General features: G+C 41.6%; 3 protein-coding genes across 6 annotated transcripts in view; 1 reads left to right on the top strand and 2 right to left on the bottom strand.

Annotated features, from left to right (window-relative positions):
• Positions 1-31931, top strand: part of LOC147268353 (suppressor of tumorigenicity 7 protein-like) — a 164094-nt gene extending 132163 nt beyond the window's left edge. For all 3 annotated transcript variants that reach the window (XM_086199877.1, XM_086199875.1, XM_086199876.1), the window contains 15 exons: positions 15088-15270; positions 15736-15818; positions 16424-16583; positions 16669-16723; positions 16833-16948; positions 17205-17283; positions 17791-17879; positions 18292-18392; positions 18547-18661; positions 18751-18823; positions 18921-19023; positions 25891-26041; positions 26406-26498; positions 26651-26790; positions 29766-31931. In XM_086199877.1, coding sequence (XP_086056003.1) covers positions 15102-15270; positions 15736-15818; positions 16424-16583; positions 16669-16723; positions 16833-16948; positions 17205-17283; positions 17791-17879; positions 18292-18392; positions 18547-18661; positions 18751-18823; positions 18921-19023; positions 25891-26041; positions 26406-26498; positions 26651-26790; positions 29766-29861 — 1623 coding nt within the window. In that variant the 5' untranslated portion in view covers positions 15088-15101 and the 3' untranslated portion in view covers positions 29862-31931. The remainder of the gene's footprint in view (positions 1-15087; positions 15271-15735; positions 15819-16423; positions 16584-16668; positions 16724-16832; positions 16949-17204; positions 17284-17790; positions 17880-18291; positions 18393-18546; positions 18662-18750; positions 18824-18920; positions 19024-25890; positions 26042-26405; positions 26499-26650; positions 26791-29765) is intronic.
• Positions 31932-39611: 7680 nt separating this feature from the next.
• LOC147268352 (protein Wnt-2b-A-like) lies at positions 39612-49873 on the bottom strand. The gene is made up of 5 exons (XM_086199871.1): positions 49182-49873; positions 46932-47152; positions 45845-46122; positions 44375-44639; positions 39612-40266 (listed from the first exon to the last, which is right to left on the bottom strand). Exons 1-5 carry the CDS (start codon positions 49331-49333, stop codon positions 40037-40039), a joined length of 1146 nt encoding a protein of 381 aa, XP_086055997.1. The 5' UTR covers positions 49334-49873; the 3' UTR covers positions 39612-40036.
• A 4166-nt stretch (positions 49874-54039) lies between these two features.
• LOC147268351 (CTTNBP2 N-terminal-like protein) lies at positions 54040-66216 on the bottom strand. Of its 2 annotated transcripts, none has more exons than XM_086199869.1 (7): positions 66080-66216; positions 63124-63228; positions 57236-57499; positions 56441-56548; positions 56100-56288; positions 55839-56009; positions 54040-55729 (listed from the first exon to the last, which is right to left on the bottom strand). In XM_086199869.1, exons 1-7 carry the CDS (start codon positions 66116-66118, stop codon positions 54791-54793), a joined length of 1815 nt encoding a protein of 604 aa, XP_086055995.1. In that variant the 5' UTR covers positions 66119-66216; the 3' UTR covers positions 54040-54790. The 2 variants fall into 2 exon arrangements, with proteins under 2 accessions (XP_086055995.1, XP_086055996.1); XM_086199870.1 differs by having other exon boundaries at positions 57266-57499.
• Between the last annotated feature and the right edge of the window lie 5643 nt (positions 66217-71859).

Below are 71859 nucleotides of genomic sequence, written 5' to 3'. Positions count from 1 at the left end.
GTTCATATCATCCAAGTCATTTTTCTGTCTCAGCTAAACCAATCAGGTGGATCTCCAGTTCCACACAGACCCCTTAGTGTTTGTGTGTCCCCGTACGTGCAAGATTTGAAACAGAAAATACACACAATATTGTATAAAAAAAAAACTGTCACAGATAACTGGCATAGTGGTGGTTATTTTCCATGTTAACTCTCTATAATTGAATTTATTTGAGTCATCTGACCTCATGAGCTCCAGACCCTTCCAAGAGCAATACATTTTGCTTTACAATTAGCAGTGTATTGTAACCTGATGACAGCATCACACAAACGCTCCAAACGTTACGTCTGTAGTCACACTTTCCATCATCTCGCTCATCATGAAACATTACCGAAATGAGATCCAGGTTAGGAGAGTGTGTGCGTGTGTGTGCCCCGTGTGTGTGCGTGTGTGCGCGCGCGTGTGTGTGTGTGTGTGTGTGTGTGAGACGCTCAGGGAGAAAGAGCGACAGAGACAGAGAGCGAAACCGAACAGGACAGCGTTCCACAATCCTCCGATAAACTCAATGTGACAAGATGGTTACTCTCTCCCTCTGCTGTGACAGTTAATTCTGGACTAGGAAAAATGTCAAAAATGTTTAGCTGCGCTTGAGTGGAGTTAATTACAGAGCCCAAGGCAGCTCAGACTTGGATTGCTAATGGCCTTGACTTACAGATAAAGCTCTATTTAAAAAGACAATTTTTTAAGCTACCGATCTAATTTATTTAAAATCAAATATTTTGGCAGCAGAAATTAGACTGTCATTGTTCGGAATTTATTTTTGGAGGGGGTTTTGTTTCGTGTATTTACCTGAATCAACGCTTTCTATCAGTTTTGATTCACTGAAAATTGCAATTTGAAAAATGTGAGAAAAAGAGACCACAAAGAACATGCAAAAAATCCTCAACAGTAGTTTGACATTCTTTTTCCAAACTGTCACCCCTCCCTGACATTTAGACCCTATTACCACCCATAAAAAAAGCCTCTGTGTCTTTGCTTCTTCCTTTGAGGTCAGAGAACCACAGCGTTCATGTTTGTTCGTGCCACAGCGCTTACATGTAATTGTAGTTGCATCACTTCCTCTTCACCGGTCGCTTCGGTGCTGCTACACTGACATGTGAAAGTCCATGAAACAGCAATCAAGACATCAGTAGCACAGGAGCCAGAGTCAAGTGAACCCAGTCCCAGTGATCGGGACCAGAGATGGCCCGTGAAATGAGTTGTAGTTGGAAAATCACCGAGGGGATATTACATGTTCCGCTGGCAATTTCACTATCATAATCAACCGCAGCTTGTAGAGTGATGCTTTAGGGCCACAGCTATTTCCACTGACAACTCCTCATAGATTCTTTGAGGTGCCTGACTGCATGCGCAGTATGTAATTTCTGTCAGCAGGACTCTTATGAAAATGACAACAAAAGCCATGTGTTTTTTAATGGTTCTCAGTAAAACAGACATGTCAGGAGAGATGTTTGGTTTCATATGTGAATGTAGGGAAGTTTGCCTGTTGTATGATTCATTTGGTGGCACGGCGGTGCAGTGATTATCACTGTCGCCTCACAGCAAGTAAGGTTGGAGTCTGCATGTTCTCCCTGTTCCTGTGTGGGTTCTCTCTGGTACTCCAGCTTCCTCCCACAGTCCAAAGACATCAAGAGGGGACGAGGCTGATTGATACTCTAAACTGACCGAAGGTATGAATGTGAGTGTGATTGGTTGTCTGCAGACCTGACACAAAGGAGACCAGAGAGAACCCACACAGGAACAGGGAGAACGTGCAGACTCCACACAGAAAGATCCCATGCCCGAGCCGAGACTCAAACCCGGAACCTTCTTGCTGTGAGGCGACAGTGCTGACCACTGCACCACCGTGCCGCCTAGTCAAGAGTTTAAAAAAGAAAAAAACCTGCTTTGCAGAGCCAATCCAAACCCTTTAGGGCAGCACTTCAAGTGTAGGCAGTGACATGCAGATTTCGTGTACCCGTAAACCAAATAAAACTTCGTCAAGTTCCTTGATGTTAAATTTGTAGTAAAATATATTTTTCAGTTGAAAACGAAGTAAATCTTTTATTATGGCATCATTGTTCCAGCTGGCTGGACTACTTCATTTGTACAGTTGCTGGTGAGCATTACTTCCCGTGAGATGTACCTGACGTTCAGACATCCTGAGGAGTACAGTGGGAATTCGGACGATATCGCTCCTCTAATCACAATTGGTAGTCCCCCTGTTTTTCTTCAGAGTTTTCCATCTATCCCAGTGCTTGGAATTTTCTTTTGAGGAGACAAAAAAGGAAGGAAATCAATGTATTAGTACTTATAAACATTATACAGTGACCTAGCTGACCGAGGAAGTTTCTCACTACATCTTTTATATAGCATATTCTCAAGCAGTACTCACAGCCCAGAACTGCCTCAGTTACCCTTTCACACATGGGTACACACACACTTCCATAAACCTGATGGTGGGGCTGCCGACCAGCTCATCAGGAGCTACTTGGGGACACTCCCTTACTGAGGCCGTGGCTGCTAGATGACATCTGACAGTTAAATATCAGTAATGGTCATGTTATGTTCACACTAATAAAGAACATTATTCTACCTTCCTCGGGAGAACAGTCTCACGAATATCGATCAGTATGTCCATCTCCGACTTACAGCATGAGACTATTGAAAATGGATGTAGACAAGCAGATGAGCTGCTGCCCCCGGCGTGTCTACGTGACACAGACTGGCTTTTCTTACTGTAAATCTCTGCTACATTGCTAGAGTCTCCAAGGCAGCCAAAGCCAGTCATCTTCATACACTTCCAATGTATATCTGCCTTCCCTGTGAATATGGCTGTCAGTCCAATAAAGACCATCACAATAGAGCAGCCTCATTAGTATTGTGTTGCACTGTGCTTCAGCATCAAGCGCCTACCACCCTTGACTAATTTTCTGTTTGTATCGAGAAACAAAAGCTCTCCGAATCCCCCCGTGGGCTCCAGAGTGGCTTTACTGCACATCAAACTATGCTAATTACCTTTTGCATGATTAATTGGACCAATTAGAATTAGTAGAGGAAGGAAATGATTCTTGGCAAGGTGCAAAACATGAATTAGACATTAAAAAAGACATTTAATAGTGTTCAAATTTAATCTCACTGAGCACAGTGGGATTAAGAGCAAAACACAGTTAATATGTGGCATGTTCAATCACTCTTGGCTGCAGGTAGAGGTGGAACAATGAGTGCCCCCCCCCCCCCAGCACACACACACACACACACACACACACACACACACACACACACACACTGGCTTGTTTTCTTCACATTAGAGGACATTAACCTACACTGATTTACAACATCCTGAGAATTACCTGAACGTTAAATTCACCATTATCTTCAACCAAGGCCAACCAACCTCCATTTTTCCATTCCATTTTTCAATGACAAATACATTTCTTTATGTGCTAAACATCTGTCAAAAAAAATCAATGTCAGAGTATTTTTTCACCATAATCCATCTCTTTTTTTTTTCTTTCCTGTTTAAAACAATTCAGACATCTGACAACTCATTCGGTTCTTAGGGGCGTGTCCTAATTTGGGATGACAATGCTTTCTCTGATTTTTATGCAAGGATCGTTCCTATTAAGTCATGGATCAAATTCAGCGCAGCTCAATCCACTTAGTTATTTAGCACGTTTTAACACCACCAGCTTACCAAAGTGCTGCACAAAAATGTGAGTGTGATCTCAACCCTCCCCCACGTGTTTGATTCTTTTTAGCTGTTTACATTATTAGAGCTTATGTACTAACTTGAGTCTTAAGATACAGTTTGATGTAACTGGGTCTTTTTTTTTTATATATAATCTCAAAAATTGAGAATTTAACCGAGTCATGTCCCCAAAACACGAGTAGTACGACCAAATAAGCACACGTGTATACTAGATACACACAGCCTCCGTTTCCTAGTGCAGCTACGGTACAGTTAAAACACACCCATCCTCATCCATCACACAAAGTGACAGATGAAACACAAACATTCTACCTTTGATTGATGAGTCAAGAACATACAAATGACTTCAACACAGTAAACCCGTTCAAGATTTATAGCCTGAACGTGACGCATGGCAAATTTGCAAACAACAACAGCAGCAGCAGCAGCAGCAGCAGCAGTAGCAGGTAATGATGATTTAGCTGCAGTGGCTTTTCTAAAAGGACATTGTGGGATTGGTAATAAGAATGTTGCATTACAGAAGTGTACACTCTGTATCTGTGGCACTGGAAGTGGCAGCTGCAGGGCAGTTGTTGATGAGAAAAGTTGCTACACCGGGATTAGAGCGTGCCAGTGTTTTCTCTTGTTTTGATTGTTGGGTGCAACTGCAAGACTGAAGAATCCTTCATGGAGCTAATCTTCACACATATAGAGACACACCCAGATGTACAGTAAATGTGGCTGATGTGTTCCAGATTAGGCGTATTGTAACATGACTTGTGTTTCCTTCAATTTGTTTAACAAAGTCACTCACAGTCTGGTGTAAAAACCCCTCTGCTGTCCCCATCAGGCTGAGGTACACGCTTTTAGGTTCTTTACAGGGGAAATGCCCGAAAAAATAGAAAAAAAAATGAGAGTTGGAGGTGATAAATGAAACTTAAGAAACTTGCATTCAAATTCTCACATCGTGAACACAATCTAAGAAGGCAACTCCCCCAGTAATCTTTGCTGATGATAAGTTCGTCAGCAGAATTACAGGGTGGTTTTGTCACATGGCGTCTGTGTTACACAAGATGTTCCAATGATGTTGCATTGTTGTGGTGAGACATGAAAGATAAGGTTTTACAGAATAAAGGAAAAGCATTAAAATACGTCCATGAAATTAAACGTACTACACGTACTACTAACTTGGCCAAATTTGACAATTGACATAGACTTTCAGACATTCATGTTTTCAAGTCTCCAAAGTACAAAAAAAAAAAAAAAAAATTCCAGTAAGTCATTTGTTCCGGACACGTCAGCATGTTTCCACGGAATAGAACACGTTTGACACACGGCGCATAACGGGAAGCAAGGAACCGTCTCCCACTACAGTGACTGTGAAAACAACAGTGTCCACTCCCCGATAGCAACAGGAAATCACACCTGTCTCTTTCTGCAGCGAGTATTGGAACAGAATTCCCCACTAGTTGTTGAGTCGTTCGCACCACGTGTGCCTGTAACAGGAAAAAAAAATACGCCATCTTCACGTTAACTTGACAATGAAAAAAAGACTCGCCAGTGTCCATTTTTCTTTTTTTGTCAACTCGAACCAAAAACAAATCAAAATCAGCTGCTTAAAAAAACTTGAAGAGGCACGTTCAGGCTCACCTTAAAGAAAAAAATGTCAATATTCATCGACTAAGCTGGACCACGTTTACAGTTTTTTTTAGACTGAGGTAAAATGTTCAGACTTAAAAGTCAACTGAAATGAATTAAATAAGAAAATGGAAGAAGGTGACTAAATATGATTAAATCTAACAAAGACATAAATAAACAAATCAACAGTAGCTGTTGAAATTAAATAAAGTGACCACAACACTTAAGAAAGACTTTGGGATGTCCCTCTTTCTAATATCCTCAACACAAGATGTGTCGCGTGCTGTGGCTTTCGGTGCCGGCCCGAGTCTTTAGGGGGCCCAAAGCAGAATTTGACTTTGTTCACGAGCGGGTGCAAACTGGATGGGGGGTCTGGGGGTTGATGCGCATGAGTCATGACTCAAACAATGGCAGGTATATTGATCATAAAATAAGAATTTTCTTTTATTGAATTATTCATTCATCATTAAATTATGTTATGACTTCTTGAAGATATTTGATATGTTTGAAAAAACAAACAACAACAAAAAAAGAAAAGGAAAAAAAAACAACCACTCGATTGGGGGCCCCCTGGCGCCCATGGGGCCCCAAGTAGCCACTTAGCCCTGGTGGCTTTACTGTTCGTATGACTGTGAAATCATGAACCACAGCATCACGTCGAACAATGACCATCTTCAAAATCAAACCTCCAAGCAAATTTCATCTTACATTTTTCCCTCGCTTTAGATGAAACATCCTCATTTCAAATCTCATCTAGGTCAAATTCTGTGAGTGTTGAACACACACACACACACACACACACTCACTCACACACACACACACAGGAGCTACAGTGAATTCATCTCTAAAAACTGGGAGTCTGAGACGAACTGAGACCTCAAGTCATTTAGGGTGAGTTGTTGCTTTTAACCGGATCGGACAGAACCAACAGCGGTTCACAGGTTCAGTAGAGATCCAGCAGAAAGGACCCGAATGGTCAATTGTTATTTAAATGAGGAACCCACAGGTATAGCTCGCCAGCAAATCTGTTTTAAAATCTCATTCCTTTTTTCTGTTTTATGTGACTTATATAAAAATCTTTTGAGCAGAAGTGATATAGAGGAGCAATAATGTCCAGCACTAATTTAATACCTTATTACCATAAGCCTGGTGCAATGCATGCATAATAAATTGTTGTATCTTTTACACGGCTCAGGCATATGGTTGGGAGACCGGATTCTCTTCAAACTGCACCAAATTTGCATGATAGGATGTGAGAGTTGGATGGATTTGGGGATTATATGAAACACAGCTTCCATTTCCAGTTCATTGTACTAAGGAGAGGTATCACATTTACACAGATGGCAAGGAATTTGGAAATGCACAGCTTCTGTGAATCACAAAATGTTCACGGGAGGGAAAAAATATCACTTCAAAGACAGAATCTATTCTGTTTCCAAAAGAAAAAAAGAAAATGTATTTTTTTGGCATTCTGTGTTTTTTTTTTCTTCTTCTTTTTTTTTTTAAATGGGCTGCAGCTTTCTGGAGCTCATACGGAGATGATCGATGTTGTTAGTAATCTGAAAGCCACGTGGTCGCCGTCTCACAACGTGTTACGGGAATTTCCAGAGGAACAACCATGATGACGTTGATGGCTAGATTAGGCTGGAGTTCAGTCCTGGGAACAAATGAGCCATACAATGTTTAATGGTGCCTCGGTAACAAATAAAAGCATTACAGCTGCTAAAATGTGGACAAGATCTACTTCCAACAAAGCATATTTCTTTGATAAATGATAAGAGCAAATTAATGGAACTAACGACAGCAATTTGTTTTCTCAACAAATATACACCCCAAGCAGAAATTGTTCCTCTAAAAGCACGCTGAAGACATTTTTGAACACACTTCATAAACATCTTCACTTCACGACAAGCAATCTTCCATACTTTTCGCTCCTTTCAATGTCGTGATCTCTCCGTTCAGTTTCTTCAGTCCTAACTCCTGCATGGTTCTGGTCAGTGCTCTCTGCCTGCTGCAGCTCATTTCAAGGATTTTCATGCAAATGAACGGTTTGAATAAAAGCCAAATTGTAGGCGGTCTGAGTTCCAGACTAATATTCTAACTCATCCTACATTCGCTCCTGTGGGTGCCATTTGTTCTGTCAGTGTCAAGCTAATTGTGTATTCTAAAAGTCTAGTCAGCTGTATTTGTGAAGCGCCAAATCACAACAAAAGTTACCTCATGAGGCTTTGACAAGCAGAGTGGATCTAGAATCAAGCATTCTCGAATCAGTGTGGACCCAACAATCCCTTGTTAGCAAGCATGAAAATGAAAAACCTCCTTTTAACAGGCAGACAGCAGACGTAGCTGTGTTGGGGCGGCCATCTGCCTCGACCGGGTGGGGCGGAAGAGAGCAGGAAATGGAGGTGGAGACAAAAAGAGAAAGAGACGGAAAGGGAGAGAGACAGACAGAAAAACCAGATCACATAATGTAATGCAAAGCTAAAGAATACCCAAAAATGTTTCATTGCAGAAATATGAGTCATTCTCATTCTCTCAGTGGTACCGTCTTCTTCAGTTAGTCACTTTTCCAAATTCCGTGCTTGTTGCCTGCTGTGCCAGAGTTTAGTCAGGTTTGATACCATATTATGTTTTGCCTTTATTCCATAAATCATTTGCATGAACAAAAAGGTTTAACAGAATTATTTTAACCAAGCATTTTAATTTGTTTTTAAGTCAACATGATTCATACACAAATGAGAAACGTGTAATTGTGGACTAATTTCTATCACAATGAACAGTGGATGAGATAAAGACACTTCAGAATCATTGCACTGCTTGAGGAGTAGCGTTTGTTTGCTCCAGACTTCAGTTTAAAGTAAAAAAAAAAACTCAGGAATATGAAAGGTAGCCTCTCTCCCTTCTGCGGTCACACTGAATCTTCTTCTTTCTGATGTCTGACTCAGTATTCCACCACAAATACCAGTAGCTAGGTAACGTTTATTTGTAGTGACGTCAGGGACGGACGAGTCTCCGTGTTAATCAGCAGTGTTTTCTCCAGGTGACACTAACATGTCTTGTTTCATTGTTAAAGGTCAGGCACACAGCAGCGGGACAGGCTCTAATTCAGTTAGGTTTTTCATTTTCCGTTAGCATCCATCTGACTGCCGTCTCTGATCAAGTCCCCCTTGCTGACCATAAGGTGCCAGCGATGGTCGTATATTGACTTCACCAAAGTTGCTTATTTAGATATGTGTTATATCAGTTTTATTGTTCTTTTTATGTATTCCAGTCTTTCAGACTGTAGTCCCTTAACCTTTCAACAAAGTTGCTTAGAAACACATTCAGTGAATTGTGATCCGTTTCACCTGGTGGATGTGCGCTCCAGGTCTGAACAAACAAGACTAACCGCAGAATATTGACATGTTTCATTCTGATTGACTTGTTTTATGCTATGTTACTCAACATCACATGAAGGTATCACAGTGTACTTTGAATGAAAGTCAAATCTTTGTTTGGTCAGCCATACTTCCTTTGACCACTGGGTGGCACTATGACTTAAATTCAGCTTGTAACCTCCAGTCTCATCATACTTGCAAAGTTTCAACCAGATGTAATGACGCGGCTTCAACACTCCAGAAGGGTTCATTTTTGTCACACTTGTATCCACTCTTTTATAGATTGACTAACAAAACTTGTTTTTATACCTTGACACGTTCTGGCAGTCAAACTTCCTACAGTCTTCCTCTGAAGAGTCACATGATGTTGCTGGATGTGTCCTGTCAGCTGATTTATAAAGGTTTTGTGGTTCTGACTGAGCTGGTAGGATGATGATGCCCCCTGCACAGTTTATGAAGGACAAAACCGCATGTCTGGGCAGCAATGAGGGGTTTGCCCCGAAGACTTCCTGAGAATCTTTCTAATGCCTTTATGAAAGCTTCTGTTTTAAGCTGAACCACAAAACTAACCTCTTTCCTACAGATAGATCAAAAGGGGCTTTCCTTCCAGAAATCCTTCAGGGCAAATCCCTCCTTTGTGCTGTCCCAGGTGCAAGCTGACAGGACACAGGTCACATGACTCTTCTGAGGGAGACTGCAGGAAGTTTGGCAGTGGAAACATGTCAAAGTACGAAAGACAATTTTGTTCGTCGGTTTTTGAGAGTATCAACATGCACATGGTGTTCAATAGCAACAGTTTCCGCCTTGCCATGGTAGCACCATTAAACAAAAGCTCAGTGTTCAACATAACCAGGTTCTTAAGGAGTTTCTTACTTTATCTTTGCTGATCTGATTGATCTACAAGTAGGAGTACATCAAAGTGCAAAAATAAGACATTTCCTGTTGCCGGCATGGGTAGTGCTATGACTCATCTGCTCCAAAATTTAATGGGTTCTTCCATTGGCCCAAATCACAAACCTCTACCAAGTTTGCTGAAAATGGGCATCATAGTGTTTCCGTAATCCACAAAGTGTTTCCGTAATTCTTCAGACACACCGAAATGCGTAACTGAGAATCTGGGCTCCATGGTGATAAATCACAACTACACTAAAATAACCGACAACAGAACATGCTTCTTGAAATTCAACGTTATTCCATCTCTAAATACTGGAACTAAAAACAGGAGATGAGTTGGATTACTCTCTCGGATCTGAATCACAATTATTCACTAAACGCACAGATCCCCAGGCGTGTGGATGTCACGCTTTTACAGCGGTCCAAAGGTCATCATTACGAATATCTTTTTAAACTCATGGCTGTATTATTAACATCAGTTGAAACATGGGTTTGAATAATGTAGCAAAGAATTGATGCTTGAGAACACATTTTTGATTTGTGGGGAAAATAATACACATTTAAATATCCAAAACTCACTTAAAAATCAAAACTTCTAGTTTCTACCCTACTAAAGTGTGTCATCACTTTCTGTATCACTGGCCTTTTATAACAGTATAATTTAAGGCAGGTGTATCAGCACAACAGCCTCTTTGTGCTTCACACTGGACCTGAGTCATCTTTGAACCTGCCCCATAAAGGTTACATGGTTCTCAAGAGCAGGGACTGCAATATAGGCGTGATGACTGTGATGAGGGTTTAAACCACAGGGACCAAAGTGCTGTCATGCTCTTTCGCCTGCTGTCAGGAAAACCTCAGGAGGTCACGTGAGCTGACTAGGATTCCTCAGGTGTCGACACTGAAGAAGTTTGAACTGAAGGGTCTGCTGCAGCTAAACATGCTGTGTGGACAAGTTTGACTAAAACCTCAGGTTTAGCTAGGGGCAACCTGAAGTTACCAGATTTGGACAACACTACTGTGGAGCTGGAGCTGAGGGAAGGGTGGGTCTTACCCTGAAAGAAGCCTTACATGAAATTAGTCATAATTTTAAGCCTCAATATAATTGATACAGGCGAATTACATCAAAATGAACTTCCCTGTACGGTTGTCATGAAAGAAGTAATGAAAGGTAGAGACCAAAAGCACTTATTCGACCAGGTACATGTAGACTGACGAGTATGTCTGCTGAAAAACCGTGTATTTTAACTTTGTGTGTGTGTGTGTGTGTGTGGGGGGGGGGGGCTGCAGCTTCAGGCATTTTGTGTGAGTAGTGTATGTCTGCAGATAAACCATTTAGAAGGAACACAACTTTTTGCTGTCAGAACAGAAGATACTCTATGTCCGCAGACGGAAGAATCACAGTTGACGATCTTACGCTGGCCCTAAGTCCCCAACACCAAACATCCTTGAATGACATCATTTCGGCCGACTTATACCCAAAACCTTTGGAAAGACATGCAGTCCAAATCCTGTTGTCCAAAGTCTGGTCTTCTCCACAAACACATACTATTGATTTGTGTTGGCTCCACTTCAGAGCTGGAGGCTGCTGCTTTGGTGAACCTGTGGCATCCTAGTGTTACCGTGCTGTTAGCGTTAGCATTGATTTAGACTCTGAAGCATTTAGCTTTAGGGGTACCAGGTGTAAGGTCATGAACAAATCCAACTCATAAGAAGGGGTATATGTCAGAGGTGTAAAAGGGGAAAAAAAGATTTGTATTTCATATTCAAATTTTTCTTTTGTCTTTTTGGTTTGACTGTTGAAGGTAGAATTGTTGCTTTATGTTTCAAATGTCTCTAACTTCTGTACCTGCTGTACAGTAAAGCACAACACAGGTCTTTCTCATTTGAGTGTTTCATAATGAGCACGCGTGACTGAGCGAGGGTACATCTCTGTATCATGTTTTCAGTTTTACTTTTAGGGTTTCTCTTGCGCGCTATTGCCTGGTGTGTTGTGGTGTATGAAATGTATTAACTTTATTTTATGAGAAGCCAAAGACAAATATCCATGAAAGTGGACAATAAATCTATCCACCATCCTGTGAGATATACATATTATATATATGTATATGTATATATATATATATATATACACATACACATATACATACATATATACACACACATATATATATACATATATGCATATACACATATATGCATATACATATATATATTTGATTTTGGATTTGGCAGGCAAGTTTAGAAACTCTGTGTCTCAGGTAAAACCAACAAGAACGAACCACTGGCCGTGACATCAAATGTGTTCTTATAGGCTGTAAAAAAAACATAAACAGCCTCATTAGCATCATAAAGACACGATTTGCTCTCTCTGTGCAGCTTTTATGTCAGGGCGCAAACATTACTCCATTACTCCGGTTGTTTGCAGTTACACACGATTTTACACCTCTACTGTTACACCTCTCCAGCTCCTGCAACCATTGATGCACTCACTCACAGTACTTGAGTGTTTTGTTAGGTTTTTTTTTTTTTTTTTTTTAATCTGTGCCTTGCCTTTTATTCTATTGTTAGTAAAAACAATTTTCTTGAAGGGGGTTGGAGAAAAGATCCTGACTGCATGAAGGTAATTCGTATATATTATTCATCGCTGCCTCAACCACTTACAGTTAAAAGTTGGCTGGAACTGTATTCAATGAAAAAAAATCCAGCACTGAGAGGCTCCTCGCTGTATTCGTGTGCTGTTATTCCATGTTTTGCATCTTTTATTCACATTTTAAAGGTGCTGATTTTGTGAATTGACGATCATGCTTTAATTTAGCAGGTTGCCTCCTTCATATTACTTGGTAATATCAGTATGTTGGTAATAGTTGGGTTATTAAAAAGGTAAGAAGAAATATTTTGCTGTGAGAAGACAGGCAAATGTAGAGTGTCACATGATATATAATGGTCTGCCATTATCTAGCTGCTGTTTGAACTATAGGTATCCTCTCTGCTGTAGCATAATGTTGTGTAATCTCGATAGTTATGAAACCACCGCATAGCATGTCCACTTATCTATTTCAAATTTACAAAGAATGAGGTAGAAAACTGCTACATGTTCTCAGAGCCTGTCATGGAAGAAGTCATTTCTCTGCGGCACCATTGCTTTCAGATGTGGTCAAAAGGCACAGTCTACTGGTCCAAAAAAAGAACACATTTTTTTGAAAATGAAGTGTTTCAAGAGAAATGAGTTGTGTGTGTGTGGGAGGGGGGGATGGTGGGGGGGGGACTCCCTTAGTGGAGACAAGTAATATAAACTCACAGAGAGAAAACACTGTGGGAGACAAGAACCAGTTTTGTGAAGTTTGAAGTTTTCCATCAGCAGAGACCTCCAAATGCAGAGCTGATAAACGACCAGTCAGATAGTACGTACATGCACAGTGAGCTGCATTCAAAGCAAAATGCATTAGGAGTTAGGACCGTGTGCTCAAAATGTTCGCTCGGATTTCAACCCAGGATCTCACCAACATCAAGACGACACAATTACGATGAAATTATGTCGCAAGCCCAAAATGTTAAAATCATGGAAATTATTTTTTAACTGTGTATTTCTAGCCTGATAAATCATAATTTGTTTTAAACTGCAGGCTTTACAAAAAAAAAAAAAAAAAATGGTCAACAGAACGTTTGGTATTCTCAAGCCTTAAAGAGTAGCCTCTTAAGTAGTAATGAGAGCGAGAAATGCAGTGCATTTAAGTGAAAATCCTGATTAATTATGTATGATTAGAGGACTCTTAAAAGCTTTTGGTAGAGAAAAGAAAGAAACTACATAAACAGAACATGAAGTCCAGAATGGCTGGATAGATACCAGACGTGAAATTGTAAATGAACCTGAAGTATACAGGTGACTGCAGAATGATGAGAGATATTGCTTCTGCATGGCTGCACGCCGGCTGACTGCTTGTGTACAGGTCACGTCACACTTTGTGCTCAGGCACCATCCATTGTTTAAATTTTTTATGCGTGTATTGTGTTTTAGAACTGCGATTTACTGTGTTTACAAATCAACTCTTGCACACACTGCACCCATCTTTTTTTGATCTGTGATTGCAGTGCATAAATAAATTCTGCAAATGCCCTCATGTTTTCTCTAAATCTGCAGGTTTATTGGACTCATCGTGGTTTTAAGAGGCGCAGTAAAGATAAGGGGAGATAAGACTATTTACTTAGTGTATTCCTATAAGCTACATATTTGATAATAAGAAAAATGAGTCAGCAGAGGTTATCTGGAAATATCATTTCAGCTGCAAATACATTTAGATGTGAAGGTCACGCACTCCTGATAACTTCCACAAACCTGTCTTGTTCCTCTCCTGTTTTATTCTTCTTTTCTCTTTCCCCACTCTTCCTCCCAGTCCGTGGCATCATGCACGTTTTCACCTCTAAAGTGATTGTACCTGATTTATATGACAGGTCTTTAACCCTGCGTGTGCTTGTCCATCAGCATCAGGCAGAAAACACCCAAGGGCATGTGTGAGCAGGACCAAATCTGGCTCTCTGTCATTCAGTGGGTGCAACCTCCAACTAGAAAGCACTCCAACAAATCACATTTATTCTAGCCCTGTTAGGAGATGTACGTCAATGCTGCAGGTCGTCCAAAAATATATTTCTACTTTATTGACTTGTTTTTTTTTTTCTTTTTTATATACCTCTTTGGTTATGTAAACTGTAAATGATTCTCTTGCACATGACAAGCTGAAGAGGAATCATTTCTCCACCTTAGATGAGCAATTCAAAATGGCTTGGCTTCATTTGCAGAAAAAATCCCATAAAGAAAGATTTCATTTCCATGTAAGTAAACATAGAATTCTATTGAACTGAATACTGCAAGCAGCCAGAGATAAAGAAGCGAACAACACCAGTGTCTCCATCTGCAGTCAGCATATAGCCACAGAAGGGACAACATTAATAATGTAATGATACCACCTAGTGGTTAGCGATAGTATTGCAGGGAAGAGTGTCACAAGGAAGAGGACTTGGCTGCAGTTTCCTACATCTATACATGAGAAGATTATGAATATCAGCCAATAATACCAAAAGTTAAAGATTTACATTCATCAAGCTAGCTGAATATAGACAGATAGATAGATATAGATAGATAGATTGATAGATTATAAACCAGAAAAAAACACAAAGAACCAGTAGTGTTGGATTAAATGTCTCATTTGAGTGGCTTCAGAGGCGTTTATCAGAAGTTTTAGATTTAATTGTAATTGACTAAAAAAATCGTCCAATTAGCCATCAGTTCTAAAGGTGCATTTATTTTGGTAGAACGAAACTGATTATTTCTGATGTTAACATTGCTTTTTTTTTAAAATGCCGTAATAATATTTTTTTTCAATTGTGTCCGGAAGTAGTTTTTTTTTTTTTTTTGTAGCGATTTCAAAATACAGGTCCGCTTAATTTCTGGTCACGTGACTTTTCTGTTTACAGACATCCGGGGAAACATGGAGGAGTCCACTGGCAGTAATCCCCAATCTCATGGATTTACAGAGAAATTAAAGTCTTGGCTGTCTTGGTCATGGACTTGCGTGTGCTTCGTTTGGTTCGGCATGGTTCTGATCATGATATACGTGCTGTGGAGCCCGCTGAAACTGCAGGAAACTCTCGCCTCAGGTGAATGAATGCAGCTGCTAGCTAGCTATTGTTAGCCTTCCGACGTCTGCCTGCAGCAGGCGGGAGCTGCTGCTGCTGCACAGGTGACAGCTCGTTGTTTGCGGTGTGAGCAGATTGAAGGGAAAGTCTAGCAATGTGTCAGTCGAGAACTTAATTTCTATCGACAAGCCTTAGTTATCCTATTTCTGACCGTGTGCTGTCATCATTGAGTAGTTGTGGTACTAAGTTTGCTATGTTGCTAGTTGAAAAAGTCCCACTACCAATGTTTTGCTGTTCGCGGGTCAGTTATTTGTATTGCGTGCAGTAGGCAGGATTATAATTGATGTAACGTGCGTGGTCCATTTAAAGTGCGTGTCTTTCAGTCGGTTCGAATTTCGATTTTCCGTGGTCTTCCCCTCAGTGCGGTGCAGTCAGACTCATTGCTCGTCTCTTAAGCTGCCATTTTTTTTTCTTCTCTTTCCTCAGCGTCAGTGTTTCTGAACACACTGACTCCCAAGTTCTATGTGGCTCTCACCGGAACCTCCTCCCTCATCTCTGGACTCATCCTGGTGGGTTTTCACCTGAAGTTTTGAAGGCTTTTTGTTTCATTCGCTTTGTAATATTAGGGCCACACACAACAGTGGGATCCAAACTGGTTTATGTTCATTATATTGGCTGCAGAGATATACAAGGCATCAAGCTTTACCCTGGCAGCCACTTTCATGAGTGTCATATCATGTACTTTCACCCCGTCTAAGGTATTGGGGGGGGGGGTCCAACCTGACTGAGAACCTCTCTGGTGCGTGAATGTCATCCAACTTTGATGATAATAATGCTTTACATTGATATGTTTAGGAATCAGTGTGAGTGAAAATAGCCAGAAGCTGAAATTAAAGCCATGTGTTTGTAATGTAGCCTGTGCAGTAACTTCCATTTATTTATTTTTTCTTTTTTTTTTCTTTTTTTTTGTTCATCCAGACAACAGTGTCAGGGGAGGGCCTGTAATAGAAATGTTTTTTAGTGATTCCAGCTCAGTACACCTCTACACACAGCTCAAGTGATTTGTGCTTACATGACAAGCTCTACTCAAAGACATAATATGTCTGTCTATTCTATACTTTTTGTAAAAACATGTCACTTCACCTTATGATATTAAATGTCCTTCTTGCGTCAGATATTTGAGTGGTGGTACTTCCGTAAATATGGGACCTCGTTCATTGAGCAAGTGTCAGTGAGCCACCTTCGGCCTCTCCTGGGAGGAGTTGAGAGCAGCTCCACCACTGGTCTCTTCTCATCGGTCAATGGAGAGGCAGAGCCTAGGCCCAGTGTTTCAGGTAAATGTGAACATGAGTCAGATGATTGAAGTAGTACTAGGACAACTACAACAGGTACTACTAATTACAATATTCCTTTTGGTAGAATGTAAGGTCTGGAGGAATCCTTTGAATCTGTTCAGAGGAGCGGAATACAACAGGTAAGTGTGACTCTTTACTGTTTAACGACGAATTGCTGAGCATTTTTAGCTTCCTTGAAATGAATTCACTGCTTGTCATATAAATATTTGTTGCATTCTTTACATGGAGGTACACCTGGGTGACCGGGAAGGAACCCCTAACATACTACGATATGAACCTGTCTGCTCAAGACCATCAGACCTTTTTCACAGGAGACACCCAGCAGTTAAGGCCAGAAGATGCAGGTGAGTTTTAATAAAACACACAACAAGTTCCAACTTTAACATCCACCTCTGAGATGAGAGGTGAAAACACACACGACTAGAGATGTTGGATGGCTTCGCTCTTACGGAGAGTCCTGGAGTATTCCTGGAATAAATGTCCACCATTGCTTTTATATTGTCATGAAGCTTTTGACTTGGCTGTATATGATTGAGTTATGTCTGTGCTGCATGTTGGCTGTAATGAGCTTATAACAACATTGAGTTCGTTATCCTACAGTCATGCAGAAGGCCTGGAGAGAGAGAAATCCTCAAGCCAGGATCAGAGCAGCTTACCAGGCCATAGAAATGAACCATGAGTGAGTTCTACACATACACGCATGCGCATTATGTCCTGCAACAACCGAGCTAAGATAAAGTACGAAAAATGTGTTGTTCTTTATAATCTACAGCTGAGGAAATACAAAAAGGTTGCACCCACTGTGTATCCCACCTCTTATTTACTATGAATTAAAGGATAAGTTCAGAATCAGAAGTCCTTTATTGATCCCTTGCAGGAAATTGTTGGATTTTGTACATATTTAAATTTTTTTCATCAATCATACTCAAAGTATGATTGTATGATTGGTCATCTATCAGTTGGGAGCATTAAAACATGATTTTAATTATGGTCTTTTTATCGGCATTGTCAAACTCTGGATATTGTCTTAACTGCATTATGACAGTATTTTCCAGTGTGCATGAAAACTTTGTCGTTGTTTTGTTTTTTGTTTTGTTTTTTTACATGCCACAAAGTAAAACATAATTCTGTGAATTGTCACGGTAGGATTTGAGTTTTGATCATCTGCCTGTGTGTTTGTGTGCAGATGTGCTGCAGCCTACGTGCTTCTGGCAGAGGAGGAAGCCACAACTATCACAGAGGCTGAACGCCTTTTCAAAAAAGCACTGAGTATTGGTAAGAATGGGTCCATGTTCATGATCATTTACTGTAAACCCACATCCGCGCAGCAGCAGGTGGACAGAGGAGGTGTGATCCACTTATGATGATAGACAGCTTTGGTGTCGGTTGCGAATCTTTTCTACACGATTCACACCCACATGAACACTTTATGCCGTGAGCCTGGTTGTTAGGGATCTACCTAACAGATAAGCACCGACAATTCAATGGATTCCGATATTTTTTAACCGTTTGTGTGTTTTACACTTGAACAAACACTTGGAGCTTCCAAGAGGGTTCGTTGAAAATGCGTTCAGTTGAAGAGAAAAACATTTCCAGTCCATGCCACACCCATTTTTATGTTGTTCATGATATAAATTTCTCTAGACAGAAGTGTTTGGTTTAATGAATGCCATGTTTTGTGTTTCAGCTGGCAAAGATATCAACTTACTGGTTTACATTAAACGCAGACTGGCGATGTGCGCACGCAAGCTGGGACGCATTAAAGAAGCAGTGAAAATGATGAGAGATGTGAGTTACTTTGAAAAGTGTTCAGTTTGTGAAGTTATTCTGGCAGTTGAATAACTGAGGCAACATGTTTTCAATATTTAGAGGAAAAAAAAGCCAAGCAGTACAATGATGACTAACAAATGTCCTGTTTATGTGATGTTGTATCTTTTTACAGTTAATGAAGGAGTTCCCGTTGTTAGGAATGTTAAATATACATGAAAACCTCTTGGAGGCCCTTCTAGAGCTCCAGGCGTACGCTGATGTCCAGGCTGTTCTTGCCAAATATGATGGTGCGTCTGAACTCAGCAAAGCGTGGCATCCTCGTGTCATTCGGTTTGGCTGTAAAGTCACACAATCCCAATTTGTGCTTGTGTTGCAGACATCAGCTTACCAAAATCAGCTACAATATGCTACACATCTGCACTGTTGAAAGCACGGGCTGTGTCAGATAAGTATGTTTCCCGTTGTTTTAAAGACTCTCTGCTGCAGAATTTGTGAAAAGTGACAATTTGTCACATGAGCTTTTTTTTTTTTTTTTTTTTTTCTTAGGTTCTCTCCAGAGGCAGCATCAAGGCGGGGGCTAAGCACAGCAGAGATGAACGCCGTGGAGGCCATACACAGAGCCGTCGAGTTCAATCCGCATGTGCCAAAGGTCAAATTTTTACTGTTATCCCACACACTATTAGATCCCTGATGGCCTTTGAGATTCCACCTATAGAAAAGTAATCCTCCCACGGTCTTCAGAACAAAATGTTTTTCACTTTTGGCTTCATAAAAATCAATTTCCATCAATGCCACCGCTGTGGAGGTAATGATTTAATTCATATTCAGTCTGATCACACAGGACTGCAAGAAATGGACTACAAACAGGGAGGCACAATCAGTCAAACATTCACATCAGTCAATGACGTACAGATGAGAGGTAAAACAACTTGCATAAATGAGTGTAGAGACGTTCTGATTCAGATACTTCCGTACAGAACAGTATGAAACCGATGTCAAAAGATCTGAACTCAACTTTTGGGGAGAAATTTACATCATTCAGAGGTACAGTGTTGACTGGTTAGATTTCATGAGATTTTTAGAATCTCTGCAAAGATGTGCCGAAGCTGATCTGGTAGCTCTTAGTGGTCCAGCACCTTACTCTGGCACTTAAAAAACAAATTTCCTTGAATTTGTCATCCAGACATGTCACTGTCTCACCAGCAGGTGTCGGTATTGGGCTTCACACGGTCACTTTAAACTACTTTTCTTTACACCTGGAGTCCGGGTTTTATGGACCCTGGTTGCTTTTGTCTCACCAGGTCACTCGGTGGGTGTGTTTGCCCCAAGCACCTGACAGATTGTGTAGCATCATATTTGGAAACATGTATGCATCAAGTGTGGGGTTTTTTTTGCCTTTTTTTTTTTCTCAAGGAAAACTTCAAACAGTTCAAGATGATTTGGTATATTTTTATATTCCAGCCAGTATACAGCTGATCCAGGTTATACACACACTGCTCTTCAGTCTCTCCAGCCCGTCACTTCAGTTCCCACAGGATTAGATGTCACACGTGCACACAAAGAGTCATACACTCCTACTCCGAGCAGAGTTTTGTCTCAGTTTGGCCTTTGTAGTGTGGTGTGTTTCATGTCATGGAGTCCTTTTCTGAGAGAGAGAAAGAGTGTGTTTGTGTTTGGAGGGGGGAGACGTCAGCCAGCACTTTGATCCAAAGTGAGGGCCCTCATCATCAGCATCTTTCCACCCCCCCCCCCCCCCCCCCCCCCCACCGTGCCCACAGGCAGACGTCCACTCCTCTCATCAGATACCCTCATCCTCCTCTCATGTTCCCTTATTGTCTGTTGGAGCCAAGCATCTCATCTGGCCACCAACTTTACAAAATGACCTCTGAGAGTTGAGTTGAGTATCTGCAAAACATGAAATTACCTTTCACAGAGGATTACAGGAAGGCTCGTCTGTCATCCTTTTACCTTCCAATCTGGTAGTTGCTCAGGCCAAATTGCCATGTTTTGTCAACTCTGCTGTCTTGTGTTGTCTAGCACATCTGAACGATAAGTGCACCTGCGATTGTGCCCTTGTGTAGGCGCAGGCTCGCCTCCCACTGCAGACTGTTGTGCGTAGTAGTTCTCCCGAGCCTGTAATTCTGTCCTTTCTCTTCTCTAAAGACATGAATCAACCAAAAAGTAGCCTGAGATGAGAGAATTACTGCCTGTTCCAGCTGTGATTTCCCTCAGGTAGTGACTCATCAGGATAATTCAGCTGATAGGAAATATACGTAATGTCAAAATGGAAACAAAATGTAAATCTCACATAATCTTGTTTTTATACAGGAAATAAAGACATGAATAAATATCAGACAAATCAATTTCAAAATATTTTAGCAAAAAAACTAACTTTGTGCATCCCTTGTCATTTTGGTGGGGAAAACCCAAGAGTCCAAGGTCAAGACTGACAGAGGAAAATGATCATCAGAAATAATTTTTACTCCTTAATTGTACTTTGTTTGAGAAATTCATGCCTTTCACGTATTGAACATTTCAGCAAGAACTTAGTTATTCCATAGCACTACTACGATGAAGAATGGGAGATGCAGAAGAGGCAAATTAATAACAGAATACCCTCCAAAACCAGTTCCACAGTTCCAGGAGTTTACTGAAAAAGACGAAGTGAAGGAGCAGCACAAGGCCTCCCTCATTCCCTCAGTAAGCTGTGGAGAAAGCAGCATTGACATTCCAAGGCTAATGACAGCAACAACAACCTAATAATCCCTGCCACTTACGGACAGGTGGAGGATGAGGGGACATTGTTAGGTCAGGCATCAAAGTGTGTGTGTGTGTGTTATCAAGCAAGCCAAAGAGATTATATATAAATATCATGCTTGCCCATATCACATGTGTTTATTCTCACTGCTACACACACACACACACACACACACGTAGCCTGCATTCACACTCCAGGTCCACAGCTGTTTCACTGTACACTTCTCAATCACATGACCCTTTCTTACTTCCCTCACCAGCTCTCCATCTTGCCCCATATTTCCCTCCTCTTCCCCTCTAACCCCCTCTTCTTCTTGCCCCTCTGTTTTATCCCCCTCTCTCCCTCCTCCTTCTACACAAGCACCTATTCCTCCATCAGTCTGTCCCTTCCAATCAGCTTCTCTGCTGGCAAGTGGTTAGGAAACTGACAGTTTGCCAGATGCTTGGTTCTGATGGAGTGCTCCGGCTACCTGAATCTGCTTTGCATTTACATTTACCACTGCTTTGGTCCATTCACGATGATTGTAATTCAGTCGTGGTGACCCAACCTCATCTAGTTTGCTCCATTTTGGATGGCAGTTTCCCATCTCACCTCATTCTAGTTGACATTGACTCATCTAGAAAGCCTGTCGAGGCTCCCAAATGACCTTTGCTTAGTTTACCTCTGCAATTGGTTTTGTGTTTGTAAATTGATACAGAGTAGCAGCCTTGGCTTTGTTCTGTATTAAGATGGATGAGGCTTGATTCAGACTAAGAAAAAAGGGGCTTTGGGGTTTGCTTGGTTTTTGCCATCTACGGGATGAACGAGAGGCCATTTCAGATCAATGATTCGAGACGAGAGCGGATGCTACTGGCAGAAGTCTGAGATATCTTGATTTTGAATGCTGTAAAACTGCTTCGTTCATTAAGGCACAGGAGATGGGTTGCTGTTTCATTGCAGCAGCACACTGGCACACAGGATTAGTTTGTGTACCATCAACAGACAAGCAAATATAGAGAACTGGATGATAGTGACTGCCACTTGCTTGCAGTGTTTGCAGTGATGTTCATCATTAAATGACAAATTGGTAAGAAAAACCAAGGCTCTGGTCCCACCCTTGGCTACCGCAATTCATGTAAAGAGCCAGAAGCCAGAGGTTACTGGCATTTAGCAACTTCACTTGCTTATTTTCCGAGCAGTTTTTGTCATCTGGGGGAATTGGTGAGGCCATGAAGGTGAAGTCTAAAGGTTCTGCACTTAAGGATTTGATGAGTTGGGTCTCTTGGGACCTCAGGCTACAACTTCAGGTCCCATGCAACATCCAGTACACATTGCTGCAATTTTCTAAGCAACAATCTGAAGTGGTTTCATCTGAACTGGCCTTGACACCCTCTACTTTCTCAGCAGAGCGTGGACTGGTTGGAAGTGGTGTAACTGAAGGACGTTCTTAATCTTTGTTTGTGTTTCTCAACCCAACACCTGTCTGTCTTTATGTCCAGTCACTCACTACACACGTGTGTTTGTCTGACCCATAAAGAGCAATTACAGGGGTGATGTCATCGTTGCCCGTGTGTTCCATTGTAAGAGGCAGGGTGCCACAGATTAGAATCAGAGGGCAGCTTATGAGTTATGCTCTGAGCTTATGACTGCCTGGGGATAAAAGGAGAACACATGAAACTCAATCCCTTCATCAAAGAGGCGACAGGGAGTGGAGGAGCAGACCAAAGAACGAGAGAGGGTGGGGGGTGGGGGTGGGGGGGCAGCACTAAGAACTGAGGTGTCACCAGGTCTAATGTTGTGGCATGTTAGGAAGAACAGCTGAGCAGGCAGCCTCTTGAAATGGTTAAACCCAGAGAACCCAGGCTGTCACGGGTGTCATTTACTGGCAGGAATCTCTTAAAGACTTGACTATTAACTATTAGCTGTGAAACAAATGAAACTCACTTTAATGCACATCATGTAATTCTCCATGAATATCTTGCAGAGCTGGCTGCTTTATTTGAAAAGTATTCTCCACACCAGGGCAATGTCAGGTTTTATCTGATTGTTTTGTTGCTTGGATACCTCAACATCAGTGCAGGGAGTAGAGGATGACCGGGGGAAAGCAAAATGGTGAAGGTGGACTGTTGGATGTCTTTGCTGGAGTGCAGAGAGTCTGATTTGAGTCATACAAACTGTACAGGTGTGACGGGTGACTCCAGACTGAAGATTACAGAGGATGCATAGACAGGCAGCTAGAGGACGGGACATGCTGCCGGCCTGCTGGAGTGATGTTGAGGTTGGTGGGTGAAGTGGTGTGTTTGAGGCTGGTTGATTGAGTCGTCACCCATGAGAGAATCTTTACATAGAGCTGCTCGTAACAGCATGTTATGAATGTGGCTGCGCTACTGCAGTGAAGTAGGGCCGGCAGTGACAGCCTCCAAGGATGCCCAGTGAAGAGCAGCTGATTAATTGGTTAATTGTAGCGACAGGCAGGAGTTCAGAGGTTTAAACCATTATTCCATCTGCAGGGTTGACCCAAGAAATGGTCAGAAAGGCAAAAAATAAATATATTTATCTCTCCATTAATGTTGTGCAAATATTAGCAGTTGTCGGGGTGTTGAGCTTCTCTCTTGTTGCATTTACATGTAATCATCAAGCGAATTTTAAGTGAACTGTGGAATTGCAGCATGTATCTGTGAGTCAGTCGTGTTTCCATTAACTGGTTTGGAGTAAAGAAACTTTGCTTCACATGCATATTGTCTTCTTAAGATGGCGGCTTAAGCAACATTATGCATTGCTGTCATGAAGTGGAAGAAGAAGAGGTTGTCTTGGCCATCTCCAGCCACCTACCAGGAAAACGGAGAACATTCTTGATGTCAGTGAAAATACACCTCACGCAAGGATGATGAATTGTTTGAAAAAGCATGGAAGCTTTCCCAAATTGTTCAGTCTCCAAACACCTTTCGAGTGCCATACTGAGGGCTTATACGGTCATGAAAACCATGGAGTTAGAAAATAGTTATTTCCAGGCCTGGAGAAGATTTGGAAAAACTAAAACCAGATGGTTTAGGAAACGTTATGGAAAGTTCCTTCACAAACAGTTTATCTGAATATCTGTGGTTTAGTTAAAATTTAAAAAAAAAAAAATCAGATCTAGCTCATCCTGATTTACTTGAATATTATTGTTGTAAAATAATTGTTAAATATACTATTACGAGTTTTGTTATGGGTTTTTATTCTTAATTTCAATGCGGACATTTCAGAGAATGTGTGATCATCAAAAATTGCCTATCTATGATGTGTGGACTGTCTTCCTGGGCTGGGGTGTGCGTGTGTGTGTGTGTGTGTGGGGGGGGGGGGGGTAGACCAGCTAGTTCTGTTCAGAGATCAGGTAGAGAAGAAGTCAGGTAACCAGTGAGACTCCTCTTCATTGATGTCAAGCTGTTGTATAAAGACTGGCATGGAGAGGGTTAATGAGTCTGGGCAGATGGATGGGTGCAAGAGTGGAGGCAGAGGGTAAGGTTGGGGGAGAAGTGTACAGCAGCATGGTCTGGATGGATGGATGGATGGATGGATGGTTGGATGGATGGATGGCTGAGCCTGTGACCATGGAGGGGATTAGACAGGATTAGGTGTGGGGTAGCCTTCCCAAAGTGTCACTCTGAGATCCAGAGCACTGTGACGCTGGCCGCCTGGGAATCCAGCCCAGGGGGCCCCAGCCTTGCTTATAGGTTTAGTTGAACACAGACCTCTGCAACATCGGGCACCACAAACATGAATGCTTGGGAGTGGCCAGTTCATCAGAGTTGGTTCAGGTCTCTGAGTGACTGATAAATGTGCCGCGGTGAAAAGCAGCACCCAGGTGCTGGTGACGACAGGATTTCTAGATTGTTCTGTGTTATTCCTGGGTCGTCCTCTCCTATAGGCTGTAACTCTGGGTGGCGGTCATTTGTCAGCACAGCGAACCGACTGACTCACTTGGACAAAGTTACTCTGTAGAGGAAGAGGGGAGGTGTGTGTGTGTGTGGGGGGGGGGGGGGGGGGGGTGTTAAACATGTATGGAATGAATGTACTCTACTGTACCATAACACACATTGCTTTGAAATACAATGTGAAATAATGCTCTCAACAAATGTGTCAGAGGAGGAAAATGTGCTTTCAGTCCGGAGATAATGGCACAATAGGATACAACCATTAAAGCAGCGTGAAGCGCTCTTGCATCAGCACATACGCTTCCTGTTCCACAGCCAACATTTGAGTCTTTCTCACCACCTGCTTGCACAGGCACAGGTGTTTTTAATTGGCAAATATCTGGGGTGGGAAAAAAAATCAAAATGATCTGGCTTTCTGTGGATAGCCTGATTTCAAAAATGTATTTCCAGGAATTTGCCTTTTATGTGGTAAAAGGCTGACAGGAAGAGTGTGACATCCAAGGAAAAAAAAAATTCCAGAAGAGTTCAAACTGGAATTATTTTCTGCATCATAGCCCACAAGGTCTCTGAACCAGATTTTCACCCAAAAATGTATCGTCACTTCCCAGCTTTTTTGTGCCAGAAAGGTGGTGTATGATTACATTTAGATGTCAAGTGATATGAGCACCTCTCTGGTCAGGTATGAACAGGTTCGGTTCGGACACAACAATGCAGAACTATTCACCATAAGTAAAAATAAACAGCCTCGCCTGGCTGACTGTTAAATGCAGATGCTGCAAAATTCTTCTGTTCAGGAGCCAAACTGCACCTCAGTACTGTGGTGTATACTGAACGGATACCTTGTCTCTCCTCCTCCTGTGTGTAGTATTTATTAGAGATGAAGAGCCTGATCCTGCCTCCAGAGCACATCTTGAAGAGGGGTGACAGCGAGGCAGTGGCGTACGCTTTCTTCCACCTGCAGCACTGGAAGAGGGCAGAGGGGGCCTTAAACCTACTACACTGCACATGGGAGGGCAGTACGTATCCCCTCTACTTCCTCTTGTAGCTTCTGAGGTGACGTGCATGGAAATGATGTCGTGCTTTTTGTGTGTTTGTTTGTTTTCCAACTTCCTTCCTCAACCCGTGAGGCTCATGCATAAATCATGTCACAGGCCAGATTTGATTTCATGTCCCGAAGTCACCTCCTGAAAACCTGGCAGAAAAATGTTCTCTCGTTTTCATTTGGTTAATAATTCTACATTTTGATATGTTTTAAACTCTGGTTGCTGTGGTTATATCAGCCATATTTTTGTCTTTAAAAATATCTTTCTTTTTACTTTGTGCTAGTCATCTTAATGCTGTGTTTTGTTTAGTTTTGTTTTACCTGCTCTGTATTTCCAGCCTTCAGGATAATTCCTTACCCGCTGGAGAAGGGCCACCTGTTTTACCCCTACCCAGGCTGCACAGAAACGGCAGATAGGGAACTCCTGCCCTGTAAGTAGAAAACACCAGAGCCTAGGCCGTGAAGCCAATTGTGTCATTAATCATCCTGTCACCCATTCTCTCATCTGAAACATTTCATTTTACTTGTTCACTGTACGTGCTCCGTTTCTGAATGGCCTGCTCTCTCCCCTCTGGCTCTCCAGCATTCCACGAGGTGTCGGTGTACCCAAAGAAAGAGCTTCCTTTCTTCATCCTCTTCACTGCAGGTCTCTGCTCCTTCACTGCCATGCTGGCCATGCTCACACATCAGTTCCCCGAGCTCATGGGTGTCTTTGCCAAAGCAGTGAGTACTCCAAATACACCGATCAGAAGTAGCCTTGAATATTTCGGTGCTGGTAAGAAAAGTCAAGTTTTATTATGACAACAACTTGACTCTCAGTAGAACAGTCAGTTCTTCTGCTAATGGCACTGTTCAACACATGCCTGGGAGGAACAGGCCAGTTCTCTCTGGAGAATGACTTATCTGAACCGCTTCATCCTCAACTGTTTATAGATACCAAAACTTGTGTATTAGAGTTAAGTTACTCAGCACTTTGTTAGTGAGAATGTCGACAATTACGTGGCTCTGGATATGACGCAGTGTTAGACTGCACTTCACTCAAAGGAATTATTTTTGCATACATTTAATACATCTAATGAAACGTCTTAATTTGTCGATTGTTTTTATTCCTTACGAGGTGTAGCAGTACAATACACGAAAAACTTACTTCGTTGACATTTCATTGGTATTACTGACTCCTCTTGTCACATTCCTGAACGGTAATGTGCTCATTTTGTAAGTTAAACGCTTGTGTCGAACTCTATGGGGTTAAACATTTTTCATCTCATTTGTTTGAATTAGAGTTTATACAAATTTAGAAACAAATCTGAGTATTACCAAGTTCAACAGAACCGCAAATTACAGCCCCCAAAAAGACCACCGACATAAATCTCTCTCTCTCAAACAGATTCAATAAAAAGCGGAACATTGTAATCCTCATAAAGGGAGCATTTACTGCTGGACTGTTGTTTTAATTGTTCTTCATACTAAACCTGTCAGTGCTTTTAATATTGTGGCTGTTCGCTGTTGATCGATTTAATGATTTTTATGTCAGAAAAAACTTTCAATGAAGTGAAGAATAACTCATGTTATGATTCCATCCCTGGAATAATACGCTGTTAAGATCATCAGCGGCAATCCTTTTTTTTTTTTTTTGCATCGGCAAGAATTTGCAAACTAACAGTCTGTAATTAGTTGAAGCCAGTTTTTCTCACGAGTGTTTGATCATGAAAATAAACAAATATAATAACCGGTAGGTCAAGGGGTGCAAGTCTTAGACATCTGTGAAGTATTTATGTAATTATCTTACTGCATTTCAGACCATCTGTTGGTTGTCTTTACTTTGGTGCCTTCATATTTTTGTTTATTAATGAGTTTAATACAACTTTAGTGAACCAAAAGTTTAGCAGGGTTGCCTAGCAATGCACCAGAAGCTTAATGTCCTGATCGCGTGTGCTTTTTCCAACATGCAAACTGTAATTTATCCGAAATATGTCAACGAACACGCATTAATGGGAATATTCCCACAGCTGCAGAACATATAAACACCTTAACCGGGATCTGGACCTCTTTGTGAATGTGGTGTGCATGTAGTCAGTGTTATTATGACCGTGCTGATGCACAAGTTGTGTGTTGGTAATCCTACTTGATGAAACAGAAGGTTGCTAACGTTACCTTCTCCAAACACTCCGTCCAATAGGATTTTGCCTCTGTGTGTCTGTGCATTATTATTCATAATCGGAGCAATGCATGTCTACTTCATGTGAACACGGGCAGAGGAACTCCGCATCCCGCCCGCCAATCATGAGGTAGATTGAATGATCAAGGAAAGAGAAGGACACACACACACACACACATAGATTCCTTCCTTTATTGTCAGTTACATGAACGTTTTAACCCTCGTAATTACTGCCTTCCATCACTGTCAGTAACACTGGAGGCTCATGGGAGTCGTAGGCCCGTAAAGCTAGTGTTTCCCTCCAAAACTATTCCAGTTGAAGCTATCAGTAACCTTAGCAGAGCGGCTTCTAGCCACAGCAAACACAAGGGTGTAGCAGCCGTAAAGACTCGTGTGCTCTGTTTGTTTATCAGTCAAGTGTTGTGTTGTGTGTTTTTGGCCGTTCGGAAAGCTGCTGACTTCCTCTGTTTACAGTCAGCCTGTTCATTAGGATCTGCCTTAATGTGGCCTCTTGGATGTGTAGCAAAAACAAGGCCACGGAGGACATCTAGTACTGTTCCTTTTGTTATGGGAAAGATTTGGTTCGGATAGGATTTTTACTGCAGGGTTTGTGTAATGTTCAGATGGAGAACATAAAACACGCTGAGTGAGGAACACTGAGGTCTCCACTGAGGAAAAACAGCATTTCCTGGATCTCCTGCTCTTGAAAGAACCATCTGAGCAGTGCAGGACAGCGGTGGTGATGGTTACAGTCTGCCTTCGCTTTATTTAGGGACATCAGACACGTGTTGTGTAGAGACGTGATATATTACATATATGAATTGTAGCAGCTCTTAAGTCTGGCCAGGCTCAGCTGATACATCCACTTACGAGACCGTTGAAGAGTCAAGTGTCCCAAACGCACCTCAAGTAGCTTCAGGAACAGAGACCTCACTCACTGTTTGCACCCAACTGAACTCTCTCACACTTCAAATGCTTTATGATAAACATAACTTCCGCGTTGCTAATTCTAGATCTAAATCTTAGATCTGAGCTGATTTCTTGCTTGCTGGTAGACTTAAACCAGAGGATCAGATGTGTCAAGCTTTTTTTTTTTCCAACTTCAAGAAAGTATGATTGCTTTTATTAAGGTCCTTTATGTCAACAGTTCATTGAGGGAAAATAAAATTCAAGTCAATATGAATAATTAAAAGCAAATTTAATGACACTTCAAATTAAATAACCAGTGACCTTCAAACTGAAGGTTTTGGTGGGATTATCAGGGTAAGTGGGTTTTTTTCTAGTAAGTACTGGGAAGACTGGGAAGCATCCCTCACTTCTCCCTGCTCTGGCTTGATGTTTTATGATTGAAATCCAATTGAATAAAATTGTCAGTTTATTGATAAGCGAGCAAATATCGTATGTCCTGCCTGTCGATAAAACTCTCCATAACAAGCATTTAGTGAGCTAATGGCTGCGGATGTCTCCTTAATTTGAAGGGTGGGATTATCTGAAGAGGTTTTACTGACATCAGTCTCCGTCTATGTTTTCTCCCCCTCAGTTCTTCAGCACACTCTTCGCACCCCTGGGTTTCTTTGCAGACAAGATGGAAAGCTTCATGCCGTCCAGTTTTTGGCACCAGCTGACTCGGATCTGACCCCATCTCATGCATGCACACACACACACACACACCAAGATGACAACAAGCTCTCAGACAAAAAGCGTTTGCTCTCCTGTCTTCAGCATTACTGTCTACTTGCTGCATTGTTACTGATTATATTGGCGGCGGTTGTATCAACACAGCAATACCACTCTGAAGATGCTCCCCCGCACTTTTCCAGCAGCCAGTAACGTTTCCAAGAACAGATAATGGATTTACTAAAATTGTAATCACAAAAGATCCAAAACATTTTAGTATCCTCCAGAATTTGGCCCTGAGTCATAGCTATTAGTCATTTACACTCCTCTCTTTGACTTTCAACCATGAATTAAATGAAAGTAATGTTAAAATTTTCTTTTTAAGCTCCTCTTCTTCTTGTCTAGACAGGTAGGTTTGTATTTATTAGGCTAACAACGTGAGGTCTGTGTCTCATAGAATATCACAGAGAGAATGATCTCTGTCCTTCTATTCTCAGCCTAATTATTTACTCCTTTTAGAAAAATTCCACTTGATCTTCCCCTATGGTGCAGAGAAATCTAGAAACTCTAGCTCTAAAACAGAGCTGGGATTTACTGCCTTGGAACGCCTGCAGTGTATACAAGGTCTGTGCAGCTCAGCAGCATCGCTATATCACCCCACAGCCACCCCACATCATCTCTGATGGCATTACAGTACAGATGCAGTGAATAACTTCAATTCTCAATACTAGAGAAATTCTTAATATCAGTTTTGCGGTTACTGACATCAGCCTGCACGTGCTCGGTAGCCCTGTTCGCTATTTGTAGAGAAGCTGAGCGACGTTTGGTCAGTCACGTGTCACTGCAGCAACCGAGCGACAAGCCAGGCAAACTAAATCGATATCTGATCGAGACTCAGACAGAAAACAAATAAATACAACTAAATTATTACCAGAAAGAAAGAGCTGATATGATGAGAGACATCATCAGAACAGGGCTGCTGGTAGGGACCGATCAACAACACAGAGAGGAGGGAGGAAGAGAAAGAAAACCAAGGTAAGGCGCACGAGGGAGGAGGAGCTAAGAATGAAGCAGGTACCACAGCAGAGACACCAGAATTCCAAATCCAGGACAAATGAATCCACATATGAATAATCCAGAACAGTCCAAACAGGACTGCGCCAAATCTGAAGTTTATAGTTTTGGGGGGTTTTTTTCTTCTTCTTGACAAGTGAAAAACAACTTCTTTATTCCGCTGTCATCTGTGTGGGGTTGTGGGGGCGATCATCACGGATTCATTTGAGGACTAAGTACAACCCCTTGTGCACCTGACTCTGCCCCCACAATGGTCCCCTTGTGACTCACTTGCTCCACGCTTTCTAGAGCCCACGCCATAGTTTAATCAGGACCCTTCGTCTCCTCCGACCTGAGGTCCCAGTACCAACTAGCTGTAACATACAGTGTAAAAACAGACTGATAATGGAAAACTGTGCCTTGTTCAAGACTGTAATCAAGCCGGTAAATGTGATTTATAGATTCGCCAACAGCGCAGACATACAGTCAGACTATCAAGAATGTAAAAACTGAAGGGTTTTTTGAAAAACTACTGATTGTATTTTAGCCCTGGTTGTTACCATGCCAACAAATGATTACACTTAGAGGTTCTCTTACAGCTTCGAACCATGTGAGTTGGACACATAGTCCTAACATTATGAGTTACTGCTGCAGTCTAGAGGCCCCGCCCCCTCCCTGCGTGATTACAAACAAATGTGATGGTATAGTGCCTTTTGCGCTAGTGTTGGTTGTCCGATTATGTCATCACGACCAGGTTACATCTCGAAATGCCACATTACAAAGGGAGTCAGGCTTGAAATACTACAGAAAAGGTCAATGTTAAAATTATGGAGCAATTTTAATCTAAATTTTACCGACTAACTGTTAAGTATTTGACCATGTCCATTCATTTATGTGTTTACATTTTTATCACAATACTGTCAGTGTGTAATCGTGTGGTGTGTAGCTGAGTACATGCTGAAGACAGGACCATGTGTGAACAACTGTAACAAATAACTTTGGATGAGTTTTAAAGGAAAACTCACAATAAATGACTCCTGTGAAATTCTGGTATTGATTGTTCTTTAGTCGTTCAGATATTTTTTGTAATTGAAACTTCACTGCTTTTTCTTGGCATAGTTGAATACACAGGTAGGGAATTACAGGTACAGAAGCCAAAACTTATAACTTTCTCTCACATGGACTCAAGGAATTTGACTGAAATTCATTCATGATATATCGAGGAAAACTAAGCGAGTAGCTTTATCCTGCCTGCAGGTTCCAGGATCTACAGTTTGATCCAGGTTGCCTCTCAACGTTTATCACTCCTTGGTGGTAATGTTACTCATTTTTCTGCCCATTTTCATTACAGTCTGTCCATTAGCTTTTAAGACATCCGGCTAGCTAACAAACGAGAGAAAACTCTTGAGTCTATACTTCCGCCAAGGCAATATGACATCATCAGATCCAGCTATCGGTCCATTCCAAAATCCAGCTCATATTTCTCAACCCAAGCCCCTCTCATCCTACAAAACCTCAGGAAAATTCATCCACAACATTTTTCAGTTGTCCTGCTAACAGACAAGCCGACACCGGTGATCACATTACCTCCCGAATGGAGAGTTGATATGTGTAGGTTCGTTCTATCTTTGGAGCTCCATATTATTTCCCTTCATCTTTCTTACATTCAGACCTCTCGAGTGATGAGTGAGTCCATTTCTGGTTCAAGGACAAACGTCTCCTGCTGCTAAAGCCAGGTGCTATCATGCTCATCATCATCATCATCATCATCATCATCATCATCATCCCACTTCAGTGCCATCAGCAGTTGCTCTTTGTTGCCATTTTTCCCAGTAAACTACTGGTGCCACAGTCCTACTCACACACTCATGCCTGAGTGGAGAGCACCAGCAATGAAAATCACTTGGAGGCTGTTGATGGGCGCTCGAGTGTCGGAGCGTGCTTCCACACATCGTGTTGGAACCTGTATTGCTCCCTGACCTCCATCGTGGAGTGTCTGAAAGTCAGAGGGAGAAGAAAGAATTCAGAAAATAGAAAACGAGGCAGGGAGTTTGAGGGGCGTCTATTTTTAACTGCTCATCCTGTCAAGAGTCTGTCTGTCAAATCCTTTCAACTGCTTATATCTGTGTCAGAGCGCGGACGCGTCGCTCCTCGCAGACACAAACATTTTTCACTGAGAAAGATGCAATCTTGCCAGCTGACCCACTTAATTAAGGTTTCGGAGTGCTAATAGCCAGCCGCCAGCCCAGTAAGCTCTGCAGCATGATGAATTAATGAACTCTTGTGATCCTGGGATGGCTGCCAAGTGTTTCCCTCCACTACTTCTGGAAATCTGCCTCCTGGACCACCTACTGTACCCTCTCTGATATGTCTGTGTGTGGTAGCCTTTTCAGACAAGTCACTGTTTGAAATGTGGTAGTTTTGAATAGATTTGTATTATGACAAGTGTGTTCATAATCCTCTGACTCTGGATTTTATACATTATGAGCGGTGTTGTGATGTTTGTTCTGATTTTTTTTTATCCACTATGATCTAAACGACTGACCTCATCTATTGCTGCATCATTGACAAGTACTGACTTATATCTGCAGCTATCATCATGTATGATGTCATATTTTTGCTATTCCAGAAGAATATATTGTCCACTTGCTCCTTGTAGTGTCCATCCATGCAGAGGCTCAGAGGTGTCACGTTTTCAGGTCGTCCGTCCCTACCACCCATCCTTGTTCATGTGATACCTTGAAGGAATTTCTTCTAAATTTTGGCACAAACTTCCACCGGGACTCGAGGGTGAACCGAACAGGTTTGGGTGGTCAAGGTCACATCCATCCCATTCTCCTGAACCTGAGAACTCAGCACAGTTTGGAGAAACTTAGTGCAGTTGGCACCAGTCTCCACTACATGTCATTATTTGTTTGAACACAGATTCAGATTGTTCTGTATATTTGAACATTTAAGGCTTTAAAAGACCAATACTTAGAGTAATATGAGTAAAAGTACTACCTAGTGGCCTGTTTGGGTAAAACTACATCAGTGAGGCATAAAAAGTTTTAGTTTTCAATGAATATATCCACAGTACTGATGTTCTTTGATCTTTTACACTTCAGAGCAATTTAGGGTCTCAAATAAACCAAGGGGGCAGCATGGCTGACAGGAAGAGTGGCGGTCTGTTAACTGAAGGGTGTCGGTTTGATCCTAACTTCTCCTCGTGACTGTCTCAAAGTTTCCTCGAGCAAGACACTGAGCTCCATATTGGCAGGGAGAGACGATCTGAAAACAGGATACCTCCAGCCAGCAGGTACCCGCACATTTGCTGTGTCTCTTTAGCAGATACAACATTGCAAGATAATAAATAGACCACAGCCGTAGTTAAACTTTATGTCCAGAGAAAGTGCTTACTGCTGCTGATAGGGTCATCGTGGGCCATCGGCACTTCCAGGAATAACTGAAACAAGCAGGACGTTATGCCAAAGATACTCAACACTATTCCTCAAGTTAGCCCGCAGAGCAATGATTTCACAACGTATATTTATCATCAAATTTCCCATATTGTCATACATCATAGATATTAATCATATGATTGAGTGTGGAATCATGTTTTGGAATGGACTATTCGACAAGTTCAAGGAGAAAATTAAGCATGTTTAGTATGAAATTGACACTGCATCGAATCATTTTTGACTTTTTACCAATTGTGAGCATGCATTACAACATTTCTCCCCTCAAGTTTCTGCCTTTGTGAAAAATGAGGGACCACACTGTTCGTCTCTCCCCACGGGCCAGTTTTAGCTTTGAAATGTTGTTAACTTGAGATGCGCATTTGATGTGACGGCAAAGAGCGTTTGCTATGCCGCCCCTGTTATTTTTACAGACTTGAAGTGGATCACATATTACGGAGGGCAAAGTGACGGATCTTAACATGAGCGTTAAGCAACTTATTGTCCTCGCCACTGATGCAGAATTCCTCTTACGTGTTAAATTTTGGTTACAAAGACATCTGGATTGCAGAGACATCAAGTATCTCTGCCAACGCGCTGCTGCTTCCTCCCACTGTCTGAAAACGAAGCCGGCATACAAACGCGCTATCTTGCACTGGTGATGTCATTTGGAGCAGCAAGGTTCCGCCTGACTCGCAGGCGTGCAATTAATTTAATGTGGAACTCAGTTTTGCAGTTTTACACAGGAAACCGTGATTACAGACAGCACATCCCCTCTCTGTATTATTAAATAACTAATTATAACCAAACCCAGCCGAAAAATTAACACTTGAAAAAATACAGGCATGATTGGAATCTGACGGGTTTTTTTCGTTGATTGTGCGAGACAATAAAATCCAACAAGGAATTTAAGATATGCTTAAATTTGAGTATCCTTGCATACATTCATAGTTTTCATGTACTGAAATGGAGCGTCTTTTGAACTTCTGACTGTCACTTCCTCCTCCTTGTCCTCCTTCTCCTCCTCGTCTGTTGCTCTTCCTGAGGTCCTTTCTTCCTCGTTGAAGAGATTTTTGAGGGCGTTCTTCTTTTCCTGGATTGTAGGTTCAAGGATAGTGGATGTCACACCTTGTACAGATTTTAAAGCTCCTCATAGCAAATTATGAATTATGATTTCACACTTGGTTTAAAAAAAAGTGGTGTATCACTTAACATGGTTGCTGGAGAAAGTCATCAAACCTTGAAAGATTTGTTATAGTTCCGTTACAACGGGTCGAAGCAGACGGCGGTTCCAACTGCTCGCCGTTCCTGCCTCTTAAAAGGAAGGTTTTCGTGGTGTCACTGAAGGACTGCAGCACCGGACCTGCTCTGCTTGTAAAGTGTCATTAGACGCCATTTGTTGTGATTTAGCGCTATACAAATAAAATTGACTTGACTTGTAAACCTGAAGGAACCAGGACTGAGAAGAGTCAGCCCACCCACCACGGCTGCACCAGTCTTCCTCACGCTCCATGTTACCGTCACTCATGACTCACGTATACTTGAAGTTCTTCACTCTAAAGTTTATAAAGGCAGATGATTCTTTAACAAATACTAACAGTGTTAATAAGTCCAGTTCTGTCTTCCTTTGGTTTTGGAGCGTTAATGCATGCCCATGCTCACACACTGCACCTTTAAAGCTGACTAAACTTGAAGGTAGTTTGTGATTGTTGCCGTCCTGGTGCCACAGAAAGTTACAGGAAAACCAAGGCTGCTCCGGAATAACTTGACACTGAACTCGGTGAATTTTAAACCCCAAACAGAGGTGACAGTATTATTTCTACTGTCTCCATGATAAGAGAATCACGGCAACAGCATTAAAGAGACCATATGAGCAAGAGGAGAACAGAGGAACTCTAATAGGAGTAATAGAGGGTGGATCAACAAGGTTTAATATAGAACCAGTAAGGTATTTTTGGACCTGCAATTCCAAGGTGAAAATACCTCCCTAGACAGTAACACACACCGGGACACTGTGACAGCATGACTTGGACGTACAAATTGTGGCGTCAGTCTTAATGGAACAGACAAAATTCTTGTCAGATCTATATTATGTCCAGATATAAAACTGGCTGGAATGTAATTACAGTTCGCATGAAAACTTAAATTCTGCATCTGAGGAGACCCAAAACCAACTCCAACTTTAACCCTCAGTTGATTCACAGCCACGGTACAGGACCAGCAACTCTCCAGTGTGGGTCCAAGCATAAAATTTAAATTTTCATAATGGACTGAAATCATCGTTTCTGTGTTTTATTGCACTCAGCAGAAATGGATCATAAAATATTGATTTTTTTTTCAGGTCCTCTTTGGCCACCTGTGTGTGTGAACAACTATCACCTTTTTAATCTCTAAGAGAAACACAGCCAACAAACGCTTCATTTTCATTCAAAACAGCCTCTTTTGTTGGCAATTAACTTTTGACTTGAACATTTGACACGGTGTGTCATTGGCCTTTTTCAAAGGACTTTACTTTGGCTCTCCTCATCATTACGTGAACTTGAAAAAATGTGTTGACTCGTAGCGTTCGCAGCTTGTTGTCAGATTCATTTAGATCTATAAACCCCTCTGAGGATTGTGTCTCCAATGGCCTAACATGATGTCTGGCTGCATTACCAGATGTTGAAAAGTCCAATTCAGAGACTGTAGCTACTTCACTGCTCTTTTTGCAACGTCTTGGCCGGATTTCTTCAAATACTTCACTTCTTGAAAAGCAGTCGGAGCCAGTGAAAATGTGCACCGAGGACCGAAAGCACAGTTGCATAAGATTGCATGGTCAAAGTGTTCTGTCACAATATAATGACAGAAGAAACATGCTGGCCTTTGAAATGAGGAGAGGAACACACTGGATCTGTAATAGGGGCTTTGGCTAACATAGCCTGGTGTTCAGTTTAAGTTAAGATTCATGAAAATACTGCAGTGTGTAACAGTTTCTTCAGGATGGCGTCATCACTTCATCAGCAGTGTACGATGTTCCTGACGCACTATGGCACAATCTATAAAGATGGCTTGGTGAAGCTGATCAACAGAGATCAGTGGTTCGTTTGTGTACCAGTATCTTTCTTATTTGCAGTTTAATATTTGTTTTAAAATAGTAAAACTGAGCGGGGCCACTACTGAGACCAGCAGCCCCCTGAGAACGATATGTACCTTAGCCTACAGTAGCTGTAAAAACTGATCCTTCATTGAAATAAATCATGCCCACCTGCAGCTCCAAAACTGACTTTTAATTGTGAGAACAGCATCTCTGCTGCATGTGAAGAAGAGCATGTCAGAGACACCAGATATTATTGTTAAAGTTTTAAGCAATAGTGGGTCGGCCCCACTGTAACCTACTCTGATTGCTTTGGGTGTCACGCAGCGCAACAAACCAAACCTGATCCATTTGGTCTGACAGCTTTGGGAGAGTCTAGAAAAGCCACCCGGCTAAGTTATTTATCCACACCCAGGTTAGCAGAGAGCTACCTGGAAGCATCGCCGCCTCGACCAGCATAAGGCTCTCTTCCTGTAGAGCATCCGTGTTCATCCTCCTGCTGGTGTGGGGACGTCACATGGCAGCAGTGAGCTTCATGAGCCCTATGAGAACTTGTTAGACACCAGGGCTTGAAAACATGACGTGCTGTTGCCTTAAAGACAGCACGCCGGTTCTGTTTGTGTCAGAGGCGGTTACGCAGATGTGAAAAACTATTATTACAGTCATTATTTCTGCAGCATTCTGAAGTTTAATGCTGCCAAATAAAAGCTTTGAGGTTGGATGAAGGAGAATAAGAAACAATTATAACCAGTAGAAAAGGGAATCGACAACAGCCAATCACTGGCGAACTGACAAGAGCAGCCAGGAGTCTAGTTGGACTCTCTGAGCTGATGTGGGCAAACGTGCCTGTGTGTTTGTTCTTGCTCTCGTATGTGCAAGTATTTCACCAATGTTGATATGCAGGTTCTCACTCATTGAGCTTTAGGATGTCTACACTTCTCCTGTTTGGCCATACTGCTCCTGGGGTCAATCTGAGAAACTGGTAGCTGAACAGCTCAGCTAATATCCAGTTCATAATTTGATTCTCCTTCGGACCTTTAGTGTTTAAACTCTGGTTCACAATACAGTTGAGAAATGATGTATACGACTGCATTGTTTCATACTTTCAGAAGTATCAAATGTATATTGGCTGAAAAACTGCATTTTATCTTATGTGTTACATCTACTTTGTTTTCCGCATTTATGCTTGAATGTGACTGTGGCTTGATCATTCCTCAATGCGTGTGTTGCACTTAGGACACTTTAAACAGGTACATAACTTCTGCGTCTCGCTAGCACAACTTGAAGCTCCGCCCTAATGCCCGGTTTGGTTCTCCATGTCAGAGTTTTGAATCACCTTTAAATCACAAAACCTGAGAGACTGTCCTCATTCACGATGAGCTGAGCGTTTCGTATCTAGAGAGTTGAATCTGGCTCAAATTTTGATTGGTCAAAAATATTCAAAATACAAGTAGAAACCAGAGCACTGCCACTCCCAAAGTCTTCATCAGGCCAGTTTAAATATATAAGTTTAAGGGTTTATCACACACACACACACACACACACACACACATACAAGGGAATTTTTTATCTATAAGAATGTGCGCATAGTTGGTTTATTTAGGGCATAAATTGAGCCGTATTCTTGCTTTGTGGTACCTTTTCCTTTTTGCTGAAGTGCAGTCTGGACAGAACCTCTTTGAAATGTGTACTTTCACAGGATCCTACAGAAATTCAGCCCCCTCACCCTCTCCATGCCCCCCTTTTGAAGGACTACCACCTAAGAGAGATGTAGGTGTTGCATATATAATAGAGAGCTGTTCTCAGTTCAACATGGGGACATTTCAGACACTATAAAAAAAGAGTTGGAAGCCAAGACAAAGAACCAAATGTAAAAATGAATAATTTTTCAATAAAGCATACAACCCAAATTGAGATATATATATATATATATATAGAGAGAGAGAGAGAGAGAGAGAGAGAGAGAGATATAGATATAGATATATAGATAGATATATACACACACATATGTATATGTGTGTATACATACATATGTATATGTGTATGTGTGTATATATATATATATATATATATATTTTATTTATTTATTTATTTTTTCTCTGCTGCAGCAGGTTTTCTGCCTCTTTAACTGAAAGTCCTCACGTGTTCTGCTGGGTCTGAATGCTTTGACCAATTCAAGAGTTCGTCACACTCGTTTGATGCAGCCATCAGTTGTATTGAAATTGTTGGGTTGCAGTACCATTCAGTAATATACTGTTATTTTAACAGCACAATGTCAATGTTACAATGTATCTTTCTTGATGCTAAATATTGCTATTATTGTCATTTTGAACTAAGTCATGGTTCCATACAAGCAGGCAATACTTCATATCTCTGTGTCAACCTAGGGTGCATTTACATCCGAATTATATAATATTCAGCAGGTTCAAAGATTCTTGTTTGTTTGTTTTAAAAAAAAAGCCCAAGAAATTGTTCTTGAAACACATAAAGCAGCATGTGATGAATAATCCAGTTTACCGTCAGTCAGTAAAGGTCTCTGAAGTCCCTGCTTCAGTAAAAAGGATTGAAAGCCAGAGGTGGTACACATCCCATAATACTATACAGTCATTAGTACGGAGCTGGTGGGGGCTGCTAGGTTAGGTCCAGCCAATCAGGTCGCTTGTGGGGCTTACAGGTGTGGATGTCCACCACTTCTTCGCAGTCTTTACACTCCACCGTGCAGCACCACTTGAACTTGCACTCACACTTTGTGACACGTTTGACACGCATGGTGTCGTAACCCCGCCCACAGCACATAACCTCACAGCCGTCCGTGCCTCTCGATGACTTGTTACACACTCGGCCTGCTGTGCCCAAGGAGCCTGTGAAGGGTTAATGAAACAACAGTCATTTGTTTGTTTTTGAGGGCTTTCTCAAGGCATGTTTTAGTCATGTGTGTATCTATCGCCACAAGCAGGCTCAACCAGAACGACCAAACATTTTTAGTTAGAAACTCTACGCTCCTGATAGTTAGCATGTGTAATCACCTGCAAGCTTGTGTAATTTTGCATGCTCACCAATTCAAATAAACGGCGGGTAGAAGCCCGTCCTGAAATGATGCATTTGAACTAAAAATGCATGTAAATCTCCAATAATGAAACTTTTGTGGCCAGTTGGGGGCAACAGAAACAAGATCTGAGCATCAAACGGACACATCATCATCTTTTAAATCATGATGGCGAGCTACTGATCAACTTTATCATGGATCTGTACTTGTTCTTCTGATATTCGCTTTCCTTTAATCGTGTCCTCTGTTAACGTCTGCCAGAAACGTCTGGCTTTTTTTTTTTTTTTTTCAGTCAAATCAATTTTATTTATAGAGAGCAGATCAATTTCTCGGGATCTCAACCACACACTTGCCAATTTTGAAGTTGATTAAAGGAATGGTTTACGGGAAAAGCTATTCTTTCATTTTTGTAGAGTGATAAATAACCAACCCAACCCAAGCACCTAAAGGCTAGACTGGAGATTATAAAACTTCCTCTGTCAAATAAAAATTTAATCACAATTTTGTTTTTAATCTCATTCCCTGATTATAGCTGACAAAGCTCACAAAGAGCAAGAATGTTTCAGAATGGTTTTCCAAAGATCCATATCTTTAAATTGATCAATAGAATGAATTTCAAATACAGCAAAATTTAACAGGAAACATTAGAATTGATCTAACTGAAGTCTTACTTCTCACCACCTACCCTATATATTCATCTACTTTTGACTTTGTATTTTATCTCCATCCATTACTGATGGACCTACGCAACAGAGAACTGCACCAGAGAAACAAAAAGGAGCTGAAATGCTCCCCAAAACAGACTTTTGAGCAGAACCACTGAAAATATTAATTCTACATTGTTAGTACAGAAATCTTGATGAATGCACATAAAAAATATAACACTTCAACTTTTAAAGGGGTTGTGCTGTACCATATTCACTGGTTGCTATAGATACGTCTTAGTTGTCCCCATCACATATCAACTTGACAATTGTACATTTTACATTTTGGAAAAATACTGATGATGTCATAGGCACCGTTCAAGAATGCAAGCAAAATCAATTTATTTCTTAAAATCAGATTAACCTCAAATCAGATACTTTTCCAGTCTTTGCTGTTATTGCCAGTGATGAGATCAGTTTGGTCGTGTCCACATATCGTCAAACTATCTAGGAAGGACAAATTTCCATACAGAAACAGGTTGTAAGAAAGCACTCAACTTTTTTTAAAATCCTATTTGAGCATCGACAATAAGATGCATATGTAGAAATCTGATAGGATACAGATTTATAAAATCAGAGTTCATGTATGTAGTTGTTGGTGGTCCAGACAGTTTCAAATCTTTCTGAATATGCCAAACATCTGATTTGGGCTGGAACGCTGAACAAGACCAGAGATGTTTGGTACTGATAGTTGATGATATAATATCAGAGCTATTAATGATCAAATCTCAAACTGTTTCCCACATGAAACATCACATTTCTTCCACTGTTCAGCAGAGTAAATACTTCCAGACAGGTGGAAAGGAGAGGCCCAGATCCTAAACTTAAGCCGGGATGCAACAAATAAGATGAGAGCATCCTTGATGTAGAGAGGACAAGAGGAGAAATTCCCCTCAGGCTTCAGGGAGCCGGGCTTTATACTGACCAAAGGAAGAATTTGGAAAATAAGCCTGCATTTATCCTTGGGCTGTGAATTCCTATACAATGGAGATTAGTGGCGAGGAGGGTCTTAAGCTCCTTTAAAGATTAACAAGGAAAGACAACCTTTCCTTTGAGTCAACACACCTTCTTTACCTCAGTAATCAACCTGTAACTACGACAACTGCGGCCAGTTGGTACCATCTTCCCTATCTTGACTAACTTATTGACAGTGACTTGGTGAGCTGCCTCATGTTCTGTTAACAGGTCTGGATCGGAAGAGAGAGACAGAATTTAACAAGGCGAAAGCAAACACTAGGAATTAAAGGAGATGTTAAAGGTCAAATCATTGAACTTTAAGCTGTGAAGGAATGCAAACCTTCCCAGATCTCCATCGCTGATATGGCACCAGCCACCTGTTTGTCTCAAAACAACTCAACCTTGCGGTGAGTGGAAATTAAAAAGGTGCTGAATTTTTTCTTTTTACATAAAATCCCACTGACTCTCAGATTGTAAACTGTTCATGTGTTGCTGATAGATCGTGAGTGAAATGCTGGATTTGATATTTAACACCAAATATTCTTAAGGGCTGCAATCCACGTTGTTTAGCTAAAAATTCACTGCAGTGGGAACGGAAATGGGAAACTCAGAGACAGAAGTTCCTAAATATCTCTAATATATTTAGTTGTATGTCACAGTCATGTTTGGATTGGCAGCACGGTGGTGCAGTGGTTAGCACTGTTCCCCTACAACAAGAAGGTTCCTGGTTCAAAACCGGGATCTTTCATTGTGGAGTCTGCATGTTCTCCCTGTTCCTGTGTGGGTTCTCTCTGGTACTCCAGCTTCCTCCACAGTCCAAAGTCATCAAGAGGGGACGAGGCTGATTGATACTCTAAATTGACCGTAGGTGTGGCTGTGTGTTTGAATGGTTGTCTGTCTCTGTGTGTTGGCCCTGCGATGGACTAGTGACCTGTCCAGGGTGAACCCTGCCTCTCGCCCAAAGGCTGCTGGGATAGGCTCCAGCCCACCCCACTCCACCACCCTTAATGTGATTATCAGTTTTGAATTTTACATTTTCTATTTTATTTTGTAGTTTTACCCTCATGCGTCAGTATTTGACTTTACTTCCTGTTCTGCTCAGCTGTCTAATGTTAGCCAATGAGTCCGTGTCAGCTCCAGCTGTGTTCCTCTCAGCTCTCTCATCCCTGATGGAACAGTGATTGATCAGAATTCTCAGACGAGATGCACCTACAGGCTGAGTTCAACAAGATAAAGGTACTGTGAGATAAGTAGAATTACATTTTCATCACTTTTTCTCCTGCTGCTGGGGTATTTGGGTTTTGGAAATGTGCTATAACTTCTTTGTTGTCTCAGCTGATTTGTGTTTTATATGAACAAGAAAAAGCACAATATATTCAAAAACTTGGCCCCATAAACAAAAGTTTGTTGTGAGCATCTATATTTTCCAGAGCAGACACACTGGAGCACGTTTACACGACTGAGGAGTATTGATATCCACCCCGCAAAGGATTGCAGCATCGGTTTAGTTTTAGTTCAGCTTTCTGTTCAGCCTTTGTCAGATTGTGTGTGTGTGTGTTCCTGCCTCCAGGTGCTCTTTTAGTTTACAATCTTTTGTTGTTCTTTTGGGGTTTTTTCTTTCATAAATCTCTTCCTCCAACAACTGCTTGCCTGCTGACATTACTGAACATACAGTATATATATATATATATATATATATATATATATATGTGTGTGTGTGTGTGTGTGTATGTATGTGTATATACAGTATGTATATGTGTTTGTGTGTATATGTATGTATATATGTGTGTGTGTATATACAGTATGTATGTGTTTGTGTGTATATGTATGTATATATGTGTGTATGTATATATGTATATGTATATATATATATGTGTGTGTGTGTATATATGTATGTGTATATATGTGTGTATGTAAATATATGTGTTTGTTTGTATGTATGTATATATGTGTGTATGTATGTATATATGTGTGTTTATATATGTATGTATATATATGTGTGTATATGTATGTATATATATGTGTGTGTATATGTGTACATATATATATATATATGTGTGTGTGTGTGTGTAATCGCTTCATCTGCAGATTATTGCTCTCCTGTCAAGTGCTCTGCACAACACACAAGTGAAGTGATAGCTCTACACCCACTGTTGTCTGTTCTTTGTTTATTTATGTACTCCTCAGGAATCTTGTCACATTTTTATTCCTTCTTGTATAATAGTGCTTATGAGCAGCAGCAACCTTCATTCATTCGCTCACCTGCTGAACGGTCCATGAGGCAGTAATCTGGTGAGTTCTCCACGTAGACCAGCTCATTCTTTGTGTTTCCCTTGAAGTCCTTGTCCGCCACCATGAAACCCGTCCCATCCTGGTTCATGGTCACTTCGATGGCCGTGTTGTACTTCTTACGAAGGTAGTCGCCTGTTCGCCTGAAGTCAGACATAGCCAGCCAACAGGTTCTCAGAGAACAGGAGCCACTGACCCCGTGACACTTGCACTCCAGCTTCATAAAGCGCTTCACTGCCTGGAGCAGAGGTCAAAGGTGACAGGGTGTTAAGGCTGGAGCTGCCTGTGGCACCATGGAGGTGTGACCAAACTTGCTAGCACAGTTGTTACCTAGCAAGTATTCTCCTCTCTCTCTTCTACTTGTTGCTCCTTCAGAAACATTCTGACACAGTCTAACAGTAACTCAGATTGGTGACATTTGTCAGCATGGTGTGTCTACTTTTATATTGGGAATGTGATATTTATCATATTAGTGAATTCTTCTGAAATATTGAGAGCTAAATCTACTCTATCTACAAAACATAAACCATCAACTACGACCTGTGCAACTTTTACAATCAAGTGACAGTTCAAGCCATTTTTCCAGCATCATGCCTCCAGGGAGGGAGCAGGGGCCTGGGACATTTCATTGACCATCCAAGTAGCCACCTCGGATCTAAGAGTGAGTCAATTTACCAGATCACGAATGTCCAAGTGTCACCGAATGAAAGTGAGCTGTAGGTGTGAGCAATGTTAGCAGCAAGTCAGCTGTGTGGCCTCAGACACACACACCACCCTAAGAGTGTATTTTACTTTTCAAGTGCTCACAGATGAGTGTTGTGAGCTCATGCATGCACACTGCATTGATGCTTGCATGATTTGTCAATCCAGATTGCAGGAAAAATCAAGTATTATCCTTTATTGTGTAGCTTTAAGTTAGTGACACTTCATGGACGCCAACTACAGACTGTTCAAATTTAAGATGCAATAGTTTATTGTTTGTTTGTTTGTTTTTTTTAGCTCAAATCAAAGTGTTTGTGGATTACTGAGCATATGTCTGGATGACTAATATGTTGTGGATTATATCAGAAGATGTGTTTAAGATTTTGTTGGTGGACAGTTTTGCTATTGTTTTTGGTCTCCGGCCTTGGGGCACCATTAGCTTCAAGCTAAATATACCTGGCTGTCTCTTCTGGAGTCAGAAGAAGAAGTGATGCAGGAAGGAAGAAATACCTCAAGACACTGATGTGTGAGCACTTGAATGGCAAAATACACTTTTTTGTGAGGTATGGATTTAGGCTTATTTCCAAATGTGTTGAATCTACTCTGAGCCTATGCTGTGGCCTACATGAACTCAGTGACATTCCTGCTGGTGTGTACAAACATTCCAAAAAGTCTGCTTCTGTCTGCCGTTGTAGATGGCAGCGTAACAGCTGTGACGCAGAGTGCCGCTACAGTGCTCACCATCCGACCGCACCGGTTGTTGTGCAGGTTCATCAGTGCACGGGCGTCTTTCACCATCTTCTCCCGAGCATCCACGAAAGCCTTAGCAAACTTGATGCCATAGTTAATGTTGTCGCTGCACCCGCCCCAGTCGAACACCCCCCTGTCATCGCTGGCTTGTCCTCGCTTGTGTCCGTCACAGTTGCAGATCTTAATCTCCCCCTGACTGCAGGCCCTGGTGATGGCGTAGACCACTCCGGCTGAGGAGATGGCGTACACGAATGCTGCTTCTCTGCTGCCTGGACAGACGGGAAAGAGAGGTGTGACAATTATATCATTAGAAAATATACATTATTGTAGAGCATGGAAGAGTATTTGATACGTGAGTTGTCCGACGCCACAGCTGTGGTTTTTCTTTGTTTGCTTTCTTTGTTCAAATGAAAGCAGTTCTTTTAAACCCACAATATTACAGCCCAGTATTGCAGGTTTTCTCAAGTGTGCTCCAGACAGCAGTAGGACCACAGAAATCAGCCCATTTATGGTGGACGATCCACACAGGCGTAGCGGTGTGTTCGCTATAACATCAGGGCCCAGACGACTCTCATTTCACCTTTTAATTTGCACATATGGCAGCTTTCTCAGCCACTGGGCTGTGTTTTCATTTCAGAGTAGAGGAGATTTTGGGGGTTATTTGGTCTGGTTTTCCAACCCCCTCCTGTCCTCATTCCTGCTCACGCAATGAAGCAGAACACAGGCGATATGTCAGGGACTAAAGCTTTGTCTGGCTGCCAGAAACATCTACCCAAATATTTACATCTCCTATTACTGTTTATACATCACCAGCGTGGATCTCTCGATCTGCTACTTGTTTTCGAAGAACCTTTCCCAATCATCCCTTATTCTGAAGAAAAACACACTTTCCTTTAAGGTTTGTGTGCCAGGGCAAAGTGGAAATAATAAAACACCTATTAATTCTGAGCTTATCTCGTAACAAAGGAGACATCTACGAGGATGATTAACTCAAGTGTCACTGTCATAAACAACCGCTGTCACGCACATTCAGGGAACCACACAGATAGAAATCCCAGTCGCTCTCGTGCAGACTCACTTCGCAGCATCACCCTGCCAAATACAGAGTGGTCTCGGTCCAGCGTGCTGCAGTTCCAGCGCTGATGTCTGAACTGGTGCTGGCACTCTCTGATCCACTCTTTGGCTCCCTCTCCGATAGACTGCATCAGGTCCGGGTGCCTCTGGCAGAGCTGCCGCTGCTTGTTCACCAGCCCGGGAATGTTGTCACAAATCACCCGGGCACCCAGAGCTCCGATGTACCTGCGGATCCAACAAAAACCGGGATTAGAAGGAGAAGTGATTTTACACATGATGGCCGACTGCTGATTGCCTTGAGATGCTTCGTCAAGTTTGAAAAAGCTCAAACTTGGTGATGTCATAATGGCTTCAGGGTCACTGGCGTATGCTGCATTAAAGGGATAATTCACCTAAAAATGAATGTCCAGTCATCATCTGCTCACCCTCATGCTCATGGAAGGTCAGGGGGAGTTTTGTTGTCCACAAACCACTGCTGGCGTTTCACAGTGACAGGCATCTCCCAAACGTACCTATACTGTCACCCAAAGTATTCCAAGTGTCCTGAAGCCTCAACATGCCAAGCTGTTTTGAAAAGTTGTTCTCGTCATTGACGGCTGGGAGCTAAAGGCTACGCTGAGTAGTGAGGCTAAAATCATGGCAGTTTAAGGACTAAAAAACTTCACCCAACCCTCCATCAACATGGGGACGAGTCGATAATGACTGACTTTTTGTTTGTTTAAAAGGATTCTGTTGGACATTGGAGTGGGATCAATCTGTCTAAGACGTGAACAAGCATCAACCCCCCGGTCTACTTGTGAATCAGATATTCAGGATGTAGAAGAGATTATTAAATTCCTCACGTTCAGTGAAAAGCACCTCTTTCCCTGTGACAGGCCTTTGCTTCCTGCTCCTTTCACACATAATCCTTTACTTTGTGGCAATTGTTAAAAGGGCAGATCACATGCTGGTGGTACTGTGTCACGGGGGGGACTCTCATCAAGAGGACACAAGGACAGTCCTCTATAGTAGAGGTGACAAACACCGCAGCTCCCGGCCTCACAGATCCTCATCATCTGTACTATGGTGCCCCCCCCCCCCCAACCCCTTTAAGCTTGCATGCTCCACTCCCCTCTCAATCCGGATATCATTATAGTTCCCACTTGCAGCCACATTTGTGTCGCCTTGACAGAAACAGACGGAGCAGGCAGTTTCCACTCCTGTTATGGCTGTCCTGGTCCTCTTCTCACTATCTGCCTGAGTGGTAAAGCTGAGCAGAAGCACAGGACTTGTGTTTATTGTGTGTTGTACATACCAGCAGTGCTAAAAGACCCCTGACTGTCTGTCTCTCTCTCTCTCTCTCTCTCACACACACACACACACACACATACACACACACACACACAAATAGAGCGAGAAGGGGGTCCTGTACAGGCAAGACACATGCTCATCCAAATTATCCGTGGGGTTAAAAATATCTCTTACAAAACAAACCAGGATTAAATATGAATTCATCATCTGGTCACAGAGCTCCCAAGCATCTCCGTCTCTCTTTCTGGAATCTCTCCATGAATTTAATCAGAGTTATTCATAATGTATCCGCATAAAACAGCCACAGGATTACAGAACTGCAAATAGGATAACATTAGCTTTAGTCCCTCCTGGGAAATTAACATTCATGACATTATTTACAAAGAGTGCATTTTAATCACAATCCGTCTGCAAAACAGAGGCTGATCAGTATGGAGTGTGAGAATTAGAACAGTGCACATCAAGGAACTACTTTAGTTTGGGGGTGGGGGGGGGGGGGCAGCTCACAGTCTTGCATGTTTTTGTAACCTCCAGAGAAATCATCAAGGGGCATTTAGTCACACACCAGTGCCTGCACCTGTCAACTTACTCTGGATAAGATGGATGGATCGGGGAGATTCCTACAAACATTCATCTTCATAAACGGGGACACGTGACATAAACTGCTGTATTCAAATAATTTAGGTGTGGCAAACTCTCATGCAAATGAGTGTTTCATTCATTTTTGTGGCTTCTGTGGCCACAGATAAATTTAATAGCGTTACTTCAAGATGAAAGCACTAGAATTCTCAAATACCACAACCGATCTTTTTTTTTTTTTTTTCTAAATCCCATGACAGATGTCACAACTTAATGTATATTTAAGAACTGACAGGTCCTTTTCCTTGCAGCACCTGCATCTTTATTGTCTTGGTTTGCACAGATGTTTGTGAAATATTTAAACTGATTTAAAGGTTTCACTCACCACCAAGATGAATCCACTCTGGGTGTGAAAATAAGCAGGAGCAAAATAAAAATAAGGAATATTTTAGACATGGGTTTGGAGTGATGGTGGGGTTTTGTCCCATTTCTGATCCCCATAGCACCGCTGCTCTCTGAGAAGACCCGAGATTTCATTTAGACGTTTCCTCCTCTCATGTGTTGGAAAAGGCTGCACAATCAGGTGCGAGAGTCCTTGGCGACGGTCCACCGTCCATCACTGGGGAGCAGAGCGAACTTCACACGGGAGAGTAAGTGCTCTTAAACTCCATCAGTTTGCCGCTGCCGGGTTCATAAAACCATGTGAATTTTCTGTGAGTGCATCCATAATCGACATTTGAGGTTATTTTCAGGGAGACTGATTCATCTCCTGTGTCAGATCCTTCAAATAAATTCACCTTCTTGTCTTCAGCTGTTGCACGCCGAATCTAACTGAAGCTGCGGGTAAGTACGGCGATATAATCAGGCTCCACAGCTGTAAAATGCTGTGTCGTGTGAGAGGGTGAAGTTGAATCAAAGAGCCAGTCCAATGAAAGAAGTATATCCGAAGATGGGGCAGTGTGCACGCACATTCGCTCCTGCAGCCGGCAATGAAGATGCGCTCCAAAGCAGCCGGCGCTCGGGCGCGTCAGCTGTCTGTACCCCCCTGAGCGCCCCCCACCAACCCCTCCGTCTGACAATTACAAGTATGAAAACTACAGTGAGCGGACAGGAGGTGGATGGGCTATGTTTAGTTTGATGGAAAGTAGTTCCTGCCTGTCATGTCTGCCCTTTAAAGCTGCACTTATCCAACTTTTTACCATTTACGAGCGCACATCACAGACTGCCCGCTTTAATCTCTTAGGTTCGTGCTATTTATGTAAATATCTCAGGTAATACAGAAAATATGACAGCACTTTGAAAAAATAAAGGTACATTACCAGCGGTCAGAGTTGATGCTTTGTTATATAAAAGATTGCTAAAGAAGCATTACTTAAGCATAATTATTTATGAGTGTGCTTTGTGACGATTATTATAAAGAGGTGAACGTGTATGATCACAACAAACCTGCTTTATTTTCATCTATTTTTGCTGTAACACATTACTGAACTGTTAACTTACAATTAACTAAGCTTTACTGACAGCTAATTGAGCATTAACTATTAATCATGCAAGCAAAGATTTACCAATTTTCATAAATCCTGTTGGTTGTTGTAATACAACGTTTCTGCTGTTTATTTACCGAACATTTTTTTTCTTTCTTAAAAAAAAATGTTGGTTACTGTTGGGTCTATTTTTTTTAACTTAATTTAGAGTTGAAAACTATTAAGTGAGGGAAATATGACTGACTCGACAATCAGGTATGCTAAACAACTCGTGCATTAATAAAAATATGATCACATGTTGAGATTCACTCTGATGACGATGTGTGTGTGTGTGTGGGGGGGGGCACAATAATAGTCATTTTTGTCACTTCTTCACTTGGTTTGTCATCAGGAGAACGTTCCAGCGTGGGAACCTTCAGGAATGAGCGTGTCAAGCTTTCATGCTTTGACACATCATTAAACAGGAACTCGGTGTCTCCATAGTGATAGGTAATCCTTCCCAAGGGGCATTTTAGACATTTGTTCATATGTCTGCTGGTTCGTTGTGATTGTGCCCAATCCAATGAACTGGGAGACTTAAATAGATTAAAACAAATACTGTTGCATAGAACCTTCTTCATCAGAGATTATTAAGATTGAACCTGGCCAAGGAGCCCCTTGGAGGCAGTTTTGTAAATGTTATGACACTGCGGTTTCAGCCCAGAATGTAAACTTGTGTTCTGTTCAGGGTTTTTAACAGGTAGCCGTGTCAAAGTAAAATCATTTTTTCCTTGTAATCTCTTCACAAATCTGTCTTAAAGAGCTCAGGTGAAGAGGTGAAGCTGTCTGGAGGACGGAGATTTGGGTCAGAGATGTCTGGTTGTAGAACGACTGCCCAGATTCAGTTGGGCGACTTTCATGCTCAGCAGAAAACTGGATTAATGTTTTAATACAGTAAAACAATTTTCTACATAAATCAGATAGTTGACAGGGAATAGGAAAATAATTCATATTTCCCCAAAGGATGTAATAATTTAGGTTTGTAATAATGCGTGTCTCCAACCAGACTTCTTCTACGTCTGGCCCTGTTTTGTTGTGACAACTCTTGAGATGCATAGAAGAAGGCAATGTAGTTTGTTTATTTGCATCCTTTAAATCGCTATCAAACATCGATTATTTTCCAAATTTGAAAAAGCCAAATTTAGTCTTTTTCTGCTTCCCAGCAGTAGTTAACTTACCCACTTGTCACTGAGTGTTCAACAGGGAGACAAAGAACCAAATCTATCTGTTTATATGATCCGATATGATGACTAACAAATACCACAGTGTAAGAATGTGTGTGGGTGTAAATGTTTGTCATCTTTTGGTCTTTGGTCACGTTCATTATCAGGAAATAGTTATCTATCACTTTTATTTCAAACAACACCAACTTATACATGGTGTGTATTTATAGTATGAATCTCTTTTAAGTATTTAAGTGCGTCACACTTGTTGGCTTTCTGTCATTATCTCTTCCTCTGAATCACACACACGCGCACGCACGCACGCACACACACACACGCACGCACGCACGCACACACACACACACACACACACACACCAGCTGTTTGTCCTTCAGTTATGTCATATCTGGATTTGGAGCCACACTCGGATCCTCATTACATATGACCCTGTCTTTCTTTACCACAGGACAAGCTATGGATTGTACACTGACATCTCTATAACGAATTGCTTTACAGGGAGCAGGTGATGGTGGTGCACACACTCGTCATCCTGGCCTCCCTCTCACTTTGAGCCAGTTCCAGCTGTGGTCTCTGAGAGGCTCTGAATGGGGGCCCGAGCTCCTATTCTTGCCCCATCGCATGGCCTGAGCTAATTTTGGGCAGAGAAAAGAAGAAAAAAATGGGGGGCGGGAGATTGCACATAAGAAATATTTGCTGCATAACAGAGTTCACACCTTAGTGGCTTTAGATTTACAGTTAAACTTCTGACAAGTTAGCCCCCCCCCCCCCCTTTACCTTCAGTTTTGTCATCGACACTGCAGCCACGTGTCCTCATTGTATGTCTGCTATTGTGCACCGCAAAGTCGTAAAGTACAGCACTTAACAAATCCCCCCAGCAGTGACATGAGGCTTTAGCAGTCCTTTACGAGCTCAAGTTCATTTATTTATATAGTCCCTTATCACAAGCACGTCTCACACGTCCTTGCCCAGAAAACATGCAATAAATCGTCTTGGAGCAAAATGCTGTAACAATTTAAAAAAAAATAGAATTTGCCAGTTTCAGACATTCAGGAAGAAATATAATTGAGCACTTCAACTTGAAATGATTTGGAAAAAATAATCCTAAACGAAAGAGACACCAGATCCATTTAAGGTCATAACCCATAGCTGGAGTAAAAGTAGGGGAAAAAAGTGAATTATCCGAGTCACACAGCCTGATAATGAAGTCAGTGTTTGAATATTAATACATGCAAGGACATTTCAGTTCAGTGCAGTTATGTAACACATCCAAGTCCCAAGTCTGATTATGTCTTTTTGGTCTTATAGTATCAACTTGTGCAATCAGTTGTTTTACAAGAACTCAAACTCTGTATGTAATATGATCACAACACAGATGTATAATCAGCTCATAATGCTTTTGAACGTAGACTTTTGTGTCTTCTGCTCTGTTCTCTCTTCTGGCAGGTGGCTGACGAGTGAGGCCGTCATGCTGGAGGTGACAGCAGCTACGACGTGGCCCCTCACAGCTCATCAACCTGAGCCCGTGTTTATGGAAGCTGAAAAAGTCGGGGATTTGCTGGAGGACCAAGCCTGCCTGCGCTGGATTGGGGATGCAGCCTCCCTGTCCTGCACATGAATGTTAATTAGGTGAGCTAAATGGAGAAGAGGGGCCACATGCTGTTAACTTCTCCAACCACCTGGAGGAGGGTGTAGAGGTCTAGCTGTGCTACTCTAAATAGAGGCCCACATCGATTAAATGCATAGTGAAATTTTTGCATATATTTAGACGAAAATACAGACTTTCGCAACTACATACTCATCAGTACAAACCACCAGTACTAAGCCATATATATATATATATATAAATATTTATAGCAGGAAAATATCATTGGTGCAATCTAAAATGATAACAAAAACTCAGCACGAGATTAATGTAGCTGTAATTCATCTTGAACTGAGACTCACTGCTATCAGTTTGCTACAACACTTAATTTCCACCACACTAAGAAACAGTCAATCTTTGTCATGGAACAAAATACCAGAAATTTTGAATAAATATTAAGGATGGAATGACTGCAGTAGTAAATGTCAAATATTTGAGGAGTCATGACTCAGGTGGCTGATTCTAGGGGCTTGTTAAAAGCCACCCAGCTACTGATCAAACACTGACCCCTAGAGGACACTCTCGGGGGTGCAGTGTAAAAATACAAAATACTGATTTATGAGGGACATTAGAAGGAAATAAGTTCATTGGTAATATTGGTATCTTTTGAAATGCCTGAGGGGAATCTATTGAGATAAAATCTCACTCAAATTAGTACCATTCAATTGAAATGATTTTTAGGGGATCCACTTGCCACTTACACCTTTTTTTTTGGCAGTCTATTGAATATGCAGCCAAATATTGATTTTACATAGCAAGCGACACTAGCATGTTGCTTTTCATTATTAACAACATTTTCTGATGAGCTCCCAGCTGAACTCTCTTGATGGACTGTTTAGTGCAAACGGTGCAAATGATGAAGACTTAATCTTTGAGATTCATTTATTAAATCTGTCATTTTCCAGCATATAAGACAGGAATGTAAAGGGGAGTGATAAAGAGAGGTGAGGAACATGGGAACTGTGATATAGTATCACTCAAAACCATTACTGACTTTAAAACAATTGCAGTGTTTTATATAGTTCTTTTAATGACTGACAAACAAAAGCTTAACATTTACCAAAGAAACTGTAGAATGTGAGTGCATATAGTCCATGCCTATATGATCTTTATGGTAACTGTTCAACATTGAATACATGAAAAACACACAGTATAAACAGTGAGTTATAATATGTTTCGTATAAAACTATCATTCACTAAAACCTGGGGAAATATTAAAATAAACTATGTTTTTATATCCATGAGAGCAAACGATGTAGCATACACTGGTCCAAGTACATGTTACATTTGGTCTGATTATCACTAGTTAAAGAACAAGCAGCATATTTAAGACAGATTAATTAACAAGGTTTGTATTCCTTGAAAATGTGACAGGACTGATAAGAAAATACAGTGCCTCACATTCAGTATTGGCACGTTTTGACATGAGAATATCCTCTAAGTGCTCTCAGCACAGCACCTTAACGACTACCTAAACTTGTGAGTCGGCACACATTTAAAAAATCGAATAAATACAAATGTCATAACAGTGTTTGAAGGGACCTTTGTTCATATAAGCACGGGATCTTCATCCCGTCCGGTACAGGACGATATTTCCATCATAACTCAAGAGATGTGGATTACACCATCGTCTAGCAGCTGAATGTTAATTATAGGAGACAACCATGTCCAGTTCTTTAACTCCATCCTGGCTGGAGGTGAGGCCACAGCTGCCTGACAGGGGACTGTCGGAAAAATGACTGGCAGACCTGGGGACAGCCGCCGGAGAGGGAGGGGCCTGAGCCAGACCGGGCTTCTTAGGAGGGATGGGTGGAGGGTTACCTCTTTCTGCTCTAGGGATTGTGGGGGATCTGATCCCCTGTGGTGGCGCTCCTGCAGCCCGTCCAATGACTGGAGACAAAGGTGCTGCCAGGCTGCGGTAGTCTGTACCGAAGGGGGAATTGTTGGGTGCAGCAAGTTTGGGTGCAGCACTCTGCTGGACGGTGGTAAAGCGAGACAAGACTTGAGTGACTGTGCTCCGGGCCATTTGCTTGACTGGACTGGTTTCTGGGGAAGAGCTGGTGGTTGAAGGGGACACGTCCTTTGGCGCGAGGGGAAGAGCAGGCTGGGTGGGCTGAGGCTGAGGCTCTGGCTCATTGGAACTCTGGAACTTATGGCGGGCCGCGTGGAATCGCTGGTTGATCCCGGCCTGGTAGGGGGACTGGTACCCACCAGGGCTCGGGCTTCCCGGTGGGCGTTTGGCAAGGACAGGTGAGGCACAGGGGGAGGAAGGGGGGAGAGAAGAGGGGACAGTACTGGAGGAGCAGGGTAAAGTCTGGCTCTGTTGAACTGGAGTATTTTCATTCCTATTTTGTAGGCAAGTCTTCTCTGAGAGGGAGTCTGGACCCTGGTGCCCATTGGTCTCCATTGAATAATGGTGACCGTTGACTTTTGCCTCCACAGGCTGCTGGTTTCCTCCGTCTTTCTCACTGCACTCGACTTTAATAGCGTCTAGTGACTTGTTTCCTGAAGAAACCCTTGCAGGCAACGCATTTCCTTCTGCTGATGATGTCACTTCCTTCAGCTTCTTCCTCAGCTCTTCAACCTGGTCATGAAATGGAGAAAAAGTTAAATGTGGACACATTTGTGTCTTGCACTGAGATTCTTTGAAATAACTTTGGTATATAAACATGAGTGCCACAGCACCGCAGTACCTGCTGCTGCAGCTGACAACATTGAGCTTCCTCCTTCTTCAGCCTAGAGCGGAGCTGCTCTCGCTCTGTGTCAAACTCGGCCAGCTGCTCCTCCACCCTCGCTTCCATCCTCAGGGCTCGCTTCCGCTCATCTTCCAGCTCCTTCTTCAGAGCCTGACAACTCTCCCTCTCCTGAAACAGAATATAGATTGAACTTAAAAACAGCATACCAACAGGGGGGGAAAGAATTACCTGCCTAACTAGGGTTCAAAATGGTAATACCTTTTCAAGTTTGCGGCTCAGCTCCGTCAGCCGGTGACCCTCCTCCAGAGCCCTGGCACTCGCCCACTTACACTCTTTGGCCAAAGCACAAGAGAGCTGTTTGTGCTGAGCCCGTTCTTCTTCTAGCTGGTCGGTAATCCGCCGTTGTTCTTTTTCCAACCGTCGGACCTGACTCCGCTCAAATTCAAGCTACAAAGGCAAACACACGCAATGAACAAAGTACTATATATTAATTAGTATTACTAATATATTTCAGCAACAGCTCTTTTCAAACACTTATATCTGTAAACACAGTGTTGGCAAATATTTGCAGGTTATGGTCTTCATTAACTACAGGGCACCTGTTGTTGTAAGCGCTCCCTCTCCTTCTCCAGGATGTAGGTGACGTCGTCTCCCTCTGCTGTGTCCTCGGCGTGCTTCCTCTTTTCCTCCTCCAGATCGGCAATGACCTAAAACAAACACAACAAGGAGGCAGAGAGTCAGAAAGAAATGTCACAGAAGTCTGGTCTCGTAAGTAATGAAGCCAGTAACTTTTTCTTTGAAACTTTATTGGAAGTGACGATGTTGCTGGTAACTGAGCTGAACAGCTACACAGGTGTTTTACTGTGCTGTTTTGTAAAAGCGTACAATGACAGAGTGCTTTGGGTTTGTTCAATTGAAAAAATAAATAAAAACACATTAAGTTTGTGAGCTTTCTGATATCCCACACTGAGATTTCCACTGAAGAAAATACTTGATTATTTCTACTCTTGTAATACAGAATCCTAACAGAATCAAAACCCACTTTGTTGGCCAAGTAGGTCTACAAGGAACATCAAATTTTCCACAGCTCTCATCTAAAACAAGGAAAACTGACAGGGCAAAGTAAACAAATATTTAAACCTAAGAACTGAAAGAGAAGGCGGTGCAAAGACCCCTCGGTTCAAAATCCATAGCTGGAGTAGAAGTTTAATTTAAATATCGCAGTGGCATTTGAGCAACAAAACCATTACTTTTTTTTTTTTACATATTTAAACCATCAAGATGTGAATGATTACTGATTGCCTTTCAGTTAATTATCTGTAATAGTCACTGTAGCAACTCTTAACTTCAGCAAACTTTAAATATGCATAAGTAACAAGCTCATTTCCACCTACTCTGGTAACGGCCCACACATCCAAACCCACCCTTCGGTGTCTGCTCTCAGCTGCAGCCAGCTGGGCCAGCATCTTCTCCTGCATCCTCCTGCAGTGGCTCACCACCAGTTTGAGAACCACCAGAGGGTTGGAGGTGGAGGAGGAACACTCCGGGTCCTTGTTCTGTCCCCCCATTGCCTCTCTATCTCTCTGCAAAGCCAGGAAAGGGTCGCTGAGGTTGTACCGCCCATAGCGCTCCTGGATGAACAGCTCTTTACGCTGAGCCTGAAGAGAACAGAGGAGATGGGTCAGATGATAGGTTCAGCAAGCAGAATCACTCTATCGCTGGTAGTTATGATGCTTCCACTGTTATTGTCTCTCCTTTAGAAGAAGAAAAACAGTGTGTTCAAAATACTATGATGGAAATCAAGTATTGTAGCTCTCTAATACTAGAGAAGTAAACACAGGTAAAAGGAAGAGGGCGAGACAGAGAGGAAATTCACAATAAAGCACAAGAGAAAAGTCCACGCAGAAGGATGGAACAACAGATGGTGTGTGTCTGTCTATCTTTAGCAGGACAGCTGCTCTGAACTGGGTCCTGGCCAAGGAAGACCTGCTCGCCGTTTATCGTGACAAAGGACGGATAATAGTAGCAAGACATTTCAGGTCCAGCAGATGCCTCTGGGCCTGCTGAGAAAAGGGGCTTCAGTGTGTGGGTGGGAGGGGGGAGGGAGAGAGAGGGGAGGGCTGTATTAGAGCTGGCAATGTGTTATGAAGGTTTCAACAAAAGAGGATCAAGCGATTAGAGAGTGCAGTATCCTCTCTGGCAGGGTGCGGACAGAGCTCCTGATGACTGATACCAAGATTACTTGATACTTTTTAAGTTACTGTGTGTGGGTGGGAGTTACAGCTAAGCATGCATGTAGACTTACACACCTCCCAAACAGGCTCAGCATCGGCGAAACCGTAACTACTCATATTACGGTGAAATAATGGTCATTTAATTAAGAAGAATCTGAGCCTCTGTATTCACCAGCTGACAAACAGATGGAGAATGACACCCATGAGAGCAGTGAGAGTGAACCAAAAAAAAAAAGAACTTGTGGGTCTGAAAACTGAAACATTGAGTAAAAGACACATTAAAGCTCAAGGACTGCAATCTGGTAGTCATGCGATCCATTACGAATCATATAGTGGCTCTATCACAGTGCTGTCCTCAAGGTCTTGAAAAGTTAAGTGAGAATTACGTTGTTGACACGGCGCTGGTTCAAAGGCCAAGTCACACTGTCAATTTCTGTTCTTGGCCAGGGAAGAGAGGGACGAGCCGATGAAGCTTAGCCCCCGATATTTGATCCACTACACTGAGGACGGCAGGAAGAAGGATCAAACAGCTTGAAGGGGTGAAACCGGAAAACACAGGGTGCCCAAGAGGTTTCAAAAATGCCTCTCAAGTGTGGGCTTCAAAAAAATCCCATGACCACTCGCCAATAGACCCTCCCGATAGTTGAGTGTTATTCTGTCCACCTTCAGCTCCAAATTTTTAGCTGACCACATTTTAGTCAACAACAACAGCAAAAACCAAACAAAACTGAAAAAGGATCAAACGAAAATACTCATCGTTCAATATAAATATTTTATAACAATTATCAGACCAGTCTAGGGTTGTTCATCTTACTCCAGAAGGTATAATTCAGGGGATTTAGGATGCTTCCTACTTGCAGTCCATTCTTGTTCCCGTCTGCTCTGATGTGTCACTTCAGTTAAAAATTCAATGAGCTTAGATCAGCGTTTCCATTCTCCGAACCAATATTGCTCAAGGATATACACTCATCTGACTTTCATCACGGCAGACGCATGCACAAGCGTCTCACACACGGTGTAAGGGAGTGAATACATTTGTAAACCAGTGTTCCTACAGAGGAAAGCAATTTGAAACACACAAACACAAAAACTCACAAAAATTTGTTTTTATGCCCCTCAGATGTTTTCCACATCCAGATATGTTGACTGTTTTCAGCACTCAGCCTGCACACATTTCAATAACTGGATAATGAAGCTTTATATTTCTGTTTTCTAAGACAATAGTTCTCAAACCTTTTGAGCTGCCACCCCCTTGAGCAACCGAGGGGTTGCGAGTTGCCATTTGTGCTTCAGTGGATGATTTATTTAAATAACTGCATCATCACTGTCAAAGTGTGTGCTTTAGGCTGAAAAGAACAATAATGGAAAGAAATACGCTCTCATATTTCCAAGGAAACTGGGACTGCTAACATTTAAAAATAGAGAAGGAACAGCCACATAGATTTACAAGCTTCAGTTTAAGAACTTCAAAGTTTTTTTTTATAGTTTTGAAGTGCAGGCACAATTTGACTCTCACACATTTATTAAAAGAAGAAAATTCTATCAGAGTTCATAAGGATTTTCACTCTAAAATTGTTGGGATTTTTTTCTCACAAGCCAAGCTCATTTGGTGACACCCCCTCACCCACCCAGAAATGATCTTGCGACCCCTGTAGGGTTCCTGAACTCCCGGCTGGGAAACCCCTGTTCCAAGAGAATCTTACACAAAAACTTTCACTCATAAACGCCGACTTCATTTCTCTCTCTATGGTCCCTTTCTAGCCCTTGAATGCACAGACAGACGTACATTTCCTGAACACAAAGGGAGGCTGTTTGCCTCTGCATCGGTCCTCCACTGCTGCTCAGAGGCGAAGGGGGGTGAAAAGAGGGATTACAAAAAATATTTCTGACATTACTTAAAACTTCACATCCAAATCAACAAGAGCTTATTTATGGCAAGTTCGGTTCAAGTACAATAACCATAAAATTTCAGAGAACTGCAGTCTACTGCCACTATTTTTGTTTTTGCAGTGGTTCTTAGCAACCCAGGTGCTTTTGTTGCGAATCAAATCCAGCAAATCTTTTACTGAGAGATGCCTGGACTCTTTCAGGCATCCAACTTTCAAGACAAGATTCTGGAGGAAAGTAATATATGAACCTCTTGCCCTGAAGTCTGGTATATTTTATGGCTGCGTAGGTTGATCTTTAATCTTAAATGCCTTTACACCGAAATAATAAGAATATCTGGAGATGCCATTATAAAACACAGCTCTATTTAATGACATGTAACAGTAATTAACACTGAGTTCAATCAATACATGCAACTTATGGCAACGGAACAACAAAAAGCAATTTTTCCCCCGATTTCAGTTCCCATTCAAACAATACACAAGGTAAACCTGTTGGAAATACCTCCGTTAGGGAGCTCTAGTCAACCACCATTTGAGCGCAACAGTTTCATCATCTGATACCTCTTTGAACTTCAAGTTAAGACTTGAATGCCAGAGCAAAGGGACTACTGGACCACTGTAACTTTGTGAGCCAAATACAAATGTTGCCAGAGACTAACTTCCTTCTGAAAGCCTCAGCGTGGAGAGAGAAGTGAGCAGCTGCACAAGTGAGTCAGAACAGGACAAAAAAAAAAAGAAAAAGCAGCAGATTGTTGGAATGCCATTGATAGCTCTACGTAATTAAATATAGAGGACCGCAGAAAACCCACATCATTAACCTGACATCCAGCAGAAAGTCACTTGTGAGAGTGCTGGAGGCAGAAGATTAAAGTTAACCAGCACTCAAGCAATCAGTTAATCATCAGATGAGACAGATGGTTTATTAAAAGAACTCTTTACTGGATTACCTTGTTACCACGGCGACTTGTGGTTAAACTAATCAACTCTCACATGACGCTCACTGTGGTGGTGACACCTCAGTTATGACCAATTTCAGCAACATGACTGGGCCTACTTCTTCTTCCTCACTGTGCGATTGTAGAGGCGCATGAATAAATGCACATTCTTGGAACAGCAACAACCAAAAAAAGAAAAAAAAAAGTTTAGGGTGATGGTTTTGGCTGATAATGATCTATTTTCATGTGAGGGCATGAGCCAAGATTCCTTAATGGCACAAGAGCGGAAAGGTATGAAGTAGTGTCTTCACCTTTGCTAATTCCTTCTGAAAATAGAAGAGTGAAGGAAAAATGACTAACTAGGACTGAGAAAGAAGGTTTAGAGTTATTTGCATTTATTTTCCACGTTGCATTTAGAATAGTGACAAAACCCTGAATGAAAGCTAAATTAAAGGTAACATCACCATGTTGACACTGTGATGAGCACTGTGGCCCTAGCAGGTTGACATCTTCACTTCAGTACCATCAAATATCAGAAGATGCCTTGTCATTCATTCCTGAGGAGTAAATCTCAACGTTGCAATCGATTTACATTGTATATAAAACTACTTTCAGAGGAAAAGTGTTATAGTGCTTCAACATAAAACTAAAGGTTTGACTCAGGGAAATTAATCTGGAAAAAATTATCAATCAAGTACTGATATCTAAGTCAAACAAAGTATCGGAACATTCTGACCCATACCCGGCCTTAACCCTGCCTCTAGCCCAAAATCAGCTGGGATTGGCTCCAGCTCCCTGCTACCCTCTACGCCATGAATGAACTGGTCCCATCCCAGTCCTGAATGGGTTAACAGTTTGTGCCAGTGGAGCCATGAAAGAGCCACAGCCATATTCCTCTCAAGCTCCAGTTAAGGCCAGTGTTTATTTGTTCACTCCTACTCTTGCTCACATTGAATCATCAGGCACCCTGCGAGCTGTAACTCTACTTGCCTTAGATGGCCAGATCCCAGGAGAGTTGTAGGAATGCAGTCTAGACACAACACATGAACATTCAGCAGTCGGCTGCGCTCTCCTTCACTGCCTGATTCTCTTCTCTCAATCTGCATTAGGGAACTAAAAACGCATGCTGAGAGAAGAACAGCTGTAAAAATATTAATAGAAAGAAGGAAGTATGTAATGTTGAAGGTAATAAAACCTTTCTCAGACCATGCAGGGCTTGTAGAACTAACTACAGCCACTGCTGCAGAATAGCTGAACAATCCTTTAATTGAACTGTAGCAGTAATCCTACAAAAGTAAGACAACCTACGTTTGGAAGTGGCTGCTCTTTGACGCAGTGGTGGTGTGTACTCTATACTGTGGCTACATCTAAATGAGTTTATGTTCAAGTTGACTGGGTTGCATTGACTCATTTAAGCTCTAGAGACGTGTGGCTTGTGTTGGTAGGAGGCCTATAGGCTTTCTCCATAGGCAACAGAGCAAATTCAGATGAGTTTTAATATCACTTCAGTACAACCAGAAAGACTTTTAAACTGGAAATGGTAGTAATTCACAAAGTTATACCTAAAGCTATTTAGGTTGGTTCTTTGTTTTCAACCAGACATGCTTCAGTTGTGTTTGTGGAGCTTTAGGGATGTGTGTTTGGGTACTTAGGACAAGGGTGAGACGATAGCAACATGCATTGTGCTGAAAGTGCAGCTGCAGCAACAGGTCTCTTGTAGGTTTGTGGAGGACTGTTTCTACTGTTCAACGGCAGTGTTAGTGAGTGTGTGGTCAAGAGCCAGTGTGTGAGAGTATTTCTGAGGCTGCACTAAGAAATGACATGACTATGGATCAACTTGTGATGTCATCACTGCAAAAAGACCTGTATATCAGATGAAGCTAGCTGTCAGTGATGAAAGGCTTCAAGACCCAGCCCAATTTGTTGCTTGGCAACTACTTGATGTGAACAGGGTTAGTAACTAAGCTACTGACAACTTAAAAAAGGATAACACCAAAACAGGATGCACTGATGTTTCCTGTGAGCAGAGGACCAGAGAGGCAGCTATTGAAATGAGTCAGCAGAGACTTCAGGAGCCTCCCATTACTAAAGCCTATCTACTGTCTGAGCCATGTCCTCATATGACAGGTGAATGTTTAATATGGAAAAGACAAACTTTGCACAAAAAAAAAGACTTAATTTTACACCTAATTACTATAACCATTAGAATGATGTTGACAGGTACCTTTAGAGCATCAATGACCAGGTCCCGAGCCTCCAGCTCTCCCTCCAGGATGCTGAAGAGCATCAGCAACTCTGGTTTGGTCAAACTCTCCATGTTAAGCTTGGACTGTTGGAACGAAAGAGACAAAAAAAAAAAAGACCTGAATGACTAATTCATTTCACACCCACTTGCATTATTTTTTATTATTAGGGCCTGAGCCTGAAGGTACTTCAGGCGAAGCCCCTATTATGTTTACTACTACTGCTACTACTTATAATATTTCTGAATATATTCTATTAGATTATTGTAGATCTCTACAAGAGAGCCCCCTCTAAAATAATCAGTAACTGCTGCTTTTGCTTTCCCACAACTATTCCCACTATCCTACAGTCATTCATTTAGGTGCAAAAATATATTGTAAAATGAATAAGGTATTAAAAGAATTGGTGCACAAGAATTGATCACAGTTATCAAGGTCTGTGGTACATTACTGCATATCTGAAGCACATTGTGACGACATCAAAACAAAACATTTTAGATGCCTCCTGAATCCTTGTGTCCCACCATCTTTAAAGCAAACTGTTACTGGAGGGGCGCATGCATCTTTAATGTAATACGGGAAATAATGTCAGATCATTCTTGTTTTGGTTTCCCGGAGCATGTTCCATTCATAACAGTTCCTGTGACAGTTGTGTGTGAGTAGAAATGGGACGTGGTCTCTTTGTAGTGTCTCTGCACTCTAATCTCACAGCTGTGTTGGTTCTGCAGACAAGCCCTGCGGTGTCCACGCCACAAACATCCAACTGCACTCCGACCGACTCAACATATGAGGGCTCCTCTTTGAAATAAGATCAAAGCTGTTGATATTATTACCCTAAGCAGCCCATTCAGAAGAGAGTCATCCTGTGGGCTGTGTAGGATGAGTGAACACTGCACTCAATGACAACCTAATAACAGAAAAGCTACTACTGCGGAATCATACACACAAAAAAACAACAACAACAACAACAACAAAAAACCCCCAATGTGGCCGATGTAGCATCACGGCTGTTTATTCCACACAACTGAACTGAGCGTTCATTTAACAGGCCGGGCTCCACTCTGAGCACTCCCTGGTCACCACAACTTTCCACATCATGAAGTCATCAGGAGGGGGTGGGCTGCTGTCATGGAGCATTATGAGAGACAGCAGCCACCAGCTTTTCAGATCAGAGCTGCAACTCTTCCCAGGCAACTTCCATAACAACCTGAATATGAACAACAGCTCCCTCCGTTTAACACATGGTGACCGTGTAGAAGCTGAGTAAAGCTGTGCTGCAAATGAGCATAATTATAGCTTTTGAACAGTGCACTAGTGGGAAAAGGACGGAGCCATGGCCATATAGGCTCCTTGTGAACTGCAGCCTAATCCCTACAGCAGCGACCTCTCACAAAGAAGGCACACAGTGTTTAAGGTCTGCCTCCATCAGCATCATGAGTCTGTGGCTTAGCCACAGCGGCAAAATGCTAATTAAACTACAGCATACACATCTCTCTTGGTTTTAGTTTATAGGCTTGCTTGCTAATTTCACAGGCCCCTGCAATCACTGTGAGAAGAGTGAGTCCTGTGTTTCCAGAGAGAAAAGTCTGGCTTCCGCTTCTGATGACCATAATCCTTTTATCCATGTTTTTTTTAAAGCCAGGTCAGCCATGTGCTTCGCCTGCAACACTGTAAACTTGTTAAAAACACACAGCAGCTTTTACCTTTGGATGGGGGAGTACACGGGTGAATGTGCTCATTTTTGAACCACAACCAAAGCTACACACTATCTCCTCTCAAGTATCATTCTATTGGGATCATTACAATACCGCGCCACCTATACATGCTGACATTTAAAATTTAACCATTATAGATGGTGGTACTGGGACATGGGAAAATATTATGATGTCACAATATGCAATACTTTTTGGTGTTATTGATACATATCAGTGGGGATGCACCGATGTGAAGATTTTGCATGATACAGATGACTGATATTAACATATATCCAGCAATGTCTATCTAAAATGTATCAAATCAAAATGTAAACATTGTGAATTTGAAAAAGTACAGCTTTCCTAAACAACTTTTTGGATTTAGTTCCTTCATTTTATTCACCCCTCAACAAGTTACAGCTTCACCATAAAAAAACCACAAGTCACGACTTTCACCATTTGTGTTCATCACATATTCTTGAAAGGTTATTTGCACTTTGCATGTCACAAGTCGTGTCGTGACAATTCTAACTTACCATTTTCTTTTTAAACAGAAGTATGTTAGTTTCACGCTTGACAATATTCTCACTACGTCTAATAATAAGACAAGGCAGAGCCCCAGATACCAACTTTGAAATGAGCTGAGGGTGAAAAGAAGGGAGGTATAAATTCAAATATCTTATTATTTCATTTATTTGTCTCTGAGGAGCGGCTGACCAGATGCCTGCTGCCCTACGGACTAAATTCGATTTGGTTTGATCTAATTTTCGTGAGGACGACTCTCTCAGGTCTCTACCGGCCAGCACTGAGAGGAGTCTGCCTTGACAGCACATTAATAGGACTAAAAGCAAGTGAGCTAAACACTTCCAGAGCTCTGATCCTGCCGGGTATTTACGTGCACGCTATTTAACGGCTGAGGCCACCTCGATAGGTTTCATCGCCAAGCGGTCATCGTCGTGTGGCTACAGGAGATGACATCACTATCGCCTTTCTTCTTCCCCTAAAAGATGCTTGATGACACCAGATGTTTAGTCGAGTGTATTTCTGACTTGAAAAAAAAAAGTTATCTGAAGGGATTATAAAAATAAATCCAAAACGGTTCGGCCTGCAGCCTAAACGACTTCACATCCTCTTCTTCTTTCTTTAGCATTAAAAAGTAGCTAAAGCGCGAGGGAACACCGCAAACTATCTTCTCCTGCTCATCGTGACCGTCACTAAAGCGTTATTAACGGGTTCCTCTTACCTTCATAGGGCCCTCTGAAGTATTGGAGAACTCCAGCATGAACTTTTCTCCTGTCAGAAGATGTGTTTCGCTTGATTTGCGTCCTCTGATTCCGACGCAGCTGGACGGTCAAGCAATTTCAAACTGGCAGCGGAGTAAGCCAATAGGAAAGGCGGAGCTCCGGGCTTTGACCAATCAGAGGCGAGGTTTCAGAAAATGGGCAGAGACAGTGACGTCCCACCTCTCGGAGGTGGTTAGATTTCTTTGTTTAAGTATTCTGGAGCTCCTGTCTCCTTAAGGAATCTCGTTTGTAGCCAACTTCTGCATTTCAGTCATTCTACAGATAGTTTGTCTGTCGATAACGTGAAACATGACAGTAAAGTTTTCACAATATTCCAGCCAAGGCTCACTGTGGTCAACAGATGTGCCTTGATTGCGTAGCTTGTTTAAACCTCATAATAACACTCCTCATACATATTTATTTCATAATTCAGCCATATTTTGTCATGATAATGTGGATTGGGTTTATATGACTGAATGCATTTGTAAGAAAGCTGGAAAAGTTAAGATATTAAAGAGAATTCTTCTGCATTAGGGGATACACGACAATGGAAAACAAGGTGAAAGCAAATCTGCTATTTTCATTTTTTTGTTGATGCCATATGCTAATTCAGACATTCCCTAATTTGTCAACTAAACATATGCAGGTTTCCTTTGATATCTACTCATATGAAGTTCATGACATAAAGATAACCCTGAAAGAGAACTCAAAGATGCACAGACCACTGACAAATTAACTCACATTTACAGTAAAATGAAATAATTAATAAGAAAATCTAGGACACAGCGGTCCATATTCTAGCTCCTTGTCCTCCTCCACATGGCTGATTTCCATGCACCCTTGCTGCCATTGCTGTACCCCTGGTGTGGCTGCATCCATAGCCCATCTTTGAATAGGAACTACAGAAGTTATCCAAAAAAAAAAGTGTGGCGTACAAGAGTATATCTGCCTCTAAAATGTGGAATATGATACTTGAATAATCACTTCAACCTCATAATGCATAAGGATGAAATTCTTCATATATTCAAATGTGAAAATACAAAGATACAAAAATGAGGCACGGAGCCCCAAAAAAATGACACAACAAAAAAAACAATTCATCATCAGAACTTCTACGTCCATTAATAACTTTAAAAAGACAATACAAGTTACATAAAATGTAATAAATGTCACCATACATACCATCTGTTGACAATTTATATCCTTATATGAATCATTCCAGCATAATTGATTATTCAAGCAACAGCATGACTTGCATTGATTCTTGGATTTGTGGGATTACAGTATTACTGACTGCCATCTGGTGGCATTTTCACTGTGAAAGTCACGGCGGCCTTGTCTGCTGAAATCCAAGACTTGTCTATTAATCTTGGTGGAAATATGAGAAATGCCAGTGCCTATGTGGGCTCATCTTAGAAATTCAACCTAACATGAAGCTCATGCAAGTTCTCAAACAGTTTGACGTATTATTGTTATTATTCATGTGTTCTGGGTTTTGTGTGTGTGTGTGTATATATGTGTGTGATTTTAGCAACTAAATTCTAAATCTTGCATTTTGTGATGATAACTCCGGAACGGTTCTGACTTCGGGGGGTGGGGGGGGGGGGTGGGGGGGGTGGGCTTGGTGATGCAACGGTGATCGCTGTTGTTCAGCTGTAACCATTCAGCGCTCTAAAAGTCATGAAACAACAAGTATTTATCATACTGTTGAAGTCAAAATATCCGTGCTGTAAACTGGAGTCCTTCGTGTAATATGTAAAAGCTGCCAGTAGAGTGCAATGCTCACACAAAGTCAACCTGGTGATTTTATCGTTCCATCTCGAGGGCTGGAGCAGAGAAAGCTGTGGTCAAGTCAAATACTCAATCCAGCACCTCTACTTTAGCTGGATGCATGACTGTTGGTGATAGCATACACCCGTGAAAGGTCACTGTGACCTTCCGACCAAAACTCCAAGTTTGATTTAACGTGTAACCCTGCAATCTTGCTGCTGGGAGGAAGCAGACACAAGTGCACTTTTACTTATTGAAGGAGGATTTCTGTGCATGTCACGAGAGATACTGCCTTGTCTCAGTAATAAATAGGAATATGGCACACAGCAGAACTTCTTTTATAGTTTAATGTAATTCACTATTTGTAGCCTCATACAGGGAACATAATTGTGTTACTTACAGACCAGACGTAATGAAAAACATCACAGTTGCCACAATACCTGTATCCTGAATGCTCTAATTAACAGCAAAAGAATAAACATAGTGTGCAGAATAATAAAAAATAAAATAAAATATATATGCTGGGTAATGTGCATTCTATTTGAAAATACTATTTGGGTACAAATGTGAGTATGATGCTTTGTCCTTTTTTATGTCTTTCTTCTTTCATTCTGTCATTTTGATGGTAGACAGACAGCAAAGTCAGATAATTGTGGCTACTGATAGGCTGCTGGTGCAGGAAGTCTATTCAGCCCTAATAGAGAGTCTCTATTTCAGGCTCTTCAATTAGCCATCAATAAGCTGCTCTGTTCAGCCTGCTGACTGGCTGCTGGAGAGAAGCGGTGTCCTTCAGAGTAAAAGAGCAAAAGATTTCCATTTACAGTAGTTTTCCTGAACACAGCTAGGACAGAGGTGTTTTAATGTCAAGAAAGATTTCCACAATATTTGCTTAAAAATACATAGTTGTTGTTGTTTTTTTTTAAATTCTTTTGTTTTTGTTGTTCTTTGGTATGTTTCTTAAAAATCATTACTTCCATCAAGGGCATAATGTGATTATCATTTTTCGGCACTGTTTGTCTGTCTGTTGGCAGGATTACGCAAAAATAATGAGGCCAATTTTCACCAACCTTGGTGGAGAAGTGTAGCACAGTCCAAGAAAGAACCCATTAAATTTCGGGGCTGATCCGTTTAACATAAATTGCATTTTGTTTTGTTACATTGAGTTTGGCTGAGTTCACCTTGGCGGAAGTACGTGCCCACTAATGGCCTCTAGGCTGTTGGAACCATATCTCAAAAACTAAGGGACAGATTTTGATGGAATTTGTTAGAATGATAACTGATATCATAAGGACATGCCTCATTTTTGAAGGCAATGTGGATCAAATTATAGATCCTGGAGCAGAAGACTGTTCTAGGTCATAAGCAGGGTATACAGGAGCAACTGGCAGTACTTTTTTGGACAAAATTCCATCAAATTTCTTGAGTCGATGTGAAATGTAGAAAGTTTCCACAGCTTCCAGAGGAGTAGCATATTTTGATGAAATTCACTGAGGTAGTATATTTTAAAATAAGTGCATTTAGAGATGGTATTGATCGTGTTGTGGCTATAGAGACGACCTAATTGTGCAATTTGTAAAGAAACCTTCTGAGCAGATCTAGTATGTTCATATTCTGTATCCACGTTGCCTTCTTAATGGAAGCATGTGTTCTCTGAGTGCTCTTTAGTTTCTGTTGTTAACATTGATATCAAAACATGCTTCAATCTTGCCATCCTTAAAATCTCTTACAAAAGACAGTCAAGGCGGTCCAACTTTTTTATGTTGTTATGCTTTTGTGCCTCGTCCCAGAAGCTTGAAGTGTTTCTCTTATTGGTACTGACAATAACTGATGAGGGGGGCTGCTTCGCTCCGTCTTTTCAATCTTTGCAGTCTTTCTTGAGCTCCTGAATTGAAGTCTATACAGAAAACTGACTTAGTAAGCTTGGTAAATAAACACAATTGATGAAAAATACCCTTTAACTTTTTAAATGGGTGCTTTTGTGATGTGCTCTATGAAGCTGTGTTAATGGAAGCTGTTCTATGAAAAGAAAATGTTTCAAAAGGTTTGTTTTTTCGTGTTTGTATTTTTTAACTGGATAAAGCCATATTTAAACCCAGTATCTTAAGGTTAGAATGGACACAATCAAGTTTGAGTGAATATACTACTGTACAAAGCTCTCTGGTATCGTTCCCTGCTTTAGGGAAAGTGCTCTGGTATTCAAAATGAATATTTCATCTCAATTTCACACCTGGTTCCCCAATCGTGGATGCCAGACATAATGCGCAGACGACACACCGTGGTGGCGCACATGATCAGAGGGGAGATGGAGAGAGGGAGCGGTAAATATAGCATCAGAGTCTTGGCGGGAGCTGACAACAATCTAGGACCTAATCTGAGGCAGTTATCAGCATCTGTTGCCTGGCACATACTTCTGTGGGGGTTTTAGTTATTCATCTATTGCTCCATATCTGTCACTTCTTTGCATCTGATTCCACGTACCGATGATGCATTCAAGAGTGTGGGAGGATATAACCTCTCGACATGCCCCATGAGTCAGTCTGTCAATAAAATGTCTTTTTTCGCTTGACTCACCTGATTGCATGTGGAGCTCGGAAAGAAATTGATTTGTTTGCTAATGGTCATGTTAAATGTAAATCACCAAACTACCTGACCTTGAAGCATTCCTGATTAATCATTAGCATATCTCCGGGGAGGTAATGTGCCTTCAAGCAGTCGACTGTGTCACTGTTGTCTTTGTATTTGTTTTCTGATCATGTCTTAGAAGCTGACTGTGCAAACTTATATAATATATTGGTGTTAAATACTTAAAGAGCTGCTTAGCCATAAGACTTGTATATTTTAGAGATTACACCACCAAGAGCTGAAACCTTACCAGTATTTGTCTATTTTCAAGTTAAAGTCAAGTTTCAAGTAAAGACTCAGTCTCTTAAAACATAGCTTCTTACTCAGATAAAAAGGTTCTTTTTACAGAACTCTCCATTTACACATTCACAAACAAGTTGTTGCTTTTTTGTTGCTTGTAATGAATGAACTATTCTGTCGGTGCTGTAAGTAAAACTGATGTACTGATGATTTCTTGAAATATTTGTCTGAACAACAAGCCCTTTTTGATCTTCCTGAGATTCTTGAAAAGTGAATGTGTCTTATGAATAAGTATGATTATACTTTTTACAAGAAATTAGAAAAACATACCTGGCATGATTTTGACTTTTTTTGCAGAGTAAATCTCAACAAGTATTCATGGTTATCTCAGCTATTGACCCGACACCCAAACTATATCTGGAGGGATTAACTGGCAAATACATAATCACTTTAATTTATGATCGTGACAACAAGATATTCCAGAGCTTAGACAAACTATAGCCCACTTGGGTTTGCGCTGCCAAAAAAAGGTGCAGACAATAAATCATGGGCTTACAAGAGCACAGAGGCAAAAGGAGGTTTGACATAATGAATTTGATTTATCATCTCTCTGGGCGACGTTTTAAACAACTCTTTGACAAAAGTCTTCCAAACTGACAAACTAGCCCCATCAATTTGGATGTCTACCATAGGCTTTGTTATCAAGGCCCGAGAGATATACACCAGGAGGATGTTAAACAGTATGGAGCTTTAAAAGTTATGTGCCTGTCTGAGCTGAATACACCTCAGCTGAATACACAGTGCCTGAAGGTGAACTGGATTTGGAAATTATACGAGGACAAAAACACTGGCACATATGGGGCATTATAGCCCCAACAGAGTTTGATTAAATATAGCATTATGATATTAAATGAATGCCATTTTAAACTCAAATATTAACCTCAATGTTAGTAGCTCTGAAACCTTGAAATATGTCTTTTAATTTGTACACAAAGAAATGAAAAAGGTCATTGCCTCACCTCGCCCCCCCCAAAAAAAAAAAAAAAAAAAAGAAGAAAAGCTGAAACAAGTTTGCTGGATTGGATTCTTCACTTGACTCCTTCTCTTC

Source organism: Aulostomus chinensis, chromosome 3 (assembly GCF_037954235.1).
Source record: "Aulostomus chinensis isolate RoL2024-O1b breed Wild chromosome 3, RoL_Achi_v1.0, whole genome shotgun sequence".
Lineage (NCBI taxonomy): Eukaryota > Metazoa > Chordata > Actinopteri > Syngnathiformes > Aulostomidae > Aulostomus > Aulostomus chinensis.
Note: the sequence above shows the minus strand (reverse complement) of the source record. Positions and strands in the feature narration are given on the sequence as shown.

Excerpts from the sequence above, each read along its gene's own strand:
- LOC147268352 (XM_086199871.1), bottom strand. The coding sequence starts at position 49,333 with ATGAAATCTCGGGTCTTCTCAGAGAGCAGCGGTGCTATGGGGATCAGA. Across the intron at positions 44,640-45,844 it reads ACAACCGGTGCGGTCGGATG|GCAGTGAAGCGCTTTATGAA; the intron begins GTGAGCACTGTA and ends CCTCTGCTCCAG. Across the intron at positions 40,267-44,374 it reads CCTCATGGACCGTTCAGCAG|GCTCCTTGGGCACAGCAGGC; the intron begins GTGAGCGAATGA and ends AACCCTTCACAG.
- LOC147268351 (XM_086199869.1), bottom strand. The coding sequence starts at position 66,118 with ATGCTGGAGTTCTCCAATACTTCAGAGGGCCCTATGAAG. Across the intron at positions 56,549-57,235 it reads ATGTGTGGGCCGTTACCAGA|GTCATTGCCGATCTGGAGGA; the intron begins GTAGGTGGAAAT and ends TGTTTGTTTTAG. Across the intron at positions 56,289-56,440 it reads GGGAGCGCTTACAACAACAG|CTTGAATTTGAGCGGAGTCA; the intron begins GTGCCCTGTAGT and ends TTGCCTTTGTAG.